Genomic DNA, 72089 nt, shown 5'->3' with positions numbered 1-72089 from the left:
TTCAACTGGCACTGATGATATTTCAGATTATATTATAAAAATAACAGCAAGACAAATACTCTCTCCTTTGTTAGGCATAGGCAATGCATCCTTCTCTTGTATTGTCTCCCCACAGCAACTGAAAATGGCAAAATAATACCCCTATATAAAATAGGTGATCAGCAATGTATGGGGAACTATAACCCCGTTTCTCTACTGTCAGGGGTTTCGAAATTTATTGAAAAAGTGTTCCTTTCACAACTAACTATATTCATCGACAAGAATAATATTATTTCTGGATGTCAACATGGCTTCAGACCACAGTGGTCAACTGAAACAGCCACTTTCAGTCTGATAGACCATGTCTTAAATGCAGTGGACAACCACAGAAATATCTTAGGTTTATTCTTGGAAATAACAAAAGCTTTTGTGATCATTCTGTGCTCCTTAGGAAAATTGAATGGTATGGTGTAAGAGGTGTGCCAAATCAGTGGATTAAACCATATTTGGAATATTGCTCTCAGGTAACTGAAATTAAATACATGGAAGGAAATGAACTGCAGGTACACCTTTCAGTACCATGTGGACTAAGTTATGGTGTTCCACAGGGCTCTGTTTTAGGTCCCTTTTTTTCTTTGTATACATTAATGATTTTCCATCACAAATTAGGGATTCTGAACCAGTAGTGTTTTGCAGTTGACACCAGTCTATTGATTGAAGAGAATAAAGAAGAAAATTTTACTGCATCTGCAAAAGATATTACGAAACAAGTGTCTCAATGGCTTACCAGAAACAAGCTAATAGTTAATACCCAAAAAACGATACTCATGTGTTTCCACATAGACCAAAATAAAAATGTGGCACAACCTGTAATATGTATAGCTAACCAAAACATTAGTGCTGTCAATGAAACTAAATTTCTTGGGATCCAGGAAAATCTTAAATGGAGCACTCATATCACATCCCTAAATTCAAAACTAGCAAAAATGCGCTATGTAGTAAGAATTCTTTGCAACAATACTAGTACAGAAACAGTTAGGACTACATACTTTACTCATGTACATTCAATACTGACATACGGTATCATTTTCTGGGGAAATGTACACCAGTTCATAACAATTTTCAGGAAACAAATGGCAATTATAAGAATAATGAAACAAGTGAGCAGCAGAAAACCATGCAAATCTTTCTTAAAAGATCTAAAGATCTTACCCGTTCCTTGCATTTATATACTGGAAGTAGCCATGCATGTAAAAAAAAAGTATACTGAGAAAACAAAATCTTTTTCCTCAAAACAAAAGTGTCCATGATTACAGTACCAGGTCAGACAGTGACATACATGTCAGTCACTGTAACACCACATTATGCCAAAAAGGTGTATATCATGCAGGAAGAAAATTATACAACAGATTACAAAGACATTTCTTCATGAACTACAGAGCTATTAAAAAGTTTGTGACAGCTTACCTTTCGAAAAACTGCTCCTATTGAATCTCACAGTATCTTGCGCAAGAAAAAGTACACGACTGTTCCCAGAGCCAGTGAAAACCCACAACATTCTCGTCAGCAAGGGAGACGAGAGAAGAGAAAAATTACTGGGACTCAATAGTCAGAATATTAAGCACGACAATTCTTTATTTTTAGTTAATTCTGAGTGCATGGTTCATTATTTTGATTTTTGTGCCAACACTGAGCGGCTTATATTCTCTTATTGTTAAATTCTAGGACTGCTAATCCGTTTCCTTTTCAGTAAGGCTTTTGTGAATTTTGTAAACTGCTCTGGCCATAATTCACAGATGTGGCCCAACCGGAATTCACTTTATAGCTTATAGTCCGCCTTGTTTTGCCAGACTTGAAGAGAACAAGGACGACGGAAAAAACAGCTACTAAAATTTAAGATGCCATTGTCACCCTTTCCGGCATTCGATCGGAAAGCGGAGTCCTGGAACAACTATATCCAGCACCATATATGAGGCGATGTGGAACGTAAAATCATAGTTATTAGCATGTGCAGGCCACGCTATATTTCAACTTCTTCAGAAATTGTCAACTACTTGTGGACCTGTAACTCTGTCTTATTCTGTCTTTACAGAAGTGCTTGCAAAATAATTTGACTCGCAAGTTCATATTGCTGCAGCCGGGCACAGATTTTTTCAGTGTTTCAAGAAGTCAAATAAAAATTATTCAAATGTAAGGCCTGATTCGGGAATGTAAATTTCTTTGTGACAGCAATCGATGAAACTAATCTTATGCAGACTCTCTAATTCACGATATGCTTATCATGTACTTCCCTGACAATAAATTAATGAAGGACCTCCTTAGTCTACGGAAGGCGTTTTTTCCAAGACCTTCTGCTTTTGATTTTGGCATATGAACAAATTTATGTATCTGCTGAGGCTGTGAAGTGTGAAGACGCTGACGTATTCGCTACACGTAAACAGAGAATGGCCAAACGACCAACACGGCATGTCTCGGAAAACACTGGGCGCGCACGCTGCTGAACTGAGACAGTTAGTAAACAAGTTTCGATATGCTAAATTACAATCTTGTTGACGTTGTGGCGTGAACCATAAAAGAAACAATTGTTTCTGTCGGATCGCACGATGTAATTACCCCAAAAAGACCAGACGTAGGGCTGAGGAATGTAAAACGTAGTACAGCCTTCACAAAAGTGCACATTCATATTGCTCTGGTTAATAATAAAAGGGCAAGTAACTTTCATAACGATGTGCAGATTCAAAAACTTTCGCGGACGAAACGTCATGTCAATGCTATATTTTCTGTAAATAATAAGTCGTTATCTGCACGTCTTCGAGTTAACAAAGTGCCGATCAATTTGAAAATTGACACAAGGTCGTCAGTATCAATCGTTAACCTATAGGTATACTGAAAACTAGGACCTTCACAGTTAACATACCTTCAAAGTTCACCGTTCAGTTAGAGCGCTGAAGAGAGTCCAGTGAAAAGAGAACTGTCAACAGACGTGACGTAACATATTTACGAAACAGGCTACATTCATAGTTGCAAATTCAAATAAAACGGACCATTTACTTGGTCTGGATCTCTTCAATGCTTCGGGCTTCGCCATTTACAAGCGAGTGACATTCCGAATCGAAAGTTAAAACAACTGTTGCAAAAATGATGATATTTTTCCGAAGCAACAAGCAGTATCAAAGGCGACAAGGCGCACATTACGCTGTAGTCGAATCTGGTGCCTGCATTTCGCAAAGCACAAAACATTAATTGTGTCTTAAAAAATAAAGTAAAGCAGGAACTCGACTGCCTTGAAAAGAATGAGGTTATCGAAGCCATAATCAGTAGATGATGGGCTACTCCGATGGTAGTTGTACGGAAACCGAACAGTTCACTTCGCATCTGTAGGCATTTCCAAGTGACTGTTAACTCTCAATCTATTACTGACTCAAATCCAATTTCCAAGCCAAGAGAACTGATGCCAAAATTATTAAGATCCGAGTATAATACTGACAATTGGGGCGGATGCTTCAGACTATAGCGCAGGTACCATCCTATCAAATCAACAGCATGTTTCTGAATGATCAATTGCGTCTACTTCAAAGACTCTGACAATGGCACAAAGAAATTACAGTGAGATCGAGAAGGATGCTCTCGAGATTACATCTGTGATCAAGAAATTTCATGATTACTTTCACGGACGTAAATTTATCGCCCTCACAGACCACAAACCTTTAGTGACTGTTTTCCGACTGAACAATGCTGTTCCTCCGTGGTGGGCTCAATGTTTGCAGCGCTTAGGCTTACAAAATTATATTCTGGTCCTTAGCACAACAAGCAGAAACAGATTTGCTTTTAAGTCTGCCTCCAGGGCAAGACCAAAATTTTTACTCGCCAGGTAACGTTTGTTTTTCAGTAGACAGCGATAGTGAAGACAATGTGGAAAATTTCCTAGCAAGCTCAAATTTAACTGGCAGACATGTGCCTAAATATCCTTTTTTGCCTAAGATCAAACAGTATATTCAAATGGAGTGATCTGAAGACAAGAAGTTGCTTAATCGAGCAGTGATTAAATGGAATATGAGGCATGCGCTTACAGAGTACGAAGGGGTCATTCTGGTACATTCAGAATCAGGCAAGACTTGAGTGGTTAACCCTGCGATGCCTAAACCTAAGTTACAACAGACTCTGCGTTGGGGCAAAGTTCGTACCAAACGCATTGTCAAAGAGCATTCCGACTGGAAAAAATTTGACAAAGACGTTGAACTGATGTTGACTAGATGCTCTTATGTCGAAAATACCAATGAGCTCCACCTCGACAATATTTTCCGTTGCAACAGACATCAAAACCCTAATCACATCTGTATACTGATTTTCAAGGATCGTTTCACGAACACTAGTGGCTCATCCTGGTCGATGCCTTCTAAACATTTCCACTTCTGATCTATATGTCATCGATATCTTCAACAAAGACTATTCAGGCTTTGTCAAAGGTCTCCTCTATTGAAGATTGCCGAAATATCACTGACAACGGCACACTATTTTCTTCTCAGGATTTTGAACTAATTTCTGAAACCAACAGCATTTCATTGAACTGTTTCATCCTGAGGTCAATGGACTCGCTGAAAGAGTCGAACATGACGAAGCTGTTTCAGTAGTACAAAAAAGACAACACTTTATTGTTTCTTAGTGCAGACTCACTCCTCGTGATGCAAACCCTCCACTGGAGACACTCCATAGAAGACCGTATCGATATTAATCTCAAATTTAAAGGCACTCGTGCATCCACAAGTCAAGCTTTGACAACAGTAAAAACAAAAATTTATTGAACTAGTTCTCATTCGATTTTACAAGTATGGGAAGTAAACATGAGCACCAGGCATAGTTGTAGCGCTGCTCACCAATGGCATGTTTAAAGTTCTATGTTCAAATGGAGTAGCAAAATGCCATTAAAAATCAAATCAGACTACGCTGCACTCAGGTGCATATATGCAGAATGCCTATACTGTTTTCTTTTACGCGAGCGGAAGACCTGTATGCAGCCAGCCATCTGAAAGACATCCTTCATCTATCCCCACCAGCTCTTCATCAGTGGGCTTCAGCTGCATCGACACAATGACAAATCAGTGGAAGCAGACACCGGCGTGTAAGACAGCAGATCACTAATAAAGCCAGATGGCTTCATCATCTCCCTCCCTCCCCCCCCCCCCCCCCCAGGGAGGGGTGTTGTATTCCAGGCTTAAGGAAACAGAACAAATACCATGAGAAACTGCCACTACACAGGAATACCCACTCGTCTCGCGCCCCTCAATTCCAAGTAGTCGGAGCTTCCAGATGGCCCTCATAAATATGGACCACTTTCTGCTTCTGCTCCCAATCCGTCTGGTTGTACTCGTCGTCCGATAGTGTAGCCAGCTGCCAAAGGGTGCGCTGTGAACTGTGGACTCTATTGCTTCAATCTCGTACCGGTGGAGATGGAAAACCTTCCACCGACAGGCACAAAACGCGCCACAGACACTTACAGATCGAATCCTGCAGTTAGGTGAGACAAGACTTTGCACCTGTGGTCTAGGGGTAGCGTCTTTGATCAGTAATAAAAACGTCCTCGGTCTCGGTTCGAAACCCGCCACTGCCCAAATTCCGATTTATAATCAGCATTGGCGGCCGAAGGCTTCCTGAATAAAAATTCACCCGCATTCTGCCAACAGCCTTGGCAAAGAGGGCGGAGGAGCCCTCCATTGGCAAAAGATTCCGGAATATTTCCCCATTCGTATCTCGGGGAGGGGAGTGGGAAGAGGGAGGTGACTATATGAGAAAAAATTTGAATAACCAATGAAAGGATAACGTTCTACGAATCGGGGCGTGGTATGTCAGAAGCTTGAACGTGGTAGGGAAGCTAGGAAATATGAAAAGGGAAGTGCAAAGGCTCAATCTTAGTAGGGGTCAGTGAAGTGAAATGGAAAGATGAGTATACGGTAATATCAATGGCAGCAGAAAATGGTATAACTGGAGCAGGATTCGTTATGAATAAAAATGTTGGACAGAGAGTGTTACTGCGAACAGTTCAGTGTGCAATGCTCCACCCTGTTCATCTATAAATAACAGTGGTTGGCGATCGGACTCATAATTATAATAAGCGGGCACTCGGGTGCAGTTAGACCTCAGTGTTGATTTCACTAATCTCTCTAAGCACTACAGAGTTGAGCTCTCACCACACAATCTTTAATTTTGAATAATTGGAACCGATATAGTAACTTCACAAGCAAACAAGGGGAAGGAGAGCACACAATATAAGTCATAACCACTTTGGAATAGCGATGTACAGCGCATGTGGACAATATGGATCCTACACATGTATTATTTTCGTTACCGCAGAAAAAGACACTTTTATCAGTAAAGACTAAATCTACTTCAAACTTGAGACACTTTTATGTCAAATAACACAGAAATGCACTGAAGATGCATAGCTACTGTGGTGGTGTTATTTGTAATTTTTGTAACTAAAAATAGTTTTCTTTAATTATCTTTACACAGAATTGACCACTGAGTGAAAATGAGTTTCTACACAGATGTTTCCAGATAATTTTCAAGGTGAAGAATTTTTGAACTGATAGTACTTCATTGAATGTAACTAAAACACTTTCCTGCACTTTTTTGAAACATAAATTTAGCTTCTCACACGCCATGAATCAGTAACATCTTATGTCCTGAACAGCACAATAAGAATCTTTCTCGTAGGAATGAAAATGTGCAGAATTCCTTTTGTTGTCTTCTTCTACAAATACTTTTACTATGCTTCTCAATGCATTAAAATAGCTGATGCTTTGATTAATACTGCAGTAATAATCTAAGCATGTTATATAGGACTATATATAACCAGCTTATGATCTGAAAATGTTGCTGATTAAATATCACAGTATGGGAAAAGGACACACTAAACATTACTGAAATAACGAGAATGTGATAAAGCTTGTTGCTTTTACTCACGTAACTTATATTACTTAAATTGTGCAAGAGGACGATGAATTATGACTTTTACAATCTGTCCGTCACTATGAAAAAATAGAATATACTGAACTTCATCATAGAAATAAATACTTCAGTCTTTTTTGGAGTTCAGCAACATAATGCAGTCTCTGACGAGATTTTGCTGCCGATAGATGGTTTAGCAGCTTTTACACAGTGACTTCCAAGTCATAATTCCCATCGTAATATTTTCCATCGCAGTATTTGGCCAGTACTGTAATACTATAACAATGTCTGCCTCCTTCACAGCAGACGACTTCCCACTGGCCCTCGTAATAGCATTGCCACTTCTGCTTGGTTGACAAATAGCTGCTTAATACTGCGGAATTATATGTAATAATAATTTGCCGTCCATCCAAGGCCGTTTAATAGTGACTGTGCTCATTTTAATCACCACACAATACCGTACATGGGCATCGCACCACACGCTACTTTACAAGCCATCCGACATACGCAGAGAACTTTTCTGGAACCTTCTGTTGCAATGTTTCTCCCATCTTAACCTTCCGCAGGGAAGTCCGTATGGATTTTAACTTGACCCTAAAGCCATGACTCGTTACAGCTTTAATTACAAATGTTCATAATACTTTTAAAACTAAGATCTGCTTAACACTACATGGAGATTAACACAAAATAACACAAAAAAATCATTATTTTCAGCTATACATTTGAAACACAGTTATAGATTATTGGTTGCGTACTTTATATGCTGGTGGCAGCACGTTAGCGTCGAACTGCCTTCCTTTACCCTGCTGCCATTACGTGGCATATGCACTCTCAGCATTCTATGATCTTACTGATTGCTTTATACAGGTTTTACAACTGCCCTACTACTCATCGTATTTTTTAAGTTATGATAAAGAATAACGAAATAGCTTCTACGAAATGAAATGGAACAATTCCCACGCTGTCTGACGTATGCTTGTGTCGTTGCAAATGATAGGGTTGTTCTTATCAGAAACGACAGCAAACCAACACCGATAACGATAGTTCAGGTGTACAGGTCGACGTCGCAAGCTGAATATATAGAGAAAAAAATATAAGGATATTGAAAGGGTAACAGAGTACCTAATAGTCATGGTGGACTGGAATGCAGTTGGAATGCAGTTTTAGGGGAAGGAGCAGAAGATATGGTTACAGGAGAATATGGGTTTGGGACAAGTAATGAGAGAGGTAAACGACTAATTGATTTCTGTAATAAATGACAGCTAGTAATAGCGAATACTCTGTTCAAGAATCACAAGAGGAAAAGGTGTACTTGGAAAAGGCCGGGTACTAAAGGAAGATGTCAGTTAGATTACATCATGGTCAGGCAAAGATTCCGAAATCAGATACTGGATTGTAAGACCTACCCAGGAACAGATATAGACTCAGATCAAAATGTAGTAGTGGTGAGGAGTAGGCTGAAGTTTAAGAGATTAGTCAGGAAGAATCAATACCCAAAGAAGTGGAATACGAAAGTATTAAGGAATGACGAGATATGCTTAAAGTTCTCTGAGCCTATAGATACAGCAACAAGGAATAGCTCAGTAGGCAGTACAGCTGAAGAGGAATGGGCATCTTTAAAAAGGGCACCACAGAAGTTGGAAAGAAAAACACAGGTACAAAGAAGGTAACTGCAAAGAAACCATGGGTAACAGAGGAGATACTTCAGTTGATCAATGAAAGAAGGAAGTACAAAAATGTTCAGGGAAATTCAGGAATACAGAAATGCAAGTCACTGAGGAATGAAATAAATAGGAAGTGCAGGGAAGCTAACACAAAATGCTGCATGAAAAATGTGAAGAAATCGAAAAAGAAATTACTGTCGGAAGGACGGACTCAGCCTACAGGAAATTCAAGACAACTTTCGGAGAAATTTAAAACAAGGGTGGTAACATTAAGAGTGCAACGGGAATTACACTGTTAAATGTAGAGGAGAGAGCGGACAGCTGCAAAGGGTACACTGAAATCCTCTATGAGGGGAAGGGGTTGTCAGATGTGATGAAAGAAGAAATAGGAATCGATTTAGAAGTTATGGAGAATCCAGTATTAGAATCACAATTTAAGAGAGCTTTGGAGGACTTAAGATCAAATAAGGCAGAAGGGATAGATAACATTCCATCAGAATTTCAAAACTCTTTGGGGAAAGTTGCAACACAACGACTGTTCACATTGGTATGTAGAATGTATGAGTCTAGCGACTTACCGTAAATCGAAGAAAGACGAAAGTAATGAGAAGTAGCAGAAATGAGAACAGCAAGAAACTTAACATCAAGATTGACGGTCACGAAGTAGATGAGGTTAAGAATTTCTGCTACATACGCAGCAGCATAATCAGTGAGGGACGGAGCAAGGAGGACATCGAAAGCAGAATAGTACCTGCCAAAAGGGCATTACTTGGCCAAAAGAAGTCTTCTAGTATCGAACGCAGGCTTTAATTTGAGGAAGAAATTTCTAAGAATATACGTTTGGAGCACAGTATTCTATGGTAGTGAAACATGGACTGTAGGAAAACCGGAACAGAAGAGAAACGTAGCATTTGAGATGTGGTGCTATAGATGAATGTTGAAAATTAGGTGGACTGATAAGCTAAGGAATGAGGAGGTTCTGCACAGAATCAGAGGAATGGAATATGTAGAGAATACTGACAAGAAGAAGGGACAGGGTGATAGGACATCTGTTAAGACATCAGGGAATGACTTCCATGGTACTAGAGGGGACTGTAGAGGGCAAAAGCTGTGCAGGAAGACAGAGGTTGGATTACATCCAGCAAATAATTGAGGACTTAGATTGCAAGTGCTACTCTGAAATGAAGAGATTGACACAGGAGAGGAATTCGTGGTGGGCCGCATCAAACCAGTCAGAAAGTTGATGACTCAAAAAAAAAGTGTGAGACAGTTCTGATCCCACAGACAGACAGTTCATTTCCATTCCTGCAGTCAGATAGTTCTGTACAGTATTTTGTGAATAAAACAGTAAATTGCTATTAAAATTTCTTTATTTGTTAAGATGTTTTAAGCTACTGGCATCATCAGTTATGTGTAATTAAAAAGAAAAAATTTAAAGGGGAGAGGCATCTGTCATGCAACTAAAGAGATAGCAAAAGATACCAAACTGAAAGGTAAAAAAAATATTTTAAAGGTACAATCACTCAGAAGATTAGAACTTATAAAAAGAAGGTTGTGTGTCAGTACCAATAACTATGTCTGATTGGGATGTCAACTAACGGCCTGTTTTAAATATTTTACGAAGCTGTAAGTTTTAGGCACAAAGTGGCTCTAGTGTTGGGGATGTAGGCTTGAAATTTTATTTCATTATTACATACTTTTTTGTGCCTCTTTAAACTTATAAAAAGAAAGAATTTCCAGCTATCGATGCAACTGGACTAAAGTAATGAAAAACAATACAAAATTAACAACTGAGTCTATTGATGACACTATTACAGGAGATGGTTTACTGCTGAAAGTGTTTTCACAAAAGTCACGCCTAGCTACATACAAGACGGAAAAGTTATCAGTGCTGAAAGACTTGGAGCTACCAACCTTATCAAACTGGAACATGTTTTACGTTTAGCTAATTACTGATGTCGTTAGATACAAGATACACAACGTGATTCAGTTGCCCCTCCCCAATGTTTCATGCAACCTGTAACGCCGTCAAGTACCAGGTGCAGGGTTTTGATATTCTCTCGCTCGCTATACGCAAACAATTACTGCTACAGAAAAAATGAAAGGGACCTTTTGCAGGAAATGTAATGTACAATGGTGTCCAAAATTAAAGGAAGAAAAAAATGTCACATACACTTCGATAACATAGAAGACGAATATAATGCTTTCCTTAACACATTCCTCATGACCTTTGAGAGTTGCTTTCCATTAGAACGTTCTAAATGGGGTACTAGCAGTAAAAGGCAGCTCAGGTGGCTGACTAGTGGGATAAGAATATCATATAGAAAAAAGCGGGAATTGTACCAAAATGTAAGAAGTAGTCACAATCGAGCTACAGGAGCCCATTACAAACAGTACTATAAAGTACTTAAAAATTTTATTAGTAAGGCAAAGAGTATGTGGTATGCAAATAGAATAGCTAATTCACAGGATAAAATTAAAACCAAATTGTCAGTTGTGAAGGAAGTGTCTGGTCAGCGCCGGCCGAAGTGGCCGTGCGGTTAAAGGCGCTGCAGTCTGGAACCGCAAGACCGCTACGGTCGCAGGTTCGAATCCTGCCTCGGGCATGGATGTTTGTGATGTCCTTAGGTTAGTTAGGTTTAACTAGTTCTAAGTTCTAGGGGACTAATGACCTCAGCAGTTGAGTCCCATAGTGCTCAGAGCCATTTGAACCATTTGTCTGGTCAGCAGCACAAGGTCGACGATATGAAGTCAGTTCGTAGTAAAAATATTTCTGTTACTGATAAATCACATATATGTACAGTATTTAACAATCATTTTCTGAGCATTGCTGATGAATGAAATAAAAATTTAGTATAACTCTCTTGGCAAATGCCTTTCCGAGACTGATATTTGAAATACTCGTCTGTGATACAGACATTGGGGAGACTGAGTCAACAATTAAATCACTGGAGGCTATGGACTCTCATGGATAAGATGGAGTGCCTAGCAGAATATTAAAGTACAGTGCTGCGTTGTTAGCCCTGTATTTAGCCACATTTGTAATTTTTCCTTTATGAATGGTCAGTTTCCTGAACGATTAAAGCACTCAGTAGTAAAGCCGCTTTATGAAAAGGGAGAAAGGGATGATGTAGACAATTTTAGATCTGTTTCTATGCCATCAGTGTTTGCTAAAGTTATTGACAAGGCTGTGAACGTAAGGATAATTGATTATTTTACGTCATATAATTTGCTATCAAACGTACAGTTCGGCTTTAGAAGTCTTTTAACAACTGAAAATGCTACATTCTCTTTTCTCTCTGAGGTGTTGGATGGGTTAAACAAAAGGTTTCGAAAGCTAGGCATACTATTTTTTGATTTAACTAAGCCCTTTGATTGTGTTGATCACAAAATATTGCTTCAGAAGCTGGACCACTACGGAGTACGGTGAGTAGCTCGTAATTGGTTCACGTCTTACTTCAGCAACAGACAGCAAACAGTGTTGAGAATGGCTGTGATGTGGTGTCTGAGTGGGGTACGGTCAAGTGGGGGGGGGGGGGGGGGGTACCTCTAGTATTACGGGCAACTCTAAAATATTTCTGTTTGCTGATGAGACGAGCTCGGTAGTAAAGGATGTTAGGTGCAATATTGGCTCGGTTTCAAATTGTGCAGTTCATGACATAAGTTCTTGGCTTGTAGACTAAACTAACGCTAAATCACAGTAAGACTCAGCTTTTACAGTTTCTAACAAATAATTCAACAAAACCTGACTTTTTAATTTCACAGAATGGGCATATGATTAGTGAAACCGAAATTTTCAAATTTCAAGGTGTTCAGATCGATAGTGAACTGTCGAGGAAAGTCCACGTTCAGGATCTTATTCAAAGACTTAATGCTGCCATTTTTACAATTCGAACAGTATCTGAAGTGAGTGATCGTTCGACATGAAAATTAGTCTATTTTGCTTACTTTCATTAGCTTATGCTGAATAGTATTATAGTTTCGGGTAACTCTTCCCATTCTGAAAGGATATGTTTGGCTCAGAGACTGGTGGTTCGGGCATTAAGTGGTGTAAGTTCACGAACCTCTTGTCGACCCCTGTTCAGGAGTCTGGGTATTTTACATTGGTCTCTCAGTATATAAAGATTCTTTACCGTCATTTCTTGTTAACAATATTAGTTTATTCCCTAAAATGAGCAGCTTTCACTCAGTTAATACTCGGCAGAGATCCACCCTGCATTTGGATCGGACTTCCTTAACTCTTGTGCAGAAAGCTGTGCAGTATACTGCTGCATCCATTTTCAGTAAGCTACCACTAGAATTCAAAACTCTTAGCATTAATCGTTGCGCTTTCAAAGCGAAACTGAAGTTTCTTCATGGGTCACTCCTTCTATTCTGTCGAGGATTTCCTTCAGGAATTAAGCTGATTCTTGTCTGTTGTTGATTGCTTTTACTTAAACTTATGGCTTGACTTTTTTTGGGTTCATAAGCATTTTATTTTATCTGTCATTACTTTTGTGCTGTAATTTCACTTATTGACACATTCCATGACCTTGACGATTTGCTCCTCCTTTTGGTCCTACAGAACTGTGGGTAAATAAACAAATAAATAAAACTGCTATTTCCCCGTCCTGCGTCTGATTCACGATATAATCATACAAACTGTCAGCAGATATCGCTACGATCGTGTTCTGCACGGAAAATGGCATTCCAATTAGCGGACATCCAAGCCAGCAATGACATCAGTAGTTTTTGCAGCGTTGTCCCCCACGCATATTCGCTGTGTACACCGTCACGGAAGGTTAAGTATGGAGCAGAGAAGACACCTCTGCTTTGGAGGCTCATAGGAAGAATGGAAGCAGGACAGTCGCAAACTGATGTGGCCCGATTGATTAATGATAATTGTTCTGTTGTTTCTCGGATGAAGCGACAGTTTATAGAGACCGAAACTGTATCCTAGAGACCAGGACAGGGCCAACCACGTGTGACATCAGAAAGAGTGGACCGTTATTTGGCTATAAGGGCACGACGGTACATCCTTACTATTGCCCTGTAACTGGCATCTGACCTCGCAGCGCCCCTGTTGGACGTGTTGCATCGAGGCAAACGGTGTACAGGTTTCAGCCGAGTGGCCTTTGTTGTTGGAGATCTGCTGTCTGTTTACCTCTGGCGTGTCTTCACGTCTAGAGTGGATCCGTCAACATGCCACCTAAATGTTCGGACGGTGGGCCAATGATTTTTTCACAGATAAGTCCAGACTTTGTGTGGAGAGTAATTCTCGACGGATTAGCATCTGAGGGCACGTGGAACACGCTTTCGGTACCAAAACTTCGTGGAAAGAGACTGATTTCGAGGAGAATCCCTAGTGGTTTGCGCAGGGATTGTGTTGAACACTGGAACGCCTCTGCATGAAATTGTATGGGTGAATCAGCAAAATTTAACTGCTGTCAGATATCGTGAGGAGATCTTGGGATCTCATGCGCGGTTGTCGCGAGGTGCTGTGGGCCCAGACTTCTTACTGCTGGACGATAATGGTCGACTTCATAGAGCATGGGTGGTTGATGCCTGTTTGGGGACGGAAGATATTGCACGCATGGCGTGGCCTGCTCGCTCTCCCAATATGAACCCTATAGAGCATGTCTGGGTTACACGACGCCACCAGCCACAAACCACTCTCCAAGACTTGGGAGCAGTACTGCAGGAAGATTGAGCGTTATTGCTTCAGCGTGAGATTGATGACATCATTCACAGCATGTCCCGTCGTTGTCAGGCCTGTGTTAGTGTCAAAGGTGGTACACACCATTCTGAGCACATTAACCAGTTGTCATAATGTGTGTGCAAATCCATTACACTGAAAAAAAACGAAGAACATTTTTGTCTACTCTTATGCATACTGCAGTTGATTACATTATGTATTCTTCACAATGTTTCTACGTTACTGGCACCTGTTTATACTGTTCTGTGGCAAAATAAACGCAACGTTGTTTAATTTCCGCTTGTTGCTTTAATTTTGGACACCAGTTTAGTTAAATAATTTACTGACATACGTTTCCGCTAGAGGCTGCAGTTTTCGAATTATTCAAGAAAAACTTAACAAAAGTGACTTTCAAACGCATTTTTGTGAGTAATTTGAAAACCGTGGCCTCCAGCGTAATCTTACCCCAGTACGTAACTTAACCACATATATTTCCTACCAAAATGTCCTGTTCATTTTTTTCTGTAGGACTAATAGTTTGCGCCTAGTGAGCGAGGGAATATGAAAATCTAAATCGGTGTTTCTAAAAGCGTTGTTAGGTGCATAATACAGCAACTGAATCACCCTGTATACTTTTTACTGGGGAATCAAAACTTTGAAAGATTAATGTCGCCTAGAATCGTTTTCAGCAATCCCATTTTACAAATTTGTAAGAGCTTTTTAGAGTCTATGTGACGAAATTATAAGTTGGTAGTAATGAAGTAATAATTCTGTGGTAAAAATTTCGGCCTGCTCTGTGCTTGAGGCATATGTAATAGCCTTACCATCTATTATGATAAATTACTTTCCTTACTTGTACATTATCGGGAAAGCGAAAAGATCGGCGTACTATGGCAAGTTTAACACTCGATTTCTTTCTTCTTCACTCGTTTCACCATGTATTTAACGCCTATTTGCAAACAAAACAATGGATATTAGTCAGATCTCGTGAATATTATTGCGCCTCTTCATAGTTTAATACGAAGCATCAATATTATCAGTCACCCATTAAGCTAAAAATAAGGTACGTAATAAACATGCCTCACAAAAAGCTGAAGCCCTCAGTTGAGAAGGAAACGAAATAAAACTTCATAGGTATGTGATGTTATATCAGTTTGCACAATAAGGAGTCAAGTAGAGAAACAACTTGGCAGGACGAGTCAACTTCTCAGTATGAAGTTGCTCTCACTCTGGTCTGGAGGGGTGCACTGATTCGGCTGGGGAGGGTGCCGTAACATCGTTGTATCCAATCTAGAGACGAGCTGGCCCACAACTGTAGTAAGCGGTTCTTCGTATCCTGGATACTGGTGGCATTGGGACAAAGTTAACGTCCGAGCTGGTTCCACGCAAGGTCTGACGGGGACAGGCCTAGCCATCTTGCTCGTTACGGAAATATCTCAATATCACACTAGCAGTTCACAGAGGCACTTGCCCTGTGTGGACGAGCATTGTGCTGTTGAAAAATGGCACCACGACATTATCGCTTGAGAGTTGACACCTAAGGATGCAGGATGTTCGTGAAGTACTGTTGTGCCGTAAGAGTTCCCTCAATCACTGTCAGCCATGACCAAGTCACTAGGAATAAACAACCCGTTCCTCTCCATAACATTGGAAGAATAAGACTTCTCCCCCCGGCACTAACAAGGAAGAGCATAACAGCGATGCATTGCTGAATACAGAGTGACGCCATTCATCAGTAGGCTATATTTCTGGGTCACGGCTGATCTGGAAATGCAGATAGCACCTGCAGATGTGAAGGGGTTACAACGTGCCTGGTGCACAGTACAGTCATCCTACTTTATGGCTGCCAAATGTGATTGGTGGGAATCTTAACAATGGGTATGTCTGCCCTCATGTCCTCATGCAGTCCAACATCCTGTGACATGTGGATTAAGGGCCGCAGGCAGCTTCCCTGTTCTTAGATTTTCGGAAAGCTTTCGATACGGTGCCCCACTGAATACTGTTAACGAAGGTCCGAACATGCAGACTAGATTCTCAAATATGTGAGTAGCTTAAGTAATAGAACCTTGTACGTGTCTTCAACGGTGATTGTCAGAGACAAGGGCAGCGTCAGGAGTGACCTACGGAAGTGTGATAGGACCGCTACTATACTCTATGTACATAAATGATCTGACGGACATGGCGGAGAGCAGTCTGCAGTTGTTTCCTGGTCATGCTGTGTGTACGGAAAGGTGTCGTTCTTGAGTGGCTGCAGGAGGGTACAAGATGGCAGACAAAATTTCTAGTTGGTGAGATGAATGGCAGCTTCCTCTGAATGCAGAAAAAATAAGCTAATGCAGCAGAGTAGGAAAAACAATCCCGTAATTTCATGCAAAACAATAGTAGTTTGCTGCTTGACACAGTCATGTAGATTAAATATACGGGCATAACTTTGCAAAGTGATACGAAATGGAACAAGCACGTCAGGGCAGTAGTGAGGAGAGCAAACGGTCGACTTTGATTTATAGGGCGAATTTTAGGAAAGTATAGCTCATCTGTTAAGAAGACAGCATGTAGAACACTGGTGCAAGCTTTCTTGAGTACTGCTGAGATTTCTGGGATCCTCACCTGGTCGCTTTGACGGAAGACACGGAAGAAATTCAGAATCGTGCTGACAGATTTCTGACCGATAGGTACCACCAACGCACGAGTCTTAGAGAGATACTTCGCGTGAACACAGATTGGAATATTATTCTTGAAGAATCAAGTCTGCCAAGATCGCTAGCAATTCTTTTTATTGCTACGACCAGTTTTGACAGATCTATGCTGTCATCATCAGATCTTGTAACATTATTAGAAGTACATGTTTGTCACCGTACTGAAAGGCACATAGCGATGTTGCGTCAAATAAAATGTGGCAGGGAACATCAGCATGTCACAAACGAAGTAACAAACAATTGAAACATTCAGCATGTTATGCTAATGTTCCAACACACATTAATTGCTTGACAGCACAATGGACAAGACATTTCCTTCCTTTTCTTATTTGAGGAATTGATTACAATTTTGGAGTTGAGCTGAATTTGCTTCAGTACCTAAAGAAATATGTACATATCTGGGCTGCAGAAGTATAACTAACTATTTTGCTTGCTATACATGCTTGAGGAAAGAGCGCACTTTTGTCTAGACAAGCATCGACTAAGCAGTCACAGAACTTCGTAGTTTTTCACACAAAGATATCGCTGAGATTAGATCCTCAACAGAACAATCACGTTAGGCTCCATCATTGCCAATCAAATATATAAGACAGGAACTTCCACATTTCATTTCTGGAATAGTACTCATGTGAAAATCCCAACGTGTTTGATGAAATTTACAACCTTGGATTCTTACATTAGTTGCGAGGTCCCCATTCGGTTCAATTTACATCACCCTAAATAGGATGTAATAATTGCTTTATTACCTGTGTGTGGTAATTGGACTTGTAAATTACGGGAGACAGTCCCTTGCAGTAGATGTTCAGCTATGTGATGGCTGATGATTCTGTTTTGTTTGCGATAGCTTCCAATCTACCACACGAATTAGTTTAACGAATAGCAAACAGATGTTAATAGCATTTTTTAAAGTTAACTGCCTTTGAGGTGACGATCGCACAGCATGTTAGTTCAACATGGAGCACGTAAATTCGCAGGAGTGCCTAACATTAATGAGCCTATATTCACACATATGTAAACACTGCAAATTACACAGCATTTTTCACCAAAACTAAGATAATGAATTTTAATGAGTAATCTGAAAAACACTGAAGGTACTTATCTACTGTGGTGGTACAATATTTACCGTTAATATTATAAAAATATTTCAGACAATGTAAGAAAAAGTTTAAGTCAATTAGCAATATGTAACCAGAACTTATGTAATGGATCTCAGTTAGCACCTATAGCTGACTTTAATTAACACAAGCTCAGGTTTTGTCACACGTCACTGGTTTCGATTTGCAAAATACACAAGTCACCACAGTAACAGAGACACACATCATCGGTTATGAAATCTGGCTGGCTTATAATTTATATATGAAGTCTCAGTGTAACCTGGCGAACGATTTTGTATTCAAATAAATACCAGCTTCTATCACTGTAAAGATCTTTGGATTAAAACACTGAAATTATAAGGACGTTGATTTTTAAACACATAAATAAATCCACGACATAAGCATTTTTAAAATAACTTGCAGTTCCAGTTAAGTCATGGCTTTTACACGTTTTGCTAATGTGGCTTCCTTACTCAAAGTCCACTTTACGTTGTAGCACAGGCCAAATAAGACTGTTACATGTTATAGCAGAGACCAAATACAGCTCTTGCATTTCGCGCGATCATGAGCTATGTCCAAGGCTCTTTGAGAAATGCTTCTGAAATGTGAAGAGTCAGCTTACTGTTTGCGGCTCTGAATGCTACAGGTTTTTCAGTGGTTTGTCCCTTGCAGCTTGCACAGCCCCATGATCCGTAATACAACTGGCTTTTTACTCCACAATATGTCAGAGCAAACCTCTACTTCCGTAACACAGTTTAGCTGCACTTTTTATAAAATAATAGCATCATTCAGCAGTCATTCGAGGCTAAGTTTACCAGTGCTCGATTTTCACCACACGGTCTCTATACACGTGCACTGTGCTCGCACTACTACTGACAATTTAGACGATCTTTGTTCGAGAGCTGTCTCTTCTCAGAAATGGCGGGATACCGCCGCTCAGGTTAACATGCAGTAATTCACCCAACAATTGTTACTTATTTCTAAAGTCATTATTGTTTACAGTACATATACGTAATTTTACAGTCGTTTTAACGCTTTGAGATTAACAAAATTAGCAGAACATAATAGATTCAATTATTTCTTGATATAGTTTAGTAAATGTGTGGCTTAGGTTGGTTGCCATTTCTCCCCCGAAAAGGCAGCATGTTTCGATGATTTGTAATAAATCAGTTTTTACAACCAGATTGCGTCACTGCAACAGCTAGATGGCATGTTGTCTCCATTAGGCATGTCTCAAACAGCACCTCATATAGCGGACCACTGCTGCTTTTCAAAGTTAGGATGTATAAAGACGAACAATTTATTTATCGAAATTTAGTAATTCCGCTAATGAAGACAACTTTTAGTGTTGTAATTATGCCTGTATCGTTACATAGTCCACACCTTACTTCCAGGTTTCATTGTGCTTTCTTCAAACTCGGAAACCCTTTTTAACGGAGATAATTTCAGATATACGTTATCGTATTTACCAACAACTGTTGAAAAGACTTTTTAATGGACTTTGTATTCCCGTGGCTTTTTTCTTTGTTGAGTCATAAGAAAACTTTAACTTATAGCAAGCTCATCGATCGTAAGTAGATTACAAAAAATCCTGTGCAGTACTTGAAAGTTGCATCAACACATATTGTGTCACACTGACTATTTTGATATTTACAGCTTCACAGATTATTACAACGTTCTCGTCACCATCGTTATGTAACAACAAATCCGCTGTAACGTCGCGAGTCAAACCGCAATAGCATTGTATTGCTACGTTGCATTAGGGGCTCGTAGCTTTGGAGTCGGTGGCGGTGACAGCCGCTTGTGTCTCGACGTGATTCACTCGCACCTGTCACTAGCACGACCGTGGGAAGCGCTACTTGTGTCAGTTTCAGCGACAGAATATTCAAACTCATAAGAATCTAAATAAACTATACTAAATCTTATTCGGTTTCGAAAAAACTTTATATTTAGCATTTTGTTATTAAAAAAAAAAAGCTGGTTGCAAAATATCAGCTTTCTGGCTGGGATACTTTCAAAGTTAGAGAAAATTATCAAAAATACCAAAAACCGACACTAGTAAGATTAAAGTCAATTCGGATGCATAACAGTTTGTCCTTTGCTATCAGTTGGAATCATTACTGAAGTTTACAAAATGTTAGGTCAGTATGTTTGAATTTTTAAACTTAAATAACGTTCCCTATTTTTAGTTTTCGTAATAGAGAATTCAGTAAGAACTACACTCCTGGAAATGGAAAAAAGAACACATTGACACCGGCGTGTCAGACCCACCATACTTGCTCCTGACACTGCGAGAGGGCTGTACAAGCAATGATCACACGCACGGCACAGCGGACACACCAGGAACCGCGGTGTTGGCCGTCGAATGGCGCTAGCTGCGCAGCATTTGTGCACCGCCGCCGTCAGTGTCAGCCAGTTTGCCGTGGCATACGGAGCTCCATCGCAGTCTTTAACACTGGTAGCATGCCGCGACAGCGTGGACGTGAACCGTATGTGCAGTTGACGGACTTTGAGCGAGGGCGTATAGTGGGCATGCGGGAGGCCGGGTGGACGTACCGCCGAATTGCTCAACACGTGGGGCGTGAGGTCTCCACAGTACATCGATGTTGTCGCCAGTGGTCGGCGGAAGGTGCACGTGCCCTTCGACCTGGGACCGGACCGCAGCGACGCACGGATGCACGCCAAGACCGTAGGATCCTACGCAGTGCCGCAGGGGACCGCACCGCCACCTCCCAGCAAATTAGGGACACTGTTGCTCCTGGGGTATCGGCGAGGACCATTCGCAACCGTCTCCATGAAGCTGGGCTACGGTCCCGCACACCGTTAGGCCGTCTTCCGCTCACGCCCCAACATCGTGCAGCCCGCCTCCAGTGGTGTCGCGACAGGCGTGAATGGAGGGACGAATGAGAGTCGCTTCTGCCTTGGTGCCAATGATGGTCGTATGCGTGTTTGGCGCCGTGCAGGTGAGCGCCACAATCAGGACTGCATACGACCGAGGCACACAGGGCCAACACCCGGCATCATGGTGTGGGGAGCGATCTCCTACACTGGCCGTACACCACTGGTGATCGTCGAGGGGACACTGAAAAGTGCACAGTACATCCAAACCGTCATCGAACCCATCGTTCTACCTTTCCTAGACCGGCAAGGGAACTTGGTGTTCCAACAGGACAATGCACGTCCGCATGTATCCCGTGCCACCCAACGTGCTCTAGAAGGTGTAAGTCAACTACCCTGGCCAGCAAGATCTCCGGATCTGTCCCCCATTGAGCATGTTTGGGACTGGATGAAGCGTCGTCTCACGCGGTCTGCACGTCCAGCACGAACGCTTGTACAACTGAGGCGCCAGGTGGAAATGGCATGGCAAGCCGTTCCACAGGACTACATCCAGCATCTCTACGATCGTCCCCATGGGAGAATAGCAGCCTGCATTGCTGCGAAAGGTTGATATACACTGTACTAGTGCCGACATTGTGCATGCTCTGTTGCCTGTGTCTATGTGCCTGTGGTTCTGTCAGTGTGATCATGTGATGTATCTGACCCCAGGAATGTGTCAATAAAGTTTCCCCTTCCTGGGACAATGAATTCATGGTGTTCTTATTTCAATTTCCAGGAGTGTATTATTCATTTAATAACTATTTGTTTTGCTGTGTAAATAAATGAGAGTAAATGAGAGTGTGTATTTGGGACATACGTAAAGATTCAATATTATCTCCCGTTAAACATTATGTAACTTGGTCATGGGAAAGTGTGCAACAAGCTGTTGCAACAAAAGCTGTAATTCCCCTTACTTGCTGATGACGTATGTCCAAGTCTGCTTGTTTTTGTAAGAAGGCAACCAGAATAGTTGCTTGTAGAGCATCGTTTTTCTAAAGTTATTTCGCGATTAGTTTTCGTTTGGTTTGGTTTTGTGCAACATTTTATTAATATTTGCAGCAAAAAATGACGTAAATGCATCTGTGAATGTTGATTGGAGTAAAACAAATTAGGCGCGAATATGATCTTGAAAGATTGATCTGATTGGCTGTTCATTTGGTCAACCAAGCAGAGGGAAGTCTTTCCCGCGCTGTCTCAAGTTATGCTCTGTGAGCAACGGCACTGGGCAGTCGTAGTCTCGCTGTCGGACGCGCAGGTCATGTTGAATGTGTCCGAAAAAGTTACATGTAAAATGAAGGAAGTACTGTTATTTCGCGTTCTGTTTATATCGTCGTGAGAGCAGATGCATTAACGGACAGATTGTGAAAATTTGAACTTTGTGAAGGAATTAATTGGAGAGATAAAAGCGTGTGAACTCTCGACCTTTGTGAAGAATTCCGCGTGGCATATTTCGTAATAGTTAACAGAACAGTTGGCGAGCAAACTTCTTTTAAAGAAATCCACTGAAAAGGGCCGAATGTAAAACTCATGTTCTAGTTGAGTATAAACTGTGAAAATCGCGTAACAATTCGGGTTGAACTTTGGTACATTTCTGGCTATCTAACGTGTGTACTAGATGGTATGATCTTTGTGATAAGGACAGTGATATTAGCTGTCAGTTTTAAATGCGGGCTGATGGCACCTATTTGATTTGGCATCTAAAGCAAATAAAGAACTGTTTGCCGAATTTTGACATTTTTCTAAGGGATGAAACAATCGCCCTCCACCCGAAAATTGTTATAAGATATTTACATGACATTTAGCTACAGAGCTCCCTAATGCAGACTTTGCTAACGTAAGTATTGGCGATGTTTTTCTTCAACGCTGCTTTTAACATCGTCAGAACGGTATCTACGCTGCAGAGAAGCGGGTTGGTGACCAGACGCCGCACTGAGGTAGGTGGGACTTTTATGGTTGACAGTACGACGAAAGAAGCAGTAAGCTGTTACGTGAATTTTAACACAGCAACGCCGCACCGCCTCATAAGTAGTTTTAACACTTAATGTGTTTAGAACGACACGAACCTCCTGAATACCTGTACGAGATTTTGGTAGAATTTTCCGCCTAGATTTGTAATAGATTTACGAAAGCTGTCGACATCTTTATTGGTTACCTTTTGCATCTGTTACAGCTGATTACATATATGTTTCAGTGGTCTCTTACATATATAAGGGCAATTCGGAAAGTAAGGTCCGATTGGTCGTGAAATGGAAACCACAGCCTCGTGGAGTGGCCTCGCGGTCTTACGCGCAATGTCACGGATTGCGCGGCCCCTTCCCCCGGAGGTTCGAGTCCTCCCTTGGGCATGGGTGTGTGTGTTGTTCTTGGCATAAGTTAGTTAAAGTTGCGTGTAAGTCTAGGGACAGATGCCCTCAGCAGTTTGGTCCCTTATGCGGCAGTTTGCTACATCTTCCAGCTACTTCTCTCAATAGTGGCTGGTCCGACTTACACGTTAGTCTTAGCGTAATACAAACTTTCCAATTCCCTCGTCACAGAAGGCAGCCGCCTGTTATTTCCGACAATTCTCGTATCTGGTCTGCAGTTTATTGCCTGTGCCAAAATTTCTTCATAGCTAGCGGTTCATGTGAGCAGAGATAAACATCAGAGGGAGCCAAGTCCAAGTTGTATGATGGATGATCAAACATTTCCCATCGAAAATGATTCAGGAGCGTCCTCACTGATCCTGCAGTGTGCGGCCAAGAAGTGTCATGAAGAAGGAACTGCATTACAGTTATGTTATGTGGGGTTGCTTGAAATCAGGCGAAACCTCTCAGTGGGTCCCCTTACTTGGCGGGATACACAATTGTTCTAGGTATCTCTAAGTGCTCATTGTGTGCTCATAACTGAAAAGAGCGACTTGAAGCAATCGACAGACATACTAGAGACACTGCCCAACACATCTGTGATTTTCACTGCCCTTTCCATTTGGCGACCTATCCGACTTTGCTTTCCGAACAGACCTAGTATATTCTGTACCTTTCCTCTTCAGATCAGAAAATATTTTCTGTCTTTAAATTCCATGACCAGGTATTTCCCCCTTGTTGTGGTCGTCTTGACTCTCGACCGCTTAATGATGCACGTCCATTGCGCTACACCACATTTTAACGATTTTTGGAATCCGAAAGGATAACCTTTTTGAAGCAGCAGCTTCTTCCACAGCATCTTCTTTCCCGTTTTACTCACAGTAGCTGTATCAGCGTCAGAGAACATGTTAACTATGAAACGATTTGCTGCATACAGAAACCTGAGACTAAAAAGTACCACTCCAAGGAGGCATGGAGGGCTTGGGGCTACTATTTGTTGGCACTTAAGCCTTGTTCAGGAGGCATGGGTCTTGCTACATGCCAGGAGAACCTGCATTTTTTCCCGAAAGTAAGTTGGTTTCAGTCAGCATTTCAGTGCTTATTATCCTCGACTCTATTGGCTTAGAAACCCTATTTTTCAACATGATCTCTATTCAATTTGACGGATTTACGCCACCTTACTGGGACGGCCTATATGCACTCATGTTACCACTCTACTGGTCGACGTTGGAGCCAACGTATTGTTGCATCAATAACCTCCCTATTATTCACGTACTGCTTGCCACGGAGTCCTTCCTTCATTGAGCCAAACAGGTGGAAGTCGCCAAGTGCAAGATTCGGGCTATAGGGTGAATGAGGAAGAACAGTCCAGTGAAGTTCTTTGAGCTCCTCTAGGGTGCTCAGACTTGTGTGATGCCTTGAGGTGTCATGCAGAAGGAAAAGTTCGTTTACATTTTTGTGGCGACGAACAAACTGAACTTATCTCTTAAATTTTCTGAGCGTATACAATACGATGCAGAGTTGATGGTTGCACCATGAGAGAGGACAGCAAACAGAATAACCCCTTCAGAGTCCCAGAAGTCCGTCGCCATGACTTTACTGATTGAGTGTGAATTGTTTCGTCAGAGGAGAGATGTTATGGCGCCAGTCCATGTGTTTCCGTTTTGTTTCCGGTTAGAAGTAATGAACCCATGTTTCATTGCCTGTGACGATGTTCGAAAGAAATTTTCACGAGCAGCCTAGGAACACGCAAGCAAATCTGCACGCTCTTCTTTTCGCCGGCGGGAAACACAGCGGGCACACACGTTTGAGTACCCCAAATGGTGGATGGGTGTGTCAACATTACAAAGAGAGACGTCCAGTTGAGCACCGAGGTGTTTATGATCCGCCGACCATATCGAATGAGAGTGTCCACACGTTCCAATATTGCAGGAGTCACACCTGTGTGCGGCCGGCCGGCGCGCGGGGTATCGGACAGCTTTGTGCGACTTTATTGTGATAATGACCCACCGTGCACACAGTGCAAGCGCGTGTGAATATCCGCGATGTTCTGGTCTCCCGCCGAAAAAAACTCAGTGGCTACTCTCTGCTTGGAACGCACCTCGGTTACAGACGCCATTTTGAAAGCTGGTTATAGCTCCGACACATATGGGAGGTTCATAGCGTTATGGGGCCCGAGGCGGGATTATTCTACGATGTCCAACAACAAATTCCGTAGTTTTTCAACCGAAATGACCATATAGACTCAGATTCATCGGAAGAATATTGAGGAAATGTAACTCATCCACGAAACAAGTGTCTTATAAGGCGCTTGTTCGCCTGATTCTTGACTGTTGTTCATCTGTCTCGGATGCTTATCAAGGGCTGATAGAGGAGATAGAGAAGATCCAAGGAAGAGCGGCGCGTTTCCTCATGGGATCGTTTAGCTGGCGAGACAGCGTTACGGAGATGCTAAACAAACTCCACTGGCAGACTTTACAAGAGAAACGTTGTGCATCACGGAGAGATTTACCATTGAAATTTCGGAACAGCATTTTTCAGGAGGAGTCAAACAACATATTACTTCCCCCCCCCCCCCCCCCTCACATACATCTCGCGTATTGACTACGACGAGAAAATTCGAGAAATTAAAGCCAATACAGAAGCTTACCGACAATCATTCTTCCGACGCACTATTCGCGAATGGAACAGGGTTGATCAGATAGTGGTACCTAAAGTATCCTCCGCCACACACCATTAAGTGGCTTGCGGAGTATAATGTAGATGTAGATGAAATTGCCGGGGAAAATAAATGTGTTTCATTACTTGTTGTACGCCCTCGTACAAGGATATAACGACAGGGCACCCTCCGGCAACAAATCTGAGTCTGTACGTGGTCTACAAGCGATCCCCTAATAGCGTTCAGGACATCAAGCAGCGTACCAGACGCCAGACGCACTACTGCCAGAGGCCTCATCGTTACAACTGAAGTTCCCTGACACAGGGTTGCCCCAGCGGCGGGAGTTATCTCTCTGGATAACGTCGATGGATGACAGTCCCTCTATAATCCCTCGAAGCTAGTCCGCCTGCTTAGCTGGGTGGTAACGTGTTCGCTTCCCATGCAAGCGGGCGTGGGTTCGATTCCCGGCAAGGTTGGAGATTTTCTCCGCTCGGGGACTGGATGTTGTGTTGTCCTCATTATCATTTCATCCTCATCACCGGCGCGCAAGTCGCCCAATGTGGCGTCGAATGAAATAAGACTTGCACTACGCTTCCGAACTTCCCCGACTAGGGGCCTCCCGGCCGACGATGCCATACGCTCATTTCATTTCATTTCCTTCGAAGTTTGTCGGCGAAGTTCTGGGTCACCGTATAAATCCGGCCAGGTGTGATAACAACACGAGGCACAAGTAACACTAATGCACTCTACCTGTCATGGAGGATTGCAGCTCTAATCATTCGTATACGAGCCGATGGTGCCTCGATGTACGTGTTGCACTGACATACGACTACGACGCTTCGCCATTTTCTCAGACAGTACATTTCCGGATTCCTTTGTAAGCTTCAGCTTGCACGCGCATGTGGCGAACGTGTTACCTTGAATTGCGTATGTGACTCGCCTATTTTTCGACAGGAATTAATGACTAAGTAGTCCTTCGATGCAGATGGGCGGGGAGAGAAAGGTGAGGCCAGATACCGCAGCAGTGAGGTAGGCGCTGATTCTCTTCTAAGCAATCCTCGACCTCCGTGGATCTGGTTTCTGACCTTCCCGGTAGGTAATTACCCATCAGACGCACATGTGGTTCCCGGCTGTCATTACGCTATCTGATCACGCTAGAGCTACGCGATGTATAAAAGACCGGGAGCAGATCTCGTCCGCACAGTCTACACTGCTAGCGCCTGCGACGTGACGGATGCAGACAATAAGAATATGAACAGGATTCTGGTGAGCAACATAGCCCGTAGTTCTTCTTCTCAGCGTTTATCCCGCGCTAGTAGGGTCCGCTTGTTGACACACCTGCCTCCATTTGGGTCTGTAAAGAGCATCTTCGTAGTTGGCATTAATGAATTCCATATCCTTCTTGATACGGTCCATCCATTGCGGTCGCCGTAATTTACGCGCGCAGCCGTATTTCGCGACAAAATACTCTTACTAGTCACTATCACATTGCTATACTCATAAAAATACATAAAATGATCTACAATAATGCGCCTGCAATAATTTTGGCATGCGAGAAGAAATAGTCCAACGAGAGGAAGAAGTTTATATTTACTGGTATTTTAACAATGACTACCGTGCAACTATTAGTTCACTAATGGTACTTTTATTTTCGATGGCAGAAAGCAAACATAAACAAGCAAAGAACTGATTTGAGTAGAGTCCATAATTCTACTACTTTTAATAGAGAAAGAAAGTTTTTAGATCAGGGGGTAGTGTTCGGCGAAACATCTTAACTTTTCCTTGCGTACGAAGCTTGCGCTGGGCAGCACGACGTCGGCGGGTTACGACGTTGTGAGGAGGATACAGGCAGTTTCGCTTGTTAATCTTCTCCGGCGAAAAGCGAACAAAGTTTCTCCACAGCTGTATCAGTAACCCAGTGGCGATTAACAAACCACAAGACGCTGGTAGGAGACCGTTGTTGACATGTCCCCTCTTGCAAAGCACATTACATAGACGGCGTTCGTTTGTACACATTGTGCACTGTCCGTGACGCTTTCGTCCATAACTACACAGTCCTTCACATTCATAGAGCCGTATCCACAAATACACAGTTCACAGAACTGTCCTTTTACGTGATGCATACCGTAAACAATGTCCACTCTGTTCTCGCCGTTCAAACTTCCGTAATGGCATTGAAAGTCAGATATACTGCACAGGTAACTAAAGTCTCCATTTTGCGGCTTGATTAAACGCGAAAGACAACAGTTGCATCACGTGAATATCAATGCCAGCAAAGTTAATTCGAATAAAAGCACTGCTCATGTCGGTCACAACAAAATCCTCTTAGCGGCGCTTTCACAGTCCGGCTTATTTGCTCCTAAAGCTCGCTGGCGATGGCATTACGTACCGCAGCGGTAAAGCGAACTGACATTCTCGTAGTTCGATATGACTGTCCAGACAATTCCGGGTGCTTTTCACAAAAACATAATATCATTTTCCCGCGCACGCTTCATAGACGCATCGTCCATCATACCTTCTATTACACATCCTCTGTTCGACTATCGATATCGCTATCGTTGTCCTCCGTCGTTGTCCTCTGTCTACAGATGTTATACCATTGTCGTAAATAACATAAATCTTTATAAATGTTCTTGACTGCATTTTTCACAATTAATAATAAACCAAAAAAAGAAATTTAGATACTTTCGCACAGCTACAAAGCAAGAAACCTATTTATCCACTGGAAAACGAAATAATCACAATTACATCTTTACATTTAAAACCCACAGTAGTACGTTTCATGATCATAATTATATATGCCGGTAGGAACAAAAGAAAAAAAAAATAGAAAACGAAAGAAAATCATGAAAAAAAATTTATGTGCGTAATTAGCAACGCCTTCATACACCGAGTCTGCTTTACTGCGCATGACGTGCCCGTACCACCTTAACCTGCCTTCCCGTAGTTTGTCTGAGCTGGGTGCAACTCCAAGTCGCTGTCGAGCGTCGGCGCTTGTTGCACGGTCAAATCGGGTAAGCCTGAGCGACCATCGGAGCATTCGCATTTCCATCACGCCCATGTTCTATAGTCTGATTTAAATTAGTTGGCGTCTGACGCTCAAGGAGCTAGACCAGGGCAGAAATTTTTTATAGGCTTAAAATGTTCCTTAGAGAATCTAGTTTTGACATTCATTGACATAAAGTGTACCATAAATGTTAAAATAAGTTAAAACCGCGATTTACTTCATGGAAGTCTGGAGCATCTGAGCGCTCGAATGCAGTCGACGTAATAATGTAAGTTACCTACTGGATATGGATCCTGTTAGTTTCGAATAGTCTCACAGAGGGCATTAGTATCAACTAAAATATTATTATTTAACAAAAGTTTTGTTCACAACATGGTTCGTATATAGTAAACAATCTTAAAGCACGTGCTTGTCTCGCATCTGCTTAACGTGTAATTTCGCTTATTTTTTATACGAAGTAAAATGCGAGTCTTAGAAATTGACAGACGTATATATACGGATAGAAAGGATCGAAATGTAATCCCAGCCGTGCAAAAACCGCTTCGTTTGATAAGCGGAGCCAGTTAATCGACATAATTTCGTCAAAGTGAGAGCGTTTCGACACAGCGAAAAAGAGGCCAACTGAACGGTGCTTGCATTGCCGATTAAAAGTTTGGTCAGTTTCCACACTACAAAACAGAGCTCGTATTTTCAAAACAACATTTTTCAGATTGGCGGGAGCTATAACTCGTGAAATATACACGCAATTACATTACACTTTTTCTTACTTATGAGTCGGCATTTTCCTCTACTCTAGTACGTGGGATTTTTGCGATACATTACAATTTCGATCTTTGATGCACGTTTTTATAACTACATTTTTGTCGAAAAAATTGCCTTTTATTTCAGAGTGCCACCATTCTGTTAGATACCACGTTAGACAAATTCATCAGTTTCAAAGCAGTTTGAAATTCTGTTCGAGATTGATTCAGAGCTCTTACCAACCACAGTTACACTTCACGAAGGCCTTTCGTCGATGTCGAGTAGTGTTCTGTGGGTGCAAGATTTCTTACTTAAAAAATACGTTATGAAATCTTAAGGGTGTACAATAATAGTCTAATGTCAGTTTTCTGATTTGTTTGCTATTTCACTGAAAAAATCCTGAATATCGGCCCAAAATCGAGCGTCATGCTACTCTATCCCCTTAAGGCTCGAATGTTCGATGTTGTTCCCTCAAGTACCACCTGCAAGCACCAGCCGTATCGCTTGACTCCCCTCAGTGGTAGAAAATCACTTTCAGGCCTCAACTGCGTACAAAAATCACGTGAAGATTCTGAAATTGAGCTATGGGATAAATGTCTATAGTGTGTTTAAGCATGCTGAAACCCTGTTCGTAGGTTTGGTTAGCACTTTTGTCAGGTTTTAGCTAGTAAAAAGTATGTGTTTAGAGACTGCATCGCCTGCAAAAATGAGGAAAATTTCTGAAATTCATTTCTGTATGTCTATATGCCTATATGTCTATAATGTCGTTAATGTCTTTAAGCGCGCCAGAAGTCTGGATTGATTTTCAATAGGGTCGGAGTTATGTTTGTTTTTGAAATAGTATTCTAGTCGAGTATAGGCAGGCACAACACTTAACCCTTCATTCACGGGGTGTGGTCTCCCAGACCGCTCCATAATTTTCGAAATCGCTCTCCACGTTCAGTTATGGCGGAATGCTTCTATACACCTACCCTCCTTAATTCCCTGTTAGCCAACTCTACAATGTTTTGTTGTCAGTTGCCTTATCGCATTCCTCTTTTATTGTTGCTGACACGTGTTAATGACACATGTTGGGGCTTCCTAGCCCGTATCTCGCAAACTGTTTTGTTATCGGTTGCCTTATCGCCTTCTTCTTTTTTTGTTGCTGACACATGTTAATGACACATGTTGGGGTCTCCTAGGCCGCACCTCGTAAACTATGTACCTGTTTTCTCTAGTTTGGTACAAAATCTGTTTCCATGAATGTGTCAGTTTTAAATATCCTAAGTTTTATGAAATTATTAGACGGTGGATGGAGGAAGACGTCAATGATACAGATCAAGAAACACACGAGAAAGATGGCTGTTTTACAATAGCCAGTGATCACACGTCTGCCAGCTAACAACAGGCTCATTCAGAGGAATGACAGTGGTGCTGGTCGCCTTCCTGTTTCTCCAATAAAACACTTAAAATGTCAGTGAAAATGAAATGCGTTTTGAGTGGCTGTAAAGAGAAATGTAGATTCTAGTGAAAATGAAACGCGTTTTGAGTGGCTGTAAAGAGAAATGTAGATTCTAGCATGCACTGAATCTCAGTTTTGCCGACTTCCTTTGTGTACCTATTGAATGGAACTTTTATGCGGAAGTTTAAACGCTGGAGTTTAGTTTTGTCTGAAAATGTACTTGCTACAGAGATACTATAATGTTTCAGACTGTAAAATTCATTTCTCCAACAGTTTGTGTGTACTATTCAGAAACCAGCGCAGAAATATGCGATTTTGTGTGATAAAAAGCAAAAGACTGCAGGCTTTATTTAATGGAATAAAATTAACAAGGAATATTTAAACAATGTTTAAACAGTTGTAGGAATAAATGTCATATAAATTAAATTAAATTTTCTAATTATTTATGCCTTACATCTTCCCAGGCTCTCCCGGTGGTATACGTTACCCAAAGCTCACCCCGTGATTAAAGGGTCGCAGCGGAAATGGCAACACAGTGGGAGCTAACAATGCCAGACCACACAGCTCCCATTAGCGTATTGCTGGCGCAAGCCGTCCAGTCAGCCACATGTCGGATGCAAACTAATTCAAATACGACTGTAGTGCAATCACAGAACAAAATCATTTACCCACAAACGTTCCTCCGTCAAACAAATGTTACGGTAAAAGCGTGACGCAGTTTTACGATCTCAGTTATCCACTGAGAAGAACGTGGGAAGTCATTCATTAAAACAAATTACTTTAAAATAGAAGTAGATGACCTTACGTTTGAAAGTAGGTCCGAAAAAAAGAGCTCCAGCGACAGACGTTACACACGAGGCGTAGTTCGTCACAAGGAAGTTAACTGATGAAATTACAGAGCGTATGTTTGAAAAAGAGATGTGTTGCATTGGAAAAGACGAGAAAATCATGAAAATAAGACCGCGTTCGGAGCTTTATCGACACTCATTCATCCCACGCACCATTCGCGAATGCAGCGGGGAAGGGGCAAAGTGTAGTGTTACCACAACTATCCTCCGCCACACACTATAAAGGGACTTGCAGAGTACAGATGTGGATGAATGAATCAAAAAGAGAGATGTGTTAGCAAGTGACGAGGTCACAGATCGAACTGGACGGCGGTTTAAGGAAGAGAACGGATGGCCTGAATTACAAGGGCGAAAACGGCCAGGAGTGTATTTGGTATATTACAAGTAAGTGGAGTTTTCGAAAATAAGCTTCTATTTGCCTGAAAAGTAGCATTTGCATTCACTGTATACAACTTGGTTAGACATACACCGGTGAGATGAGAGAGAGAGAGACAGACAGAGACAGAGAGAGAGAGAGAGAGAGAGAGAGAGAGAGAGAGAGAGAGAGAGAGAGAGAGTCAGTTAAAACAACAAATGGGTCAGGTAAGAGAGTGGAACAGAAGGCGCAGCTAAGGCAATCAGTAAAAGGATATGGATGACAGCGGAACATATAGCCAGCGGAATGGATGGTAGGTGTATTGAGACAGATCTTTTGTTCGTTTCCAACACACAGAAAAAATTGTTCAAATGGCTCTAAGCACTATGTGACTTAAAATTTGAGGTCATCAGTTCCCCAGACTTAGAACTACTTAAACCTAACCAACCTAAGGCCATAACACACAACCATGCCCGAGGCATGATTCGAACCTGCGACCGTAACAGCAGCGCAGTTCCGGACTGAAGCGACTAGAACCGCTCGGCCACCATGGCCGGCACAACAGACAGAAAAAGACCAAAGCGATGTCGTGGAAAGTTGGTAACTGACGCTGGAAAATGTACTGGAAGTAACGAGGAATGTGCGTGGCTGAGGGCTATAAGTCCTATAAATGGCCAGGGTTGCAGGCGGCGTTATCCTGCAACGAACATCACACAGTTAATGGTGATGATAGTGACAGTCAAGACGATGATGTCTCACGCAGACTAACAGAGTATTGGCGTTGTTATTTGACATTAGTAAATTAGAAGACATCTGTTACGAAATAGTCAATAAAGGAATTTTAGTAGTCTTGACGTAGAATTTTTATCCGCCCGTTTTAATAGAGTATTGCCCCCAAAATTTTCACCCAGTAAACCTTGCCTCTATCTCCTAACAGACTATCTTCGTTGTTAGTAGATTTAGTGGGATGGTACTCTTCTTCCAGAAATTGACAAGTTTGGAAAGGTTACTACAAATCATGTGGCAAATCTTCTTGAGCGCTGCCTTTTCAAGCTCTAGAGGTCATGATGTTCCTAGTCGAACGGAAGAGTTCTATCCACAGGAAATAAAGAGCATCAGTTAGAAAACATTGTTGTACTGAGCTCACATTCTTCATCTAAATGGGAAGTACTTAGATGTGGTGTCACACAAGGTGTTATCAAAAGTCCCTTTCTCTTTGATATTGTGATAAATAGCACATAAAAAGTACGAAGGGTGTTCAATAAGTAATGTAACACATTTTTATCTGGATTTTATCAGGATTCCAATGCACCATTTCCTACTCTTTGAGCTACAAAACTCTATTTTTCAACATAATCTCCGTTCAACGCGATGGCCTTACGCCACCTTACTGGAAGGGCCTGTATTCACACATGGTACCACTCTACTGGTCGATGTCCGAGCAAAAGTCTTGCTACCCAGTAACCTTCCCATCATTCAAATGCAACTTCCCGTGGAACACATCTTTCATTGAGCCAAATAGATGGAAGTTGGTAGGTGCGAGATCCGGGCTGTAGGGTGAACGAGGAAGAACAGTTCAATGAACTTCTGTGAGCTCGTATTGGGTGTGCAGACTTGCGTGAGGTCTAGTGGAGCAGCGAAATGTATGATTGTGATCCGTCGCGCACCTCGAACGAGAGCGTTCACACTTTCCAACATTGCAAGAGTCACAACTGTGTGTGGCCGACCGACACGCGGGAGATTGGACAGGTTTGAGCGACCTTGTTGACCGACGCCTCGCCCAACGACTCGACGTGCTTTTGTTCACTGCCAGCTCTGTAGATATTCTACAAGTGCCTGTGAATATCTGCGATGCTCTGGTTTTCAACAAAAAGAAACTCAATTACAGTTCTCTACTTAGAACGCATCTCCGCTACAGGTAACATTTTGAATGTAGCGATGCCACCTATCGGAGCTTTATGAAACTATAGTCAGTGCAGCAGGAATATTCCATGATGTCCCATAGCTAATTCTACATTTGCTCAAACGAAACGGGCAGAGAAAAAATGTGTTGCATTACTTACTGACCGTCCCTCGTATCTTTAACAAATGCTGTTGATGAAATTTTCGTGGAAGTTAATATTTGATTTGTACTCAGTTCACTGACATTAAACATGCGAACCTCTAAACAAACCTTTGTTTGCAAACCTAGTGTGGTCAGAAATAGTTGAGTAAAAACAATGGAATAATTTGCTTACTTTTCTCAATGGAGAGACATCTACAGACGTTAAAGTAACTTCTGGCGTGCCACAGGGGAGTGTTATGGGACCATTGCTTTTCACAATATACACTCCTGGAAATGGAAAAAAGAACACATTGACACCGGTGTGTCAGACCCACCATACTTGCTCCGGACACTGCGAGAGGGCTGTACAAGCAATGATCACACGCACGGCACAGCGGACACATCAGGAACCGCGGTGTTGGCCGTCGAATGGCGCTAGCTGCGCAGCATTTGTGCACCGCCGCCGTCAGTGTCAGCCAGTTTGCCATGGCATACGGAGCTCCATCGCAGTCTTTAACACTGGTAGCATGCCGCGACGGCGTGGACGTGAACCGTATGTGCAGTTGACGGACTTTGTGCGAGGGCGTATAGTAGGCATGCGGGAGGCCGGGTGGACGTACCGCCGAATTGCTCAACACGTGGGGCGTGAGGTCTCCACAGTACATCGATGTCGTCGCCAGTGGTCGGCGGAAGGTGCACGTGCCCGTCGACCTGGGACCGGACCGCAGCGACGCACGGATGCACGCCAAGACCGTAGGATCCTACGCAGTGCCGTAGGGGACCGCACCGGCACTTCCCAGCAAATTACGGACACGTTGCTCCTGGGGTATCGGCGAGGACCATTCGCAACCGTCTCCATGAAGCTGGGCTACGGTCCCGCACACCGTTAGGCCGTCTTCCGCTCACGCCCCAACATCGTGCAGCCCGCCTCCAGTGGTGTCGCGACAGGCGTGAATGGAGGGACGAATGGAGACGTGTCGTCTTCAGCGATGAGAGTCGCTTCTGCCTTGGTGCCAATGATGGTCGTAAGCGTGTTTGGCGCCGTGCAGGTGAGCGCCACAATCAGGACTGCATACGACCGAGGCACACAGGGCCAACACCCGGCATCATGGTGTGGGGAGCGATCTCCTACACTGGCCCTACACCACTGGTGATCGTCAAGGGGACACTGAATAGTGCACGGTACATCCAAACCGTCATCGAATCCATCGTTCTACCATTCCTAGACCGGCAAGGGAACTTGCTGTTCCAACAGGACAATGCACGTCCGCATGTATCCCGTGCCACCCAACGTGCTCTGGAAGGTGTAAGTCAACTACCCTGGCCAGCAAGATCTCCGGATCTGTCCCCCATTGAGCATGTTTGGGACTGGATGAAGCGTCGTCTCACGCGGTCTGCACGTCCAGCACGAACGCTGGTCCAACTGAGGCGCCAGGTGGAAATGGCATGGCAAGCCGTTCCACAGGACTACATCCAGCATCTCTACGATCGTCTCCATGGGAGAATAGCAGCCTGCATTGCTGCGAAAGGTGGATATACACTGTACTAGTGCCGACATTGTGCATGCTCTGTTGCCTATGTCTATGTGCCTGTGGTTCTGTCAGTGTGATCATGTGATTTATCTGACCCCAGGAATGTGTCAATAAAGTTTCCCCTTCCTGGGACAATGAATTCACGGTGTTCTTATTTCAATTTCCAGGAGTGTATATAAATGACCTAGTAGATAGTGTCGGAAGTTCCATGCGGCTTTTCGCGGATGATGCTGTAGTATACAGAGAAGCTGCAGCATTAGAAAATTGTAGCGAAATGCAGGAAGATCTGCAGCGGATAGGCACTTGGTGCAGGGAGTGGCAACTGACCCTTAACATAGACAAATGTAATGTTTTGCTTATACACAGAAAGAAGGATCCTTTATTGTATGATTATATGATAGCGGAACAAACACTGGTAGCAGTTACTTCTGTAAAATATCTGGGAGTATGAGTGCGGAACGATTTGAAGTGGAATGATCATATAAAATTAATTGTTGGTAAGGCGGGTACCAGGTTGAGATTCATTGGGAGAGTCCTTAGAAAATGTAGTCCATCAACAAAGGAGGTGGCTTACAAAACACTCGTTCGACCTATGCTTGAGTATTGCTCATCAGTGTGGGATCCGTACCAGATCGGGTTAATGGAGGAGATAGAGAAGATCCAAAGAAGAGCGGCGCGTTTCGTCACAGGGTTATTTGGTAACCGTGATAGCGTTACGGAGATGTTTAACGAACTCAAGTGGCAGACTGCAAGAGAGGTGCTCTGCATCACAGTGTAGCTTGCTGTCCAGGTTTCGAGAGGGTGTGTTTCTGGATGAGGTATCGAATATATTGCTTCCCCCTACTTATACCTCCCGAGGAGATCACGAATGTAAAGTTAGAGAGATTAGAGCGCGCACAGAGGCTTTCAGACAGTCGTTCTTCCCGCGAACCATATGCGACTGGAACAGGAAAGGGAGGTAATGACAGTGGCACGTAAAGTGCCCTCCGCCACACACCGTTGGGTGGCTTGCGGAGTATAAATGTAGATGTAGATTCCATACGTAAAAACGGCAACATAGTATTTTGGGGTAACTCAGCCAGGTTTTTTTGTTTTAAAAACTGACCATTACGAATTATTTGTGGGACGACCTTTTAAGAACGTCTTGTAGATCTGGGCATACTAGCTACTACTTCTCAGTATATTTGTTAGTTAATCAAATTTGTTTTCCTGATGCACTCAACAGCCCAAACATTATGATCACCTGCTTAGTAACTTTGGATTCGCCTGTGGAATGCAATACAACAACGATTATGCTCGAAAAGGATTCATCAGATCACTGGTATATTTTCGCAGGTATGTGGCAATAGATGGTTACGCACAAGTCATGCAACTCATGGAAACTAAGGGCCGGTGATTCGTGTGCATACGGTAGCGTCCGAGATGTGTTCCATCGGGTTCAGAAGAGGCGAATTTGGTGGGAAAGACATCAACGTCAGTTCACTATCGTGCTCGTCAAACCACTGTGATACGGATAATTATCCTATTGGAAGATGCCATTTTCATCGCCACCGGGGAAGACATCAGAGATGAAGGAATTCTGGTGTTCCGCAGTAGTGTTCCCGTATTCCACAGATGACATGGTGTCTTCGATTACAACCATAGGTTCTATCGAAGCACAGGTGGATTTTCCCCACATTTAGAGCCGTTGCAATTCATCACATGAAGTCTTCTTGTATCTTTCCACAGTCACTCAACTTCGACATCTTACGGTACACCACAGCATTATCAGCAAATAAACCCAGATTGCTACCCACCCTCTCCACCAGATCACTTATATATATAGAGAACAACAGCGGTCTTATCGCACTTCTCTGGGGCACTCCTGACGATTCCCTTGCCTCGCCATCGAAGATAACATACTGGGTTCTATTCCTTAAGAAGTGTTCGAGCCACTCACATATCTGTGGACTTGTTTCATATGCTCGAATCTTCGTTGGCAGCTTGGAACGGGGTACTGTGTCAAATACTTTTCGGAGAAATAGAAATATGGAATCTGCCTGTTACCCTTTATCAATAGTTCACAGTCTATGATGTGAGGAAAGGGCAAGCTGAGTTTCGCAGAAGCGATGCTTTCTAAAACCGTGCTGATTCGTGGACGTAAGCTTTTCGGATCACTAGGAAATTTATTATATTCCTTCTACTATGTACCTGTTACAACAAGGAAGTTGAGTTTTCGGATCAGGTGAGACGATTCCATTGATTCACAGTTCAGTTGAACCACTCCGTGCCCACTTCAGTCGGGATTGGCGATATCGTTTGCTCAGCATGGGAACACCTTGGGTCATCTCCTGTGGTGCTCCATCTTCAACAATGTTCGCTGTACGGCGTGCTCCAAAACACTTGTAACTGGATCAACAAGATATTCTGTCGTCAGACTCGCCACATATCGTCACCTATCTTGCTTTACAGACCGGGAAGCTTCCAACCGCCACGTTCTGTGATGGGGCATGGACGTCCAACTCCCTGTTGTCTTCGTGTTGCGTTTCCGTCCTTCAGCTGCTCTCCACAGATGTTCGCAACGGTATTGAACATCCTGCCGTCTTCGCCAGTTCAGAGGTGCTCGTACCCAGGCTGTCCTTTGGCTGAAGTCGTCGATGTCAATGGATTTCCCCATTTGCGGCCCATACCGTCGCTAGAATGATTCCCTATTCGTCTGCCTTGCCGCCTCAAGTAACTGTAACCGAGACCCACGAGAAAGTTAGGCCGTGGCGCGTATGTCACAGCAAAGCACGTGACAATTCAGGTCTTACGAGTGCCAGCAGCTGTCTCCGGCAGGGAGCAAGTAACTACGCTGAAGAGCCAAAGAAACTGGTACCCTTGTCTAATATCGTGTAGGGCCCCCGCCAGCACGCAGAAGTGCCGCAGCATGACGTGGCATGGACTCACCAATGTCTGATGTAGAGCTGGAGGGAACTGATACCATGAATCCTGCAGGGCTGTCCATAAATCCGTAAGAGTACTAAGGGGCCTGAGGTATCCCAGATATGCTCAATAATGTTCACGTCTGGGGCGTTTGGTGGCCAGCGGAACTGCTTAAACTCAGAAGAGTGTTCCTGAAGCAACTCTGTAGTAATTCTGGACGTGTGGAGTGTCACATTGTCCTGCCGGAATTGCTCAAGTTCGTCGAAATGAACAATGGATATGAATGGATGCAGGTGATCAGACGGGATGCTTACGTATGTGTCACCTGTCAGAGTCGTACTAGAAGTATCAGCGCTCCCATACCACTCCAACTGCACACGCCCCACGCCATTACAGCGCCTCCACCATCTTGAACAATCGTCTGCTGACATGCAGGGTCCATGGATTCATGAGGTTGTCTCCATACCCGTAGGCGTCCATCCACTCGTTACAATTTGAATCGAGACTCGTCTGACCAGGCAACATGTTTTCAGTCATCAAAAGCCCAATGTCGGTGTTGATGGGCCCAGGCGATGTGTAAAGCTCTGTGCGGTGCAATCATCAAAGGCACACGCGTCAGCCTTCAGCTACGAAAATCTATATCGATGATGTTTCGTTGAATGGTTCGCACGCTGACAGTTGTTGTTGGCCCAGAATTGAAATCTGCAGCTATTTGCGGAAGGGCTGCACTTCTGTCACGTTGAGCGATTCTCTTCGGTCGTCGTTGGAACCGTTCTTGCAGGCTATTTTTTCCGGCAGCAGCGATGTTGGAGATTTGATGTTTTATCGGATTCCTGACATTCACGACACACTCATAAAATGGTCGTACGGGAAATTCCCCACTTCATCACTACCTCGTAGATTATGTGTCCCATCGCTCGTGCGCCGACTATAACACCACGTTCAAACTCACTTCAATCTAAGCTGCCACTGTAGCAGCAATAATCGATCTAACAACTGCACCAGACACCTGTTGTCTTATATTGGCGTTGCCGACCGCAGCGCCGTATTCTGCCTGTTTACATATATCTGTATTTGAATACTGATGGCTACACCAGTTTCTTTGGCGCTGCAGTCTATTTCAGACAAGTTTAACAATTCTTGACTGTGCATTTAAATGCGTGCAAGCTCTCGATAACATACGACAAAGTTAATGCCTTTAGTGGGTATCTTTTCACTGACATATTGATTTCCTGTGGGCCCTGCACGGGGCCGAGCGTTCGCGAGGTATTGCGGACAAGCCGACTAGTGTGACGTTGCGGGGCCCGTCTTTCTCGCTGACGTCGACCGCAACGCCACAACGTGATAATCGGTCTCGCCGTGAATATGGTGGTGATATTTTGGTGCTTGAGTGCATTACATCTGCTACATCTCCACAGTATGGGTCTCCAGAACGAGTTCTTTGAGTAAACTATCTAAGACAAAAACGTTGCGGTCGTCAGGAATCGGTCACTTCTCGTACATGTACGTCTACATGTTTACTCCGGAATTCGCAATTAAGAGGCTGGCAGAGGGTTCATCGAACCACCTTTAAGTTACTTCTCCACCGTTCAGCTCTCTAACAGAGCGCTGGAAAAAACGAAGACTTAAGTCTTTCCGTGCGAGCTCTGATTTCTCTTGTTTTATTATGATGATCTTTCTCCCTATGTACGTGGACAACAAAATATTTTCACACTCTGAGGAGAAAGTTGATGATTGAAATTCCTTGAGAAGATTCCTCTGCAATGAAAAACCCTTTTGTTTTACTGATGTCCACGTCAAATGCTGAATCATGTCAGAGACACTTTCTCCCCTATTTCGCGATAATACAAAACGAGCTGCCCTTCTTTGAACTTTTTCGATGTCCTCCATCAATCGTATCTGGTAAGGATCCCACACCACACAGCAGTACTCCAGAAGAGAGCGGAGAAGCGCAGTGTAGGCAGTATCTTTAGAAGTCATTTTACATTTTCTAAGTCTTCTGTCAATAAATCAAAGTGTTTGGTTTGCTTTCCCCACAACATTATCTATGTGATTGCTAAAGTTTAAGTAATTCGTAACCGTAAATTGTAAGTATTTAGTTGAGTTTACAGCCTTTATATTTGTGTGATTTATCGTGTAACTGAAATTTATTGGATTCTTTTTAGGGCTAATGTAGATGACTTCACACTTATCATTATTTAGAGTCAATTACCACTTTTTGTACCGTACAGATATCTTCTCTAAATCATTTTGCAATTCGTTTTAATCATCTGATGGCTTTATATGATGGTAAATGACAACTTCATCTGCAAACAGTCTAAGAGTACTGCTCCAATTGTCTCTTAAATCGTTAATGTAGATCAGGAATAGCAGAGGAACTACAAAATTTTCGTGGGGAACTCCAGATATTACTTCTGCTTCTATGTCTTTCCGTCAATTACTACATACCGTGACCTTTCTGACAGGAAATCTCGACTCCACTCACAGAACTGAGGCGGTACTCCATAGAAAAGTAAATTATTTAGAATTCGCTTGTGAGGAACGGTGTCAAAAATCTTGTGGAAATCTAAAAATATGGACTAAGTCTGACGTCGCCCGTCGATAGCTCTCATTACTTCGTGAGGATAAAGAGCTAGTTGTGTTTCACAACAACGATATTTTCTTAATCCGTATTGGCTGTTTGTCAATAAATCGTACTCTTCGAGGTACCCATAACGTTCGAACGCAGTATATATTCCAAATTCCTACTGCAAATACACGTTACTGGTTTAGGTCTGTAATTCAGAGAGTTAATCCTAATTCCTTTCTTGGATACTGGTGTGATTTGTGTAACTTTACAGTCTTTGGGTACGGATCTTTCTACGAGAGAGCGGTTGTGTGTGATTGCTAAGTATGGAGGCATCGTATCAGCATCCTCTGAAAGGAACCTGACTGGACTTGCCTTTCTTAAGTGTTTGAAGCTGCATCGATACACCGAGGGTATTTGCTTCTGAGTTGCTCATGTTAGCAGTTGTTATTGATTCGAATTCTGGAGTAATTACTTCGTTTCGTTCTGTGAAGGAATTTCGGAAAACCATGTTTAGTAACTCTGCTTGAGTGGCAGTCTCATCAGTAATATCACCATTAATATCGCGTAGTTAAGGTATTGCTATGTTTTGCCACTGGTGTACTGTGCAGATGCCCAGAATCTCTTTGGATTTTCTGCCGGATTTCGAAACAGAGTTTCGTTGTGGAAACTATTAATAACATCTTGCATTGTAATTGGATTTAAATTTCGAGTTTCTGTAAAACGTGGGCAATCTTGGGAATTTTGCGTTCTTTTAACTTTGGCATGGTTTTTGCGCTGCTTCTGTAATGGTGTTCTGACCTATTTTGTGAACCATGGAGGATCAGTACCATCTCTTAATAAATTATTTGGTATACGTCTCTCAATTGCCGTAGATCATGTTTCTTTGAATTTAAAACATATCTGATCTACGCTTACATAGTCAGACTGGAAGGAGTGGCTCTTAGGAGGGTGTCAAGCGAGTTTTTATCTGTTTTTTTAAAAAATAGATTTATTTTGCGTATAGTTTTGTTATCGTGCATTTAAGCATAAAAGTCGTTAGATGATTAGAATTCTATAAAAAACTATCCTCCAGTGACGATGATGGAATATTTATAGTTTTTGGGTCCTGTATTTCATTTGACCTACGAACGTAAATCTTACATTTTCTCTGGCTTTGTGTTCAGGTGGAGGTAACTTTTCCTTTTTTTTTGTACAGGTGCTGGGTGCGGCTGTTGTGTTGGCAGTGCAGCTTATGGCGTGCCATGGAGTCATATTGGCGGGCCCCCCGTTCACTCTGTACGGCCCCAACGGCACGGTGATCTACAGTCCACCACAGCATAACCTTTACAACCCCTTCCTCAACCCTCAACGCGAACTGCTGCTTGCTTCTCAATCCGCCTATCCTCAGTCTGGCTATGTGCAGATCGCCTACCCTCAAATCGACTACTTTGGATGAAGGGAGGTGGGACGCTCCTGACGTGGTCAGAAACGGAAATGAAATTTCCCATCGGCCTGCGAGTCACCACTGCAGACCTCCACTCCGCACTCAAACTGCAGAATACGATTGACATTCTACTTCCCTGTCTTAGTAAACATCTTATTTAACTGAAATCTCCTGTCGCAGGTCGAGTAACGCGTGCCACAATAGTAATAAATGCTTTTACACATAGTGTTGTGTTTTATTTATATGACTTTGTAACGTCCCCCTTCCTAACAGGCCTGCTGTATTGCGATATAACTGACCGCGATCGTATATACCTAATGAAATTTTATAGTGAGTAAGGTTATCGTTATCGAAGGAAAATAACATCGGTTAGTTGGAGGAAAGTGTACAACAGACTCTTCTGAAGGAAGAATCTATTCTAAACTTAAGCTAAATACTGACGATAGTTTTGAAATGGATGGAATATAGTGCAATCGCTCACGAACCGCACAAGGGAGAAAAGAGTACCACATAATATTTGCTACAAAAATCACTGATAATACAAAGAAAACACTGATTAGCTATAATGGGTATAATTAAACGGTCGCCAGCGCGCTAGGGCAATGAATATACTGAATCTTAAGAAAGGTAATGGCAAAAAAATTTAAGCAATAATCACTGGCGTGGCAACAGAAGGTTGTCACACTTTTCCACAGCACAACAGCTCACGAGAAAATAAATGAATCAGAAAGCACTGAATTTGCAGTTTCTTATTCTGAAATACAAAATTTTGAAAGTAACGTTAAATGGAGTTACTGGTTAAATAAATGACTGGCTTAATTTAAACTTTATTATGTAAAAAATGACTTTTAGCAACCTCAGTCTAACGTAAAGCAAAATTTAGAAACAGGCAAGCAATTTACTTCTGATTACTGAAAGACTGAATTGAATTTACTTCAAGCAAATGAGCAACTGATTTTACTTTTAAAATAACAACTATAAAGTACATACCAAGCTATCAGAAGTCAGTCGCTAAGCTAACTACAGAATAAATGAAATGTGGACTGTTAATTTGTACTGTATCCTTAGTTATTAGTTTTGCCAGTGCAATTTTACGTTCCTTTAAGTAAATGAAGTTAATATTAAAATTAGAAAATTAGTTTAATGATTGCATGGAAAGAAAAAGGGGCCCTGCCTGGTAATAATGTCTGAGGACAATGATAAGACAGGTGCCCTACAAGTTTTAACTATTGTAAGTAATTATTCAAGTTAGTAGTACTTTGTGAAAGAAATGGAACTGGATAAAGCCTCTACATTCCTACATCTGTCATTTAACAGTCTTACGATGTAGTAGCTGTGCGGACAACCAAAAATGTAGCCGACGACAATGCTGAGCTGCCGTTGTTGCTGCTGCTGCTGTTTGAGAAACCCGAGTCGTCTCCAGAGCCACGGACAATTATGGGACAGGCAACAGTTGGAATTGTAGCTTTCTCCGCCTGTCCACTCCTACCGCGCTCTCAGTATTCGCGGGTTAGCGAATCAGGTGCGTCTACACTGTCGCGTGCGCCCAACAAACACTTCCGCACTCTTTCATGACTCAAGCTGCTCTGCCTCCTCTCTGCTCGCAACGCGACAGAGACTCTCCATACGCAAAGGTAAACAACGACAGAGCTACTACCATTTCGTCGTTGCTATCGATACATTTAAACAAAGTTTCCTTGGCCATTTCGCAGCAATTTACAACATTTTGATTATAATTACAATCAATTATGTAGAGTCAGAAATAAATACACTGTTACATCTAATACTTATTAAACATAGTTTCTGTAATACAACTTATAGGTTCAGAATCAGAAGTACAGTACAAGTTATCAACGGATATTAAACGGCGAAAATTTTGTTTGGTGGCACTTTATCTGCTTTTTCGGTGTTACAAATTATCCTACACATCCCAATAGACAGGGATGTTTCCCACTGTTATTTCCGTTCTCTGGGCTGAAGCACCATGATTTACTGCCACGGGAAACGCTAAATGATTTATTAAAAATGCTTTTAGAAACTTTAAGTAATGTTTCATACATAAAAAGAAAACCTAGCGTACACACATAAAGCATGCAACATGTCAGTGAACTACATTAAGACTGGATTTACGCACGCAATGTTGAGAACAACATGTGGGATGATTGTGTAAGTGAATGAGCGAGCCATTTCTGCTGGATGTGGCAGAACTGTTAAACTCGAACCGCTCATTATTGCCAGGTGGTGCTGGTGCTGGTGGCTATGGTTATTCTGTTGGTGAAGGGTTCGGAGATCAGTTTTGTGTTTTAAAACATATAAACTTCATTTGTTAGTTTTGGAAAATACATGACGCGATCATAAATTGGTAAATTTCATTCTTTATGAAACAACTTAGTAATTTATATGCACTGCAAGAGAGACCTTCTGAAAAAGTTTGTTTCATATAAAGCTCTGGAGAAAGCATCACCGCATAAGGCTGCCAGACGATTTCAAGACAGCTGAGAATTAAAGATTTTGGAGGACGATTTTAACTCAAGAAGAGCACAGATTTGGCGCGATACATGTTAAGATGATGGATACTCACTGACACTAAAGATGTGAGTTCTGAGCTATTATCGTGGTTTAGCTGAAGTTTGACCTGTTCACTGAACACACCTTAGGTTACACAGCAAGACTGTAAGTACAAGAGCTCAGATGACTGTTTACAGAGCCGTCGACGGAAGCTTATATCGGTCTGTCAGGTGTGTAACATCCTCGTTGCACAATTGCCAATTGTGCAGTGATTGGAAGGTATTACTGAACTGAACATTTTAGTCTGAAAATCAGTTCAGGTCTCCCCTCTCTAAATGTATTTTAGCAAACGTTCTTTCTAGAAAGGAAACTTCACTACATCATTTCGTTATAACTAATACAGAACTTTTTCAGTGTACCTTTGAATATGAATGAAATATTTTGTTAAAATCCAACCAGAAATTTTAACGAAAGAGATAATACTAGAAAAGGCGGGTACTATTTTTCTTACGACTTATAATTAGGTTGCACTCACTGAAATAAAGTGTAAATGTGTTGCAGTTAATATTTTTAGGAGTGATTTAGTAGGGAAGTGTTATTAACAGTTCAAGTCTACGGGTTTGATTTCAAAAGACAATAGGGAGATAAAAACAATTGCCCCAGAGGTACTGGTGTTGGTTCAAATGGTTCAAATGGCCCTGAGCACTATGGGACTCAACTGCTGAGGTCATTAGTCCCCTAGAACTTAGAACTAGTTAAACCTAACTAACCTAAGGACATCACAAACATCCATCCCCGAAGCAGGATTCGAACCTGCGACCGTAGCGGTCTTGCGGTTCCAGACTGCAGCGCCTTTAACCGCACGGCCACTTCGGCCGGCTACTGGTGTTGGTTAGTGTCCAAGCTTACTACAAAATACACTAAGTTCACTCGTTTTACAAACTGTATACAGTCAGTGCTAGAAAACGTTAGAGATAAAACTGTGGTTTACTACTCCATTAACAGTTTCATGTGAGTTAATTATTAGATTAGTGTGCTTATAGTGATTCTTGAATTGTGTTGCAGTTGGTCAGAATTGATCTAACAGTAAGTGATCAGTGTTTTTGACGGAAACTTCAACCAATCCTTTATTCTTTTGACTTTATGGATATACATAATTTTGACGCTACTTTCTAGATATTAGTTTCAATTAAAGGCACTTGTACATTGATCATATATTTTGTGAGTGCGTAAGAGGTGGTTTTGTTGCTACACAATACTCATAATACGCTTAATTACTATTTCTGGACTGAATTCACTAGTCATTGACTTAGTGTGTCGTTGAGTAATACTTTCGCCGGCCTGAGTGTCATACCTAAATTTTATGCGGGTTATGATTATTATTTGAGCTATTCTACAAGCGACAGCACAACATCTAATCATTAAATTATTTATTTTACATTTTATTTTCTGTTACATACACGATACAGACCAAGAAGTGTTACAAACATCAAAACGTTTCTCAACTGAGAACTGTAGAGAGAACCCATAAAACCCCTTCCGTTTAAGTTCCCAACGTCCACTCCAGACTTCCACGTCTTGCAGTTGTTAGCACCTACAATATAAAAGCCTTGATGGATAGTTTTATGGGGAGCAAATATGGTTTGGGTTTTGATGGATAGTTTTATGGGGAAGAAATATGGTTTGGTTGTTCACCAACGCAGCCCTTGCCCTCACAACCAAATGTGTTGCGGGCCACACAAAGATGGAGAATAAAATGGTCTGTGAGTGTCAGGTTTGAATTTCAGATCTCACAAAAGCTCACAGTAGGTGTGAACATCCATTTTTTCCCTGTAACTCTGTATTGGATTAGTAGAGGTCCTCACATATCCCAAAACGCTGCTATCGTCAACTTTCTTGCAAAAGCTTGACGTTTGATCCTTTTTTTCTGTAGGAGCAGTAGGATGTTTCCAAAGCATACCCTGTCGCTTAGTCCATGGTCTGTAGTTACTGGCCACGTTCATTAACGTTTAATAAAGCGACTGAGAAAGTATTTTTGCTGCTCTTAAAAATGTCTTAGATGCGATTTTGACACTTCCAAACGTTTCTGTTTTTGTTTGTCTGCCAGCTGGCTCGATACATAACGACGTCAAACTTTGCGATGGTTTACAGTTTAGTGCATCTGGTGAACCGTGGGTAGTGTTCAAAATATGCAAAATTTCATAAATTCTGGCACGATGACCCTTATGAATCATTTTCTTACGTGTCTCCGATGTTCCTGTCCGTTTTCTAGGTCGGTGGCTCGCTCGAACGCTCTTCGTCTCAGACGTATACACGTCCAGTTTTACGAGTAAAGTTGTTTATTCGCTCCTCAAGTTTTCTTTCGCTATCACGGTTATCACCAAGCTGCAGCTGAATTCTGTGAATAATTTCCTCGGTTTTTGTCCATTCAGAATACAGGAAAAGAATCACTCCCCTTACTTCTTACTTGGTGCTTACGAACAACGGCGCACACGAAATAAAAAGTTATCACTATCAATTAAAGTGTTACCTGAAGTAAGAAAGGTAACGCCCAAGAACAACGCTGAAATTAGGGAATGTCATTGTTGAGTCAATACTGTAAATCTATGGAGCATAAAACAATTGCCTTTAATTACTCACTTGCCTCGTACGTGTTCGTTTTGGCAAATCAGTAGAAGCTGAAAGAGCACGAAATATTAGCTTTTTATGATGTACACCAATTTTCACTTACAGAAATGAGGAATACATCTTTAATTTGTCCATTGTTGTCAGGGTGGTTGCCCTAACTGTATTACTTTCGTGAAAAAGAAAAGAAACCGCTTTCAGAAACAAACTGTGACCTTTTGTTTCAATGCACGATGCATTTCGAACCTCATAGTCAGGTACTTAAGCATCATTGTACATAATTTTTATCATAAGAGGTTACCACTGGTCCAATTAAGCAAACATTTGTGTATAACAATCGTATACACTGTGTAGTAATATACCATTTTCATACAACTGAGACAGGAAAGACAGTCGCTGTCTCCAGCAGCGGTTACAAAGTTTTTATGCACAGCATGTATAAACATGTTTACATGCTTACAAGCACTTCTAGTTTCACAACACATTTGCACAAAATATGAGCAGGTCAAAGAGTTGCAAAACGATTTTTTTTCTGTGGATCAGATGTAGCGTGTGCTGAGAAATGTTTATAATCGTTAAATTCTATTTTCCTTAGAAGAATATAATTCAGGTAAGTCATAAATTTACGTCACTAAGCATGTTTATTTTATGTTTTTACAACGGTCATCATGCTAATGTATATCCTCAACATTCCACTGTTTTCTCTTATAATGCTGCAACGGATGTTATTTCACGTTTTCGTGAAGTTTGAGAACGCATTGCATTCCTTTAACAAACTCAGCCGTGGAGTGGAATGGCGGACCTAAGAGAGTAAGAACAACAGCGTCATTCACAGTTCAAATAATTACAACACTTTATTTAATAATACATGTAGCAAAATGTGGCAAGACATTAAACCACTGCAGCTTATTGAGTCAGTGAGATGACACTGACGAATTATTGCCAGAAAATATTACTACAATTGTTTGAATTATTTCTCATAAATCGTATAAGCTTCTACTTAAAATCTGAAATTATTTAGAACTGTTAAGTTGATGAATTTAACAAATGTAAAAGCAAACAAAATTCAGAATCTTAAGAACTTTGGTTTAAAGCAGTTGGTAGCTGCATGAACAAATGTAAAGTTTAACTCTTAAGAAACAACTGAATGAAGAAGTTTTTAGTTATCAGTCTTCTGACTGGTTTGATGCGGCCCTCCACGGATTCGTCTTTGTGCCAACCTCTTCACTTCAGAGCTCAGAGCAGCACTTTAAGCGTACTCCCTCAATTATTTTCTGGATGCATTCCAGCCTCTGTCTTCCTCTACATTTTTTACACTATACAGCTCCCTCTATTACCATAGTTAATCCCTGATGTCTTAACAGATCTCTTTTCATCCTGTCCCTTCTCCTTGTTATTGTTTTCCACATATTCCTTTCCTCTTCGATTCTACGCAGAACCTCCTCAGTCCTTACCTTATCAGTCTCCTCTAGTACCATATCTCAAATGCTTCGAATCTTTTTTGTCCTGGTTTTCACACAGTCCATGTTTTAAACCATACAGTGCTGTGCTCCAAACGTTAATTCTCAGAAATTTCTTCCTCAAATTAAGGTCTATGGTTGATAGTAGTAGAATTGTCTTGGGCTTGAATTCTCTTTTTGCCAGTGTTAATCTGCTTTTGATGTCCTCCTTGCTCCATGCGATATTGGTTATTTGGTTGCCTTAGTAGCAGAATTCCTTAACTTCATCTACTTCGTGACTGTCAACACTGACGTTAAGTTTCTCGCTGTTCTCATATCTACCACTTTTTATTAGTTTCGTCTTTTTTCGATTTACTCTCAATCCCTATTCTGTACTCATTAGACTGCTCAGTATCTTCAGCATATCATGTAATTCTACTGCACTTTCACTCATGATAGCAATTTCATCAGGGAATCGTATCATTGGTACTCTTTCATCCTGAATTTTTATTCCACTCCTGAACCTTTCTTTTATTTTCATTATTTCTTCTTCGATGTGAGATTAAACAGAAGGGACGAAAGACTACGTCCTTGTCTTACACCTTTTTTAATTCGAGCACTTCGTACTTGACCTTCCACTTATTATTCCCTCTTGGTTCTTGTACATGTATGTTACCCATCTCTCCCTGTAGCTCATCCCTATTTTCCTCAGAATTTCGAACATCTTGCACCATTTGACACTCCGTCGAACGCTTTTTCCAGGTCGACACATCCTATGAACATGTCTTGATTTTTCTCTAGTTTTGCTTCCATTATCAGTCGCAACGTCAGAATTGCCTCACTGGTGCCTTTACCTTTCCTAAAGTCGAACTGATCGTCACCTAACACATCCTCAGTTTTCTTTTCCATACTTCTTTATACTATTCTTGTCAGCAACTTGGATAGATGAACTGTTAAGCTGACTGCATGATAATCTCGCACTTGTCAGCTCTATAAAAAACTAAAACTAAAATTAGATTACACAATTACAGGCCGATTAACGCACAAAGCAATACACCATTAGTAGAAGGCCCAGAGAGGGGAGTGATGGTAAAATCGGCAGGCTCAACTAGAAAGGCTTACTTACACAGAAGGCCTTTTAAGATTCGTCACTAGCCACAATAAAAGTGACCTAAACATTAATAAAAAAATCAAGAGATCATTTCATAATAAACCAGGCAGTGACGGGCTTAAGTAACTGGCCTAAATATGTTGCCAACTAGCATCAAAATTATAATTACATTTTGGGCGAATTTTCAGGGAATTGTTACTAGTAAAAAGCAATTAGAAAAACTCGGCTTACTACTAACGACCGTTAGGTAAGGGTAAGCAGTAGACCCCTGGATGTCACACCATGTTCATACTCTGGTCGTAGTTTACTCATACCGATGAATCAAGGAAATAATAAGCGGCCAGAAAGCTTAATCAGTATGCTTACTTAAAGCTGCTTATTCAATTAACAAGGACAGCGTTTTAAATTTCAAGGCCCTTAAAATAACGTATAATAAGACAGCCGTTACGGGGTGTACCACAATACCAATTAAAGAAGCAGAATAGTTATTTGGAATCACGAATTCTCTCGGAAGTAGAACAATTTCGGCAGCGAACAGCCTTTGACCTATTCGTGTGGAACGCCTTGCGGCCCAACGAGCAAAACAGTTCGAGCACAAGATTCATATAAAAGGTCAAAGTCTCAACTCACTGGGGCAAGGTTCTTGGTAACTGTCAGGCAGAGCAGTCTGTTGTGTTTTTGCTGTCCTTAGAGCCAAGCAAATTGTCAGTTTTACATCGGCGTACAGCGTTGGAGAAGTAATCGCAACAAGCAGAAGAGGTCGATTGTTCGGCCAAAAACGTCGACATCCAAAAAACCGGAGGAAGTAGGGCCGTAGACAGGACAACAACAGAGTCAAGAAGAAGAAATCCCTTATCCGGACAGATACTGGGCCGATGGCTATCTGGTGTTTATCCAACGTGCTGTTGATGACTGGATTGAGATTCATGGGTATATGACAGAAGATCTCCGTTTTGGATGCAAAATCACACCGATGGATAACGATAACTCACTTGAGATCCGGACATTGTGTTCGAGTGACCAGGACAAATTGAGGAAGGTGGTGAAGGACTATATTATTGAGGATCCAATTACGACAGTCCTTCAGAAGAAGACATTACAAGGTATGGATCTACAAGGCGGGCTAACGTGGGTGTTCGACGATAAAACTGTTCGACAGGAGCTGTTGAGCCGTGGATGAGATGCCATGGTGAAATTTCACAGTTGAACTACACTGACGAGCCAAAGAAACTGGTACACCTACCTAATATCGTGTAGGGTCTCTGCGAGCACACAGAAGTACCACAACACGACGTGGCATGGAATTGACACCATGAATCGTGCAGGACTGTCCATAAATCCGTAAGAGTGCGACGGGGTGGAGATCTCTTCTGGCCGGCCGGTGTGGGCGAGCGGTTCTAGACGCTTCAGTCTGGAACCGCGCGACCACTACGGTCGCAGGTTCGAATCCTGCCTCGGGCATGGATGTGTGTGATGTCCTTAGGTTAGTTAGATTTAAGTAGTTCTAAGTCTAGGGGACTGATGACCTCAGATATTAAGTCCCATAGTGCTCAGAGCCATTTGAACCATTTGAACCAGATCTCTTCTGAACAACAGGCTATATGGCATCCCAGATCTTCTCAATAATGTTCCTGTCTGGGGAGTTTGGCGGTCAGCAGAAGTTTTTAAACTCAGAAGAGGTGCTCCTGGAGCCACTCTGTAGCAATTTGGACATGTGGGGGGTCACATTGTCCTGCTGGCGGGAATGCATAATGCACATGAATGTATGCAGGTGATCAGACAGGAAGGTTACGTACGTGTTACCTGTCAGAGTCGTATCTAGACGTATCAGGGGCCCCATATCATTACAACGGCACACGCTCCACTCCATTACAGAGGCTCCACCCGCTTGAACAGTCCCATGCTGACATGCAGGGTCCTTGGATTTATGAGGTTGTCTCCATACCGGTACACGTCCATTCGCTCGATACAATTTGAAACGAGACTCGTCCGACCAGGCAACATGTTTCCTGCTATCAACAGTCTAATGTCGGTGTTGACGGGCCCAGAAGAAACGTAAACTTTGTGGCGTGCAGTTACCTAAGGTACACGAGTGGGCCTTCAGCTCCGAAAGCCCATATCCATGTGCCATTGAATGGTTCGCATGCTGACACTTGTTGATGGCCCAGCATTGAAATCTGCAGCAATTTGCGAAACGGTTGCACCTCTGTCATCTGGAACGATTCTCTTCAGTCGTCATTGGTCCCGTTCTTGCAGGATCTTTTTCCGGCCGCAGCGATATGGGTGATTTGATTTTTTTACCTGAGTTCTAATATTCACAGTACACTCATGAAATGATCCTACGGGAAAATCTCCACTTCATCACTACCTCGGAGATGCTGTGTCCCTCGGAGGGCCCAACTATAACACTACGTTAAAACTTACTTAAATCTTGATAAGCTGTCATTGTAGCACCAGTAACCGGTGTAACAACTGCGCCAGACACTTGTTGTCTTATATAGGCGTTGCGACCGCAGATCCATTTTCTGCCTGTTTCTTTGGTGTTTTAGTGTAATAGGAAGAAACCACTGCTGTTCATTCTTGCAGTAGATCCGACTACTGGTGCGGTTAGTTTCAAGAAGCAGAAGACACCTGCAAGGTGACGGACTTGGTTGGCTTCGAAGTAAAGATAGAACCTCTCCCAGCTGGATTTGACATTAAACCTCATGTGCGTGGCCATGTACCAAAATATTGCTCCAATAAAGTTAAATGCGGTAAGTGTGCCGGCAATCATGACAGCCACAACTGCACTCAGAGTACTGAAGATAGTACAACGTGTGCCCGTTGTGGGGGATCGCATGTTGAGAGCTGGTGTGGCAGCGAGGTCATCGAGGTCGTAACAACGTCGGAGATAAGAAACAAGCGAAGTCGGAGGAAATCGATAGAAGATGTGGGAATGGCGGGACATCATCTCTTGACAAGATCAGAAGTGGTCCGGCAGCGCCCCTGAACCCATTGACCAACAGGCAGCCCTTCGCCAGTGACAGTGGTGGTGCGTTCCTGTCTCACTGCGAGGAGTTAAGGCAAGCGGAGCCGAAACACCGAGATGGAAAAGCCGCTGCAGTGGCAGAAGGCAATGCAAGAGTAAAAGCCACGGATTCTGGGTTGGAGTTGCTGGTGAAGACAGAGGCACTCGACGATGTTGCGGTGAGAAAGCTTTTCCATCAGCTCGAGACCACACTCCTGAATAGAATCGAAGAGGTGGTTCAAGCCGCAGTTAAGACATCAAGACACGGCTTTGCACGTCTTTCTGTCCCAGCCTAGGTTTTTCCAGAGGTTTTCCTTAAGGCTGTAAGGCAAACGCCGGGACTAACATCTCCTGCTCTGCCCCACAAGTGCTATACCTGTCTGCCCTTGCAACAAATCCTACCCCAATTAATACAAATAAATGGTGTCACGACTGAAAAGAGCTAAGCTCCAGATACAGACCAACCTCAGCAGAGGGGATGAAGGATAAAAAAGAAAGGTTCAGATAATTCAGATAAAATCTCCACAACAAGACATCACAATGTAAAACAGTCTCATATTATTCACCAGGACACTTTCTTTATTTTCATTTTTTTATGACAGAAACCAGTCACCTGCATCTGGCAGGGGGTGGCAGCAAACCCAGGTCTCAGGTTTTCCCTCATAAACCTACTTACAGACACAGTTCAATGTGTACGACTTCACTAGCCACCCTAAACACCTACCTGTCCCAGCAGGCTCACGGCCTCTGTATCTAACAGCACAGCACTCCATGACCACTCCCTTCAGGCCACGGTCCATCCTCTAACCCCTCACTGCTTGGAGCCCATCTGCCAACTATTGAGATGCCACTGTTGCGCCACAGAGGAGCGCTAGGGCAGAGACTTCCTCCTCCTGGTGGTTGGCGGCCGTAGCTGCGAGGATCTAGAGCCTAAGATACAATTGGCAATGGACTTATTATCAGAATGGTGACGAAAAGCCAAAATGAAGATTGCCCCAAATAAATCAACCTGCCTGTCCAGTTGTAAGGATGCATGGCTCACATGTGCCAGTGTAAGCTGGTGCCTGCCCTCCAGGCTGCAAAGAGGTTACGAGAAGATCGACAGAGGCCAACGACAGACTCGCAAACAACGCGCCACCAACGCCCTCTCGGCCGCCAGTATTTAGATCGCCGCCGCGGACTGGTGGGCCCAGTGAGTGCCAGTCAGTCATCCAGTGAGTCAACAAGTCGAGTCATCAGTCGCAGCCCAGTGGGAGTCGCAGTAGCAGTTAGCTCAGCCTCTAGCTCAGAGTCAGGCAGAACATAGCGACCAGAGGACTGTACTTAGCGGACTTGTTCTTCACCACCAGTGAGGCTAACGTGGTCTACTATGGAGAGCTTGTAGCACAACATCTGGACTATCTTGAGTTAAGTATTTTTCTATTCTTATGGATAAAGAACCGAGTTAATTCAGACATGCAGTTTGCGTTATAGAAGAGGATACTGGCCACCGGCCACCTCTGCTTCCCATGGTACAAGCCTACAGTGACAACGAGATGACACAAAATCACCGTTCTGCTGCGTCGTGACGCTCGATACCTGGTAGTAGTCGTTGATAAAAATTGGAAATTTGCCACACACATCAAGATCGTGAACAGAGATTTCTGGAAGTGGTTAATAATCTCATTGGAATCGGACATAAGAGATTCCACCTCCCGGCGAATCTAATTAAACTATATCATATTGACTGTCATCGTGGGTTGCGGCTCTGGAGTTTGGGCACACAGACTCACGAGGGTCAAGCCTGCCATGGCCGTGCGAAAAGTGAAACGGAATATGCTATTACGTTCAATTTGGGCATGTGGGACTAGTCAGGGAGCGCCCTTGCTAGTGTAAATGGGGCTTTTCCCACTAGACATCAAAATACAGGAGTAAGAAGTCTGGTAGTGGGTGAAGAAGGGTAGAACTGAAAAAGCAGCCGAGATCCTGGGGGTTAAAGCAGGAGATAAAATCAAGATTAAAAGGCGAGGGGAGGAGCCGTGGCAAGACACTTCGAAGGCCGACGAGACAGCACGAAGAACATACCAATTACTGTCAAGCGTTAGGGAACGGTTGTAGTTGAAGCACTTCCAACCCAGCAGAGGTATGTGGCACTTTCTCACGGGACATGAGCTCTATCTGACATATCTGTGCCGGTTTTGGAAGCGGGCTACGCCCTCGTGTGACTGTGGAGCGTTGGAGAGCACTCCTGACCACGTGGTCTATAAGTGCCCCGCACACGGCAATGTGGCACCCGCTCTGAGACGTCAATTACCGTACCACTACGCCTACCATCTGATTAGACAGCAAAATACCTTTGAAAGCCTGGTCATCGAGGTATCAGCTAAGATTTTTAGGGAATACTTGAGGGACAGCAATTAACAGCAGAAAACGAAAGGTAAAGCGGCCATGAACTTGCCCTGTACTGCCAGGGCGTGGACTGGTCGATCGCCGTTAAGGTTGGAATCCGCCACGTTGCGGTCCAGGAGGGAGGTGCGTATACAATTAAAGAAGGAATTTGCACTGGTTTTAAGTCAGAAATAGATTAGTTTAAGTAGAAATAGTCACTTGGAAGTAGTAGTGCAGCATTGGAAGTCAAGTTTCCAGTCCAGTCCAGCCAGGGGCACGCCCACTTGGGTTAGCTCAGTGGGCATGGCCTGAATAGTAGGTTTATAGATTACTGGCAGGCCTGTAACGCTGCAGATAGCGTAGTGCAGTAGAAAATTAGTGTAAATGCAGTTTTCAGAACAGTCAGTAGTACAGTAGAAGTAGCTTACCCATTAGAAGCAACTGTAATAACACTACTCGAATTAGCTGCTTGATGAATAACATTGTGGATTCTAGGACCCACTAATCATTTAGGTAGCGGGATATTATTGTACCATTACTAATGTTGTGAAAAAAAAATTAAAAAAGAATATGGGCACAGAATGGCACAACTGACAATCGAGAGATCGAACCAGCCGAGTGGCTCGGTGTTATACTGCGTTTTAGTAGATGGCTCTAAGCACTATAAGACTTAACATCTGAGGTCATCAGTCCCCTGGACTTAGAACTACTTAAACCTAACAAACCTAAGGACATCCATCACACACATCCATGCCCGAGGCCGGATTCGAACCTGCGTTTTAGTATTTAATTTTTTTAATTCTGAAAGTAAGAAGATAGTCTTACTCGTTACATAAATGTTCTCAAAAAGAACTGTGTGATTTTTATCTCAATGAAGTTTACATAGATAATGAGCAGTATTGCTGTGATAGTTCTAAAGCTTGAGAAAAGTACAGGGTGTTATGGGTGTAAGTGTATATATTTCTATTGGTGAGTGAGAACGGTGTACTGAATAACATTACATCAGTATCTGCGTAATTTGCAGACTAATAATTATAGCCATTACAAGTCCTATGTTTTTAGATTGGTTAGTGTCTCCAAGTGCACGTGGCAAATGCAAGCCATTAAAGCTTATTTTCCCTTTCGCAGCAAGTCAGGTACTGAAGCGTGGATGCGTAGATGCAAAACGGTTAGTCTGTACTGATAGGCGTAGTCCACTTAGTGTTGCAGTAGGACTGTGCAGAAAACATCTGGTCGTAAAGTTTGTGGCGTGTTTGCGGGAAGGCTTTTAGACGCGGACATAAAACAACCAACGCACTGATATGTGTACATTTTGAGGTACCACATGTAGAAATATCAGCAGTTATACACATTACACCCTGTGTATGCATCTCATGTCTCAGTTTTCTAAATTATATATTGTTATGTAACTTCAAGAACTCATTACTGTTTCTGGCCTCGACGATGATCCTAATTTGCTGTGTGTCAGTGTACAGCGAATGTTGTGCAGCAGTTTGCCTAAGAATGTGCCGCTGTTTGGACGCGTGTCTGGGAGGTTGTTTGTGCTTGGTAGCACTCCGCAGTGGTGTGGTATGATTCGTATTACGCATAACACTGTCGGCATATTATTAACAAATTGTCTAAAGAAATCAGTGAGTCTGAAGTTAATATATTGTGCAAATGTGAAGGAACCGATAAAATAAACCTACTCATTGTTCCGTATTTAATTAATTCTTCGTAAGCCTACGACTGTCACAGACATTCCTGAACCTGGCATAAAAGGATCCTAGCGCCAGCTAAAGATTGACATCCCTCCCTCTGCAGCGCACCAAGAGGATCAGAAAATTTTATGCAGCGAGAGGGAAATTAGAAGGGACGAAAAATGGTTCAAGTTTGGTATAACAGATAATATATTGTTAACATTATATTTCGTTTTACCAAAGTATTAAAAAAATTAAATACGCTATTGTTCTAAAATGTTCTTTTTACTATACTTTTTGACCCGCTGCACTCGGTCATGCTCTTCTGTTGTGCAGTATATGGGAGACCTTACGAGGCAGGGAGGACAAAAGACATCGAAGTTCAAAGACAGGCGACTCGTTTTGTGATTTCCTGATAGATGTAAGAGAGATCACAGTTCGTAGTAACTGACGGAAAGTCATCGAGTAAAGCAGAAGTGACTTCTAGCGTTCCCCAGGGTAGTCTTAAAGACTCTCTGCTGTTTCTTATCTATGTAAACGATTTAGGAGACAATCTGAGCAGCCGTCTTAGTTTGTTTGCAGATGATGCTCTCGCTTATTGTCTAGTAAAGTCATCAGTTAGCAAAACAAATTGGAAACAAATTTAGAAAAGATATCTGTAGGTGCAAAAACTGGCAATTGACCTTAAAAAATGGGAAGTGTGAAGTCATCCATGTGAGTGCTGAAAGGAATCCTTTAATCTTCGGTTACACGATAAATCAGTCAAATCTAAAGGCCGTAAATTCAGCTAAATACCTAGGAATTACAATAACAAACAACTTAAATAGGAAATAATACATAGAAAATGTTGCGAGGAAGGCGAACCAAACACTGAATTTTAGTGGCAGAACATTTATAAGATGCAGCAGAAGAGACTGCCTACACTACGTTTGTGCGTCCTTTTTTGGAGTACTGCTGCGCGGTGTAGTATCCTTACGAAATAGGATTAACGGAGTACATTGAAACGTTCAAAGAAGATCAGCACGTTTTGTAGTATCGAGAAATAGGGGCTGAGTGTCACGGACATGATACAGGATTTGGGATGGACATCACTATAAAACAAAGGCGTTGTTCGTTGCGGCGGGATCTTCTCACGAAATAGAAAGAAGGATCCTTTATTGTATGATTATATGACAGCGGAACAAACACTGGTAGCAGTTACTTGTGTAAAATATCTTGGAGTATGCGTGCGGAACGATTTGAAGTGGAATGATCATATAAAATTAATTGTTGGTAAGGCGAGTACCAGGTTGAGATTCATTGAGAGAGTCCTTAGAAAATGTAGTCCATCAACAAAGGAGGAGGCTTACAAAATACTCGTTCGACCTATACTTGAGTATTGCTCATCAGTGTGGGATCCGTACCAGATCGGGTTGACGGAGGAGATAGAGAAGATCCAAAGAAGAGCGGCGCGTTTCGTCACAGGGTTATTTGGTAACCGTGATAGCGTTACGGAGATGTTTAACAAACTCAAGTGGCAGACTCTGCAAGAGAGGCACTCTGCATCGCGGTGTAGCTTGCTCACCAGGATTCGAGAGGGTGCGCTTCTGGATGGGGTATCGAATATATTGCTTCCCCCTACTTATACCTCCCGAGGAGATCACGAATGTAAAATTAGAGAGATTAGAGCGCGCACGGAGGCTTTCAGACAGTCGTTCTTCCCGCGAACCATACGCGACTGAAACAGGAAAGGGAGGTAATGATAGTAGCACGTAAAGTGCCCTTCGCCACACACCGTTGGGTGGCTTGCGGAGTATAAATGTAGATGTAGATGTAGAATTTCAGTCACCAACTTTCTCCTCAGAATACGGAAATATTTTTTGACTCCGAGCTACGTAGGAAGAAATGATCATCATAATAAAAACAGAGAAATCAGAGGTCGCACGGAAAGATACAGGTGTTCGTTTTTTCCGCACGTTGTTCGAGAGCGGTATAATAGAGAATTAGTGTAAAGGTGATTTTATGAACCCTCTGCCAGGCAGTTGAGTGTGATCTGGGGAGTATCCACGTGGTTGTAGACATAGCTGTAGATAATGAGAGTGTCATGGAGATGATGAACGACTAACAATTATTAAAACAAACGTGTTTTTTATTGCACCAAAATATTTTCCAAAAATATGAAACAAGTTTGTTTATGCATGATATTATATCATGTTGCCTCCCACATACATAAGGAGGAGTGAGTGTAGCGATAAAATAAGATAAACTGGAGCTCGCGAAGAAATATTTAGGTGTTCATATTGCTCTATTCACTACTCCAGAATGGGACGACAGACTTAGTGTTTGAAAGTGATGTCTTGCATCTCCTGCCAAGCACTTAAACGTCGACTGCCGATAGTTGTAGACAGAAGTTAAGCCTCGGTGATAGCTGCATCGGCATCACATCAGATCATTGCAAGAGCTGCTCAGCGATTATATTTGTAAACGTAAGGGGACGATATAATAGAAAAATTGCTTATCGTAGAGCGGCGATTTTCTCTCACTCTTTTGAACGAGTTCGTCACAACAGAGACTCGGCATCCCACTTCTCTGATCATCGTAAACATCTTAACATTGTTCCATAAACTCACGACACCATTCGGTCACTTTCTTCTATGACTGCGATAATCTGATATATTTCACTCGAGTTGTTAATTACCACACCCATTGTAACCGTGAAGGCAACGAACCAGTTAACACTTTCTACGCATGTGCGGACCGATCAATAATTCCAATCGCTTTTTAAACGTGACGGGCTTTTAATTTGAAAACGCCGCCTCATATTTTCTACATGACTGCTCCGTAAATGTGAAGTTCAGTGACAGTCTGTTAACTGGACTTATTACCATACTCAATTGTCCCATTAGCTGTGTGGATAGCCAAACTAGTCGCATTCACTGCCAATCAAATTTGGAGGCTGTTACTCTGATATTTTTTTCTTCTTAGAGGTGAATGAAAAGAAGAAAAAACTTTTAGAGACAATTACTCGCTTCTATTACGAGCCGTCATAAACGCAAGAAATCGTCAGAAGCGCTGCTTGTTTAAATAAACGTAATTTTTTTTTTATTTCTTTCCGTATATCAATCGTTTCAATAGATTTTTATATACTGTTTATCATCTCTAGCGATTACTTAAATGTGTGCTATTCGGATTCCAATAGCTTTACACTCCTTTTGTTAAGTACGACCAAGATTGATGTAATTCTTAAAATAAATTCATTTCCAGACGCAGTTTCATTTACACTGATAGATTACGAGTTCCGATAACGAATTGTCCTCCTGTGTAGTACAATGGTGTTACAATTTTATTGTCATTCATACAAATTATAAAAACGGTCGTACATCTCGTATATGTATGTGCCACATATCTACCTAAACCACTGTAACGATTCCAGCCAAACTTGGTACATTTATCACTTAGTGAATGGAAAAAATAGCTTTGGGAGTGGGAACCACCTATCAGAGGGATAGGGATGAGGGGGGGGGGGGGGGGGAGCGGGGGTGAGAACACCGAGTAACCCACGATGCGTGAATTCCCATATTTAGTCATCTAGTATTTGAGAATGAGAGAACCTACAGTCTTGCAACAAAGTTTAAACATAAAACTTTTAGAAACAATTCTCGCCTACAATCGCAAAAAATGATGAAAGAGAAAAAGTTCATCGTTTGCAACATTTATGCTATTCACGCACTAAAACTGCCACATGAAACGTGACGTTTTAGTTGATTACTTCTTTACTACTAACTGTATTCGTTGCCCGTCAGGTTAGCCGTGCGGTCTAACGCATGGCTTTCCGGATTGGGAAGGAGCGCCTGGTCCCCAGCACGAATCCGCCCGGCGGACTTGTGTCGAGGTCCGGTGAGTCGGCCAGTCTGTGGATGGTTTTTAGGCGGTTTTCCATGTGCCTCGGGAATGCGGGCTGGTTTCGCTTATTCCGCCTCAGCTGCACTATATCGGCGATTGCTGCGCAAACAAGTTCTCCACGTACGCGTACACCGCCATTACTCTACCACGTAAACATAGGGGTTACACTCGTCTGATGTGAGACGTTCCCTGGGGGTCCATCGGGGGCCGAACCGCACAATAACCCTGAAAGAGTGGTTTGGTGTGGGGAGGCGGAGGGGTAAAGTAGACCGCGGTAGTCGGCGTCGGGTTGTGGACCACTGCAGCTGCGGCGGGGACGGAGCCTCTCCGTCGTTCGTAGGCCCCCGGTTAACATACAATACAACGTATTGGTTATACATTATTGACACACACCACTGAATGTAGCAGCAAAATTGTGTCATTGTACGGCACATAGTTCAGGAGATATGACGTCATGTACTATGAGATGTGTGAAAAACTCCGCATCATGCAAGACGTTTAAATTTGCTACTTCGTTGATACAAACTCCACTCATAAAGCTTTTGGTGGAGAGTATCCATGTATTCCGTTGAATGTACCTACAAAAATATGTCATTGTGCGACACATAGTTTAGGAGATGTGATATCATAAACACTGAGATGCGTGAAAAACTGCCGCATCATGCATGACGTTTTAATTTATTATTTTTTTCCTATTAACTCTATTGACAACACATGTTGCAGACAGTATACACATATGCCACTGAATGTGTCTAGAAAAATATATCATTGCAAGACATATAGTTCAGGAGATATGACATCATAAACACTTAGATGCTTCAGAAACTGCCGCATAGTGCATGCCGTTTTAGTTTATTGCTTCTTTACTACAGACTCTATTAACATTTCACAGCAGCCATATATGAGGCTGGACGTACTCGCAAAATTATATCACTATGCAGCACAGAGTTCAGGAGATACAACGTCATAAACATTGAACTGGGTGAATCTGAAGGAGGAAATTTGCTAGAGATGCAGGTGAAATATGTGTACAAATAAGGGTCAAATGTGTTAAATATATGTGAAATATAATTTGGATGTGAGTACTCGAGCAAAGCCATGGCCAGAATGTTCATTTTAAACCACTGAAACGATGTCAGCCAAATTTGTTGCACACATAAGTTACGATCTGGAAAGAAATACTGTGGGGAAAGAACCACCAGCCTCCTCTTGGGGTGTAACAGTGATAACACAGGGAGAGGTGTGGTGATGAGGAGATGGACAGAAAGCGAGGAGGGTCGAGGAGATGGACACAGGGGGTAGAGAGAAGGGGAGGGAGAAGGGGAAGGAGGAAAGGACAGAGAAGGGGAGATTAGGAGATGGACAGAGAGAGGATCAAGAAGGTGGTGGACAGAGAGAGGGGAAAGGGACTGATATAAGATTGGAATAAATAAACACTGGGTATTCAGCTATCAATTTTATAAGTCGTATGTAGGATTGGCTAAATGGCTCTGAGCACTATGGGACTTAACTTCCGAGGTCATGTGTCCCCTAGAACGTAGAACTACTTAAGGGGATACGGAATCACCTATCCCCGCAATGTTAATATATGCCTACTATAGGGAACATTTTCTCACAAACTACTGGAGACAGAGAGGTAAAAATTTTACTGTATGTGCATTCATATGTTACAACAATACTGAAACAACAGTTTATTGTCAAAGTATTTTCTTACAGAGATATTGTACATTTATTTTTAAGTAAATTTTTTCCATCGCTTTTTACTAGACTATCACCCCTAAGTCTTTTGTAAATCAAGTAATTAAAAAATCGTTGTTTCAGTATGTAATAGGGACCTATGTCACTACGTCATAAAAATTTCAGACTTCTAGGTTGACCAGTACCTGAGATAATGTTCCTAGATGAAGTAAAAAGTAAACTTACGGGAAACGGAGAAAGAAGATTAAAACATTCCTGATCCGTAGCTAATACCCCCTTCACAGTCTTCATAATCATCTTCAAGTCTTCTTTTGGCACCCCTCTGGACCTGTCTTGCTTTTTTCACTAATGTCTTGATTATATTATCAGCATGCCTTAGTCTGTGCTGATCTAAAAAGAACATAGCACGTACCGTACGGGAACCAACACACATACCCAACTTATGAAGGACCTGGCATTTAGTTATATTTCCAAGACTGAAGGTTGCCACAGCATCATACACACCAAAATGTAGTGTATTAATTCCGACAAACACTGTTTTTGGGAGACGATGCCATATCACACTATTCAAGCACTCGTTGGGGTTCTGCGTTTTTCCGTGAAGACATTTCATCAGAAGACTTCTGTCAGCCAGATCTCTGAAAATGGGCTTTATTTCTGCCATGATGGCTGATGGTAGACTGTGGTGGTGAATGTATTTCTCTCCTGTTGTTAGTCCCCTATTGTATTTACACCAGCTGTTTTCACCTTTGGGGCACAAACCATGTTGTGGATGCTCATCCGTGGATGCGGTGTGGAAATATAAAGCCCATATAGCTCTCCTCATTTCTTCAAGATTGCCTGTATTTTGCCTGATTGCAAGGCCATAGCAGTTCTGAATGTGGCCTATTATGGAATCAGTCAATCTTCCTCTGCCATCCAAGGTTTTCCCATCATCTAGTTTTTTCCCTTTCATAACTGATTTTAACCTTCTCAGCCTGGCACCCATTCTCTTCTGCACATGTCCTATACATTCAAGTTTGCTTATATTTACACTGTTCCCATATGGTTTGCTTTCCAAAACTTCTTTGAATGCTTTAGAGTCACCATCTCCCAGATATTTGACATAGCGAACATTATACCACTGTGAAGAGCGATGAAAAATTTTCTTCACCCCAGCAACCTCCATGCCACCACTACTACCATAATAATTAGCAATACAGTCATCACTGTGTTCATTTTTCAGCCTGCCTGTGCACCTACAGTATTTAGACATTATTGCAACATCAATAACCTTGCCAGTATCAACACTAGTTGCTGTTACAACACCATTGTTGGAGGTGTGGCCCCTTTTCTGCCACGTGCCATCAAACGCCACTGTGACGTCACGACTGCCGTCATTTTCTTCCACTGCTTCTTCCACAGCAACCTGCATTGACTTCTGTGCTACATCTTCAACTGCAGATCCTAGTACATAATTGTAAGCTTCAAACTTTGAAGGTGCACTTGGAAGATTTAGAACACCAAATAGCATATCACCAGCTGCTTTGCCCTTACCAATTGCTCGCAATCCATAAACTAACCTAATATTTACACTATAAAGTTCAGTTTTCTTGTATCCATTATTTACAGTTACTGAAACCGAACTTGGAAACTTACAGCTGTATTTACAAACACTGCATATTAAATTAAACTGGGCAGCCAGGCCAACATGGGATTCTACTTTCAGAGAAACGTTTCCATGACATTTTTTGCAGCACAAACTGTTTTCAAGAGCTTCACACAATATATTCGTATCAATGAGTTCAAAAACTTCATTCCCTCTATCAAGTAAATTATATTTCTCTTCCAAATCTCTTAGTTTTTTATGAGAAGCACTGTTTTCATTTGGTGTAAGTTCGTTCGGCAAATCAGTAATAAGTGGATTCACATTTTCCAACAGTGATGATGATGAACTGCTTTGCTTTGCTAATGAATCATTATTTCTTTTCTTTTGCCAGTTCACACGCTTTTTAAATACTTTTGCTTTAGCTCTAGGCATTTTCACTGCGAAAAATGAAGCACTAAATACGAAATAACTCAACAACAACTACTTTCTTATATCACACTGTTTACAAAACAGTCCCGCCACAAAGTCAAAGAGTAACTTGAGGAAACCAGAGAGAAACATTTTCGGGCAACTAGTGTATAAATAGTCGCTGGAAACCGGGATATTTGAATTCATGTCACTTTAAAGGTACTGCCAAAAAGTTCATGGTCAGCCACGAGAGACGTGTATAACTAAAGCGCAATACCCGATCTCACAAATATATAAAAATAAAATAGTTATAATTGTAGTAGAGCTATGTATGATACGTCATTTTAAAGAGGAAACATGGCAGAATATAATACGCCAATAAAAAAAAATTCGATTTTTTAACCCAAAATCCGATTCCGTATCCCCTTAAACCTAACTAACCTAAGGACGTCACACACATCCATGCCCGAGGCAGGATTCGAACCTGCGACCGTAGCGGTCGCGCGGTTCCAGACTGTAGCGCCTAGAACCGCTCGGCCACTCCGGCCGGCGTATATAGGATTGAGCAGAAGTTTTGATTTTTATTGTCGGATCTGTAGATGACTGGTTCAGAGCACGAAGAAGATAATGTACAAACGTAAATACGATTCCGTCTGGAAGTAAAAAAAATATGTTTTGAGTTGGTTGAGAATTTCTCAACTCGAAACAGCCCTGCTACTGCCTGTTGAAGTAGTTACATTCCTACTGAAACATGTTGTGCATTTTGGGAAAAAGGAGATGAATACTGAGAACAGAATAAAATGAATAACGGAAGGCAAATCATCCCTTTACATGCCTTCGAAGACGAGATGACTTCAAATGGAGCAGACTGAATACGAGAAAGCCGTCCAGAGTGGCCGAGCGGTTCTAGGCGCTACCGTCTGGAACCGCGCGACCGCTACTGTCGCAGGTTCGAATCCTGCCTCGGGCATGGATGTGTGTGATGTCCTTAGGATAGTTAGGTTTAAGTAGCTCTAAGTTCTAGGGGACTGATGAGCTCAGAAGTTAAGTCCCATAGTGCTCCTTCGCCTTAATCGAAGTGGGACCCCACAGGGAACCTAACTGAATATGATCGAACAGGCACTTCAACCTCGCATTTCACGGTAGCGGCTGCGAAACCAGTGCTGTAATCACCAAGATTGCTCCTCTGGGACAAGAATGAGATCATTGCTACACAGAGTGTTCCACTTACGAGAAGCAAATGCATTTCTGCTACTATGTACATGGCGTCACCGGGGAACTCTTGGAGCCTACACTTGGGCACTGGAGGCTGTGTGATTGATGAGTGTTATAGTTTTCCATTCATTACTTTTGTCTCAGCGACTCACTTGTAAGTAAAGACCTTTTGCGTATTTGTAAGCAATTTCAGGTTGTGCTGTTGTTGTCCATAACGCTAACAATCGTAGCACAAAACGATCCGAAGTAGGCCGTCTTGCTTTCCCTCGCGATGCAAGTTTCCTTTCGGTTTGGCTGCCGACACGCTGTGGAAAAGACGCTGTGGACGTTGCAAACACAGTAATAGGCTCTCATCATGTCAAAAAAGCTAACTGTTCTTCTGTTTCAACATTTCGTTGACAGACAATAGCAACTTTACTCAAATTCTTTAAAGCGTTTCAAATGGTTCAAATAACTAACCTAAGGACATCACACACATCCGTGTCCGAGACAGGATTCGAACCTGCTACCGTAGCGGTCGCGCGGTTCCAGACTGAAGCGCCTAGAACCACTCGTCCACCGCGGCCGGCCTTAAAGCGTTTATTAATGGTTTTGTCACCAGCTGCAGTTATTTATTAGGCGACTAGTTTCGAACCTTACAGGTTAATTTTCAAGTCTGGCCCATTGAGGCTGCACTGACAGTGCTTCATCTTAGTGATAGACACTGAGTGGCAACACAGGCTCTATAAATGTTAGCAGGATGAATGCCACAATCCACACATGCCTATTACCAACTCAAAATCAAACTGCTAGCCCCTTTATAGAAACGCTCAATAACTCAGTATATTTTTCTGTTTGAGACCCTTGTACGTGTTTCTAAGTGATTTTTTTAGTCACCACAGTCTGTTCAAAATATGGACAAATTAAAGGGTGCAGCAGTAATGTACTGGCAGTACCAGAATAGAAATTTACATTCCCACTAAAAAGCAAAGCGTTCCACAAACACATTGCGCAAATGCACGGTTCATATATTATAGCGCTGGTCCCGGACTGAGGCTGTTCCTCACACTGAGTTACGTCACATCGCCGGCCAGTAACAGTGCCCAACCGTTGCAGACTTATCCTCAGCTGTGTTAAATCCTAACACCTGCTATCCTCAAGGGCCTTGTTAAGGGCATAATTACTTATTTATGGCTGATAGCTACCTCTTACTGATTACTGTGGCATGGCCTAATTAGTTACTGAACATTAATCATTGAGTTCTATCACTCAGATTATTTGAAATAGTGCACGGTGGATAACACGCCCTGCATCAGTCAGCAGCAAGCACAATCAGTATTTGCCCATACCGGTTGCCTTTAAACTTTGAACTATTTTCGTTCTGGGCTTAGCTGCTTTTGATTTAGTGATTCGCTTGAACTAAATACCATCAAGTATTTGGGAATCTCCTTTGACTGGGAAACTGTTGGGTTTACTTATACGACAGAATCTATGCATGGATATTTTCTACACAGTTTGGATTTATTTCTCAATAGACGACTGTGGTAGTTGCACCTGCTCTTTATAGGACATTTACATTTAGCAGACTGCATGTTATAATTTTCAGTGGGGATTAACTAGGTTTCCTACGACCACTCTAAGGATGTCACACTATTAGGTAGCAAAAGGGTTTTATACAATGGATTGCATCTCATCTCACAGCACACTGTTCACTAGCATACAGGAACCTCTCTGATTCTAACTACTGCGACCTAAATATCATTATGCATGGGAAGGCTAAGCAGCTGAGATCGGCAGTGCATCGTATCGACTATCAGATATCATTATAATGTAATTGCACTAAAAAAGTCCTGTGCTACCTGAATAATTGAGGCAGGTGTCAGCCAATGGGATAAACGCTACTCCACACTTTATTAGCACAAAACACAATGAAATGTTGTCTTAGTGATTGCATCAGATAGAATATTCGAACATGATTTGGCTATACGATTTCTCTCGTAACTTATGTTAAATTTAGTTAATGAAAATTACCAACTGTACGAAATCTGTGCCTGCTGTTCTCAGTGAATTTACTGCAATGGTCTAAATAACTGAATTGGCCAAACGACACAGAAATCTGTCTCACATGAACTACCATCAAGAATGAAGTTAAGTCAGATTCAGACACTCCGAATTCCAACACAATTCATCATAGAGTAATGATTACATAGTAAATTATAAGAATTCCGTTATTTACTAATCTAATGTTGCACCCTGAGCCACTGCACAATGTACAAACTTACGGAGCCACACTTGATAAAGAACATGGTTGTGCCATTCATCACAAGCAAAACACGAAAATTTATCATCATTAATCAACAAAAATGCTCTCATTGGGTTGTAGTTTTTCCCAGTACTGATCGTACATTCATTAAGAAACACACTAATAATTATGGAGTGCTGAGCACTGGCTATCTAACGTGGGACGAAACACAAAACCAATACAACGAAAACCATCTTAGCAAAATGATACCTCAAATTTATCTCAGATCAGTCTACATCACATTCGATACCTACTGCAGTAAATATCTTTGCACAATTACGGCTAATTATCAGCTTTAGTATATGTTACTAGTTTAGTATATGTGCTAGCTGTTCCGCACTTTGGAGTCACAAAGAAAACCCGTGAAATGTTATAATAAAAACAGTGAAATTATTCGGTCTGACCTTCTAGCGTACTCAGTAATAACTACCGGGTGTTGTGCATCGAACTTCTGAAATTTAGCTTAGGGCTCCTGTACGTATTCGACGCGAAGTGCGCTCAATACCAACACACAAAGATAAGGTCATGAAAATCAACCAAAGTTAATCAAACGGTACACGATGACGAAGCGTTTTACATGCTCTCTTCATGGAGGGGCTTTTAGTTACTGATTATCAAATACAAAAGTCATCACGCTGATAAGTAGAGCCATCCTTTAACGGTCGTAGCAATACGATTTCAATGATCTAAAATGTCACGACAATTACCACATCCCCTAGCACTACCTCTCTATATCGACCTTAGACATTCTATTATGACACCGGGTCCCTTGATGAGGAGACCTCCACTTTCTAGGCCCTCGTACTGCACAGTCCAAGATGGCGCACCACTGGGACGAACGTCTCCTAGTTTGAGCCATTGGGGGAGGGGGAGGTGGGGGGAGGGCGAAGAAGCCTCCCGTTTCAGAGTTTTCAGACGCCCTCTATAGCTACTGACGCGAAGTGAAACTTTTGCCAACCTTTTTGCACAGCATTGCCCACAGATTTCTCTTTGCAAAACCATCACTCTCTACTCATCTCTGGTTAGTGCTAAAGTTGTACAACCCAAGACGATCACATTGCCATCCACTCATTTTCATGGAAGGGTAAAGATGGGATTCAGGAAGTATGACTAGTAAAATAGAACACAGCACATTTGCATTTACAAATCCCGATGGTCCTTGTGTGAGAAACAAAACGTGCGTAGCCACTCCTTCTGCTACTACAACTTGCTGTTATCGATACAATGACTCATTATATAATCAACCCACGGGCTTGAACAGAACGTAAGAATAGTACCGCTTCATCGTACTCTTTCCTTGGACCTCGAATGGACAGGCTGCGATTTTTGCATACACTGCACCCTCTTTTTGGACTCTGGCTGTTCGTGCATCGGTTTTAGCAATCTCTCTCTCTCTCTCTCTCTGTGTGTGTGTGTGTTTTAGTCGTGTATAATAAAGATGGCACTCGGTAGGGTGAGTGGTGGTGGTGGTGACGGGTCAGTGGGCCCAGAGACACACTGCTGACTGAGGGAAATTTTTAATTCCGGCCTAAGTACACATCGCATCGTTAGTAATGTGAGGCCGACGCGCCTCACTCCTGCGACCCTGTCCAGCATCAGCTCGCAGGAGCTGCTTCCGCTCTGGTGAGGAGATGGTGGTGTGGGCGTCCTGAAATGCTGACATCGGGCTGGAGAGCGGCCAGAAGTCTGACAATAGGGTATGGCCCCGACGCCAGCGGCGCGTTCCTTCTGATGCGACTGAGTTCCACTGCAGAACAGGTGTACCCAGAGATTCGGGCCCACACGCATCCACCGTGGAGGGGAATGGAGGCTGCCGTGAGCGGGACGTGACCTGACCTGCTAGTCCCGGGCGGGAGTCTAGCCACGACAGGCGTGGACGGCTGCTCTGTGGCACCCACTCTGGCAAGGAAACTTAGTGCAGGTGGCTTGACCTGGTCTCGAACCCATGGCTGCAGCTGGCAGTGCCCATCGTCTCTTCGTCCAGTGTGGGCCTGGTGTCATGCTAGACTCTGAATGAATCCGTCTCAACATTCGTACCTCTTTATACAGCTCGGAGCTGTCTCTGTTCCATTGCTATCCAGGCACTGGTCACATAGCTCACAACGAGTTTCTTTCCCTGGTGTGGTGACGTGGCCCTACCCAATTTAGCTTTTACTGCTGCACGATGCAAGTTTCTCCAGGGTACAGTTAGCCTGTTTTGCAGTTCTTTTGAGTGTGTACTTTTTTTTGGAAATTTGTGGTAAGTTCTATGGAACCAAACTGCTGAGGTCATCGGACCCTATGTGTATTATTCTTACATGAGGAGACCACCAAGTTTGGATCACTGATTTCTTCAGACTTTGTACACCTTTAGTACACCAGTGAACCAACATAATGTGCAAGTAGTAAGGTGCACTAGTCTGACAATTCCGAGAAAATCGCAGAGAAGTTTCAGGTGTCTGCTATGGAGCTGATGTATCTATGCATAGCTGTTGCCCGCTGGAGGTCAATGGTGGTCACCTGAATGCTAGCTTAGCGATAGTTCCGCTTCGAGCGCCGAGCGGGAAGGTTCTTGTTTATTTCACTTGCCGCAGCGTCGCTTGTGTGGAGTTTTCCTCGTTAGTGTTGTTCTGTCTGCCGAGTGAGTCGTAGCGCCTCCGCTCCGCCTTTACTGTCTGTCTGTTTGTGTTCATCTACATGAAGCGGCGTCGGCTGCTCCGCTACGGCTACAATGGTTTCCACGTGTGTTCCACGAAAAGGTACTGTGAGCTTTTCTTTCGATAAAACAACGCGACACGTGCAGCCCGGGTCTCTAGAAATCCACGATTGGCTTGTCGATAAAATTCATGTGAACTTTGATCAGGTCCACACCGCTTATTTTGATGCAGACGAGTGAGTGTTTTACGTGAAATTTATAATTCCGTTTGTATGGTGTCCCTCGCAGATGCTGAAATCGAATATATCAATGTTCGAGTGTTCAGCCTCCCGCCGGAAGTTGATGACAACTTTATGAAGGACATATTGACTCCACATGTTAACGTGAAAAACGTCCGTCGTGAACGTTGGTCTACTCAACACAGATTACAGTGTTATAGTGGAATTCGTTCGGTGGAAATGCATGTCAAACGCAATATTCCATTCCATTTACAAATGTGTGGTTACCGCGTCCGTGCCATGTATACTGGTCAAGAGGGAACCTGCTTCCTATGTAATGAAAGTGGACACGTTCGGTCCAATTGTCCGCCGAGGGTTTTTGTATTAAAGCCGTCATTAGTGCAGCGTCGCAAATTGACGGTTGCTGATCTTGTTCCTCCCACTCCCGTCGTCGGGCCTGTTTCTGCTTCGGATTATAATGAACAAACAGTCAGTTCTGATAATCGTGTCAATGAAATTCCGCCTTTACCCCTGCGACAGGTTCAGAATCCTATTGGCCCCAGGATAGAACCTATAACAACGACACTCAGGATGGTGATGGTGAGGATTCGGCTGTACCTTCTGCGCCAACCTT

The 72089-nt window shown here is 42.5% G+C and overlaps 1 protein-coding gene across 1 annotated transcript; it reads left to right on the top strand.

Annotated features, from left to right (window-relative positions):
- Nucleotides 1–27078: 27078 nt before the first annotated feature.
- On the top strand, nucleotides 27079–43019 carry LOC126456167 (uncharacterized). Its single transcript, XM_050091921.1, has 2 exons — nucleotides 27079–27196; nucleotides 42567–43019. The coding sequence occupies exons 1-2, from the start codon at nucleotides 27098–27100 to the stop codon at nucleotides 42804–42806; spliced, it is 339 nt and encodes a 112-aa protein (XP_049947878.1). The 5' UTR covers nucleotides 27079–27097; the 3' UTR covers nucleotides 42807–43019.
- Nucleotides 43020–72089: the final 29070 nt, after the last annotated feature.

The sequence above is a fragment of the Schistocerca serialis genome, chromosome 2 (genome assembly GCF_023864345.2).
Source record: "Schistocerca serialis cubense isolate TAMUIC-IGC-003099 chromosome 2, iqSchSeri2.2, whole genome shotgun sequence".
In the NCBI taxonomy this organism is placed as follows: Eukaryota; Metazoa; Arthropoda; class Insecta; order Orthoptera; family Acrididae; genus Schistocerca; species Schistocerca serialis.
The sequence above is the reverse complement of the archived record's forward strand: the minus strand, read 5'-3'. Positions and strand labels throughout refer to the sequence as shown.

Excerpts from the sequence above, each read along its gene's own strand:
- LOC126456167 (XM_050091921.1), top strand. The coding sequence starts at position 27,098 with ATGTATAAAAGACCGGGAGCAGATCTCGTCCGCACAGTCTACACTGCT. Across the intron at positions 27,197-42,566 it reads AGAATATGAACAGGATTCTG|GTGCTGGGTGCGGCTGTTGT; the intron begins GTGAGCAACATA and ends TTTTTTGTACAG.